This window comes from Eschscholzia californica, unplaced genomic scaffold (genome assembly GCF_041429995.1).
Source record: "Eschscholzia californica isolate CP2 unplaced genomic scaffold, dmEscCali1.0.p SCAF_1, whole genome shotgun sequence".
NCBI classification, from domain to species: Eukaryota; Viridiplantae; Streptophyta; class Magnoliopsida; order Ranunculales; family Papaveraceae; genus Eschscholzia; species Eschscholzia californica.
The window spans coordinates 11,760,895-11,832,983 of record NW_028238198.1 but is presented as its reverse complement, the minus strand read 5'-3'; the positions used below and the strand labels follow the sequence as shown (position 1 = coordinate 11,832,983).

Sequence of the window (72,089 nt, the reverse complement as noted above, 5' to 3'; positions counted from 1 at the left end):
AAAATACAAGTTATTCAATGAATGGGGAAGACGAATTGCTCACTTCCACTGCAAGAATGACAACCATGTGTTCATCTTCCATCTTCCTATTTCTCTGAGAACTTGGTCACTTTCATCTGGTTCAAGGTAAGAGTCCCGGTTTTGTCTGTACAGATGACATTGGCAGAACAAAACTTGTAGAGGAAGTCAATAGTAGTAAAACAATTACGTGTTTGGTGCTATCACACTCAGCTATATCAAGTTTAGCATCAAATCATCCACTTTCAGTTATAAAAAATGTTTTAAGTCTTCATGTTATTCTTGATTGTTATGAAAGTCAACAACTTCATGCTATCTCTGAAGGTACTTCTTTAGCAACAACTCTTTGTCTAATTACTGGTGATGAACAAGGACATCTAGGGTTTGTTAATATTGCCAACATTAAAGGCGGTAAAGTTACTTTCGGATCAGCTGCTCTTGGATCTAAACTGGATTTTACATATGCAAAATCTGTTAGACAAATTCCTTATAATATCTCTATTCTTGAAATTGTTTCCCAACTCTTAACACTTACGAAGGGTTTAAAGTCTCATGCCCATGTAATTGTTATAAGAGCTACAAACCGACCAAACGGTATTGATAATGGAATCGGATTGACGACAGTCGATTTGATGAACAATATGGGAAAGATTGAGAGATCTGAAACAAAGGAATTCATGGAGCCATTAGAGGTAGGGGCAGATGTTAGTGTGATTGGTCAATTTGGTGTTGGGGTTCACTATTCTTCTCTTGTAGCAGAGAAGGTTATTATGACAATGAATAAAAGTGGGAGAGAAATTGAGATGTCAGAACTAGTAGAAGAAAAGAAGATAAACAGTAGTAATAGTAAAACCAATCTTTCTTCTACATTAAACGTGAATTCCCTTGAATTTGTTCCAAGAACTAAGATCCAAATTCCAAATTCAGGTTACCCAAACTTACAGTATATTGGTACTAGTAGTGGGTCTGATCGGTTTAACCCTAGGGAACAAAATCCAGTTCAATTGATTTCATATTCTACTCTTACAATTCCAATTTCATTTAAAAATTTACTCAGTGATGATCTTCGATTAGAGAGAGTCAAACAGGTGGAATATCAATTCAGCGATATGAGCTTATTTGCAAGTGATACCATATTGAAGCATATACTAAAAGATCTTGAAGGTTATGTTCCTTTAATTGGTGTTTCGTCTCTTGGTGAAGAACTTCTAGGAATTGCTACAATAAGTCTCTCTTCATACTTGTTCATGTTACTTCACTCCTTCTTGAAGATTGTTAAGTGGCAAATTTTGCCATGGGAAGATGGCACGATCAACATTGTTTATTCTTCACTCGTTGGTCGAAGCCTCGATAGGATGACAAAATACATAGTTGAATTTTTGAGAGAGAATAATGTGGGTATTATGATCCTCTTCATTGAATTACTAGATGACGGGAGATGTAGAAATTTGTTAGAAGTTTGTTTCCTGCAATTGATTTTGCGGGATATTTCACATCATGGGTTTCGGATTCTAGTTGGTGAATTAGTCTATATTTGTCTTTTTCGAATTTTTGACAAATTTCACGCAAAGTGGGAACTAAGGATTGCCTTCAAAATCGTCGTCAAAGTTACCTCCCACATCACTAATATCTACCCGTTTTATCCGGATGAACCAATATATGACGACACCAACTTGGGGACAAGTTGTTCCACAGAGGGGGAGTATGATGGCGGCCATCCCACCAATGGGCCTGACGGCCAACCCAATAACAGGCCCAACGGCCAAGATCCCATAATAGGATAAGTTCCAGTTTAGTATTTAGGGTTACCATATTTAGAGTCCTAGCAATCAAGGAAAGTATCCTTAGTAGTTATCTTCTTTCTTTATTTGAGTCTATCTAGGAAAGTCTAATCTTTATATAAGAGAAGTCCGGTATGTCTTGTTAAGTACTGAATTGAATCATCAAATACAAAATCACCTTGATTGCATCTTCTTCTTTAATTATTTCAGTTGTTCTTCGTTTATTTATCGTTTAATCGTTATTTTATCCGGTTTATTTCATTAGTTTAGTTTATAACAATGGTGGATTCCATTACTTTTACGCTTCCGCAACAATCTACATCATTTTCTTTGTTAGTTTCATTTTTACGTGCTCCATATAGTAATCATACTTATTCATTACTAATATTTTTGGAGGAACAAATTAAGAAGGCTAATTTTTATTATCAATTATGAATGTTATGCCTATATTAACTAGACATTAAGTATTTATACAATTTTTAATCAAATGTTATATAGATGGGAAGAGTAGGAGAGAAGCTAGATATAGATTTTGTCGTCTCTACTGGTGATAACTTCTATAGTAACGGATTATTTGGAATAGAAGATCCAACATTTTATGAGTTCTTCGAGAACATATACACTGCGAAAAGCTTGCAAAAGCCATAGTACACTAGTAAGTTAATTCACTCATTATTAATTTTGTGGGGTATGATAGGGACTTAGTACTTCCCCCATGTCCTATGTAATCAAACTTGTATTAGGCACTTGTGTCTAATCCCTTTATCCTAATGAAGTTTTACTCTTGGTTAAATTTCAATTGAGCAATAGTTGACAACTAATGATAGATGCTTAATGAGGTGCCAACCTAGTTGGGATGTCATGTAAAGCATAGTGAAGATATCACTCCCTAAAACAACTATCCTCTGCTCACCCTACCCTTATTTATCACGGGCATGGATAAAATGTTTTTTTAAAACATGGATAACAATTTTATATTTTTGTTATTGAATATTGATTACAATGGTCACTATAAAGACATTGATACATCGACACAATGTGATAAGCACGATAACTGCCAAAATATTACTGATCTAAAGCCTGACGAAATTAAATACTTTATTTATACCTAAGTTCAATACTTTATTTATACCTAAGTTCAATATTTTTGAATTTGCCCTTTCATGTGGAATCGAACTCGGGACCTTCGCATTGGAGAGTATATGTGCTTACCAACTGGGCTACCAATTGTGAAATATCTTTTTCCACCCTATCAATATCCTTAGGTGTAACTAATAGCTCAATTGGTTTAACCATGGTTTTACTCTTAATGTCATCAATTCAAACACATTAAAACTGAGAAAATAGTCATCTAGAGAAAACAATAATTTAGTAATTAAGAATATAATGTTAGTCGGATAACTATAACTTTAACATAATATCATAGCTAAGTCTATAAGTAATAGATATAACAACAACATATGGTTGCACGTCATCCAAAAACAGACATGTGTTAGACACAAAAAACCGTCACACGTGAGAAAATTTTCCCACATGAAAAAATGGCGAGCTAGCTACTAACCAATGTTTAAATCACGACTATGTTATAATCGGAGATATGAATTTAAAGTAAAGGCACGATATTTAACGTGGTTCGGTCGGATACTCAAGACCTACATCTACGGAGAAATTACTTCATTATTAATAATCACCACATACAATTGTATGTGAGGTTGATCGGTTACATAACTCGATAACTCGATGATTTTAATTCCAAGAACCCTTATCTATTTATAGATGGCTTAGGGTTCAGGGTTTCCTAGTTTCTGATTACTAAACTAGGAAACAATATAAAATCTATCTAATATTACCATTAGATAGTTACAAGAGATATTCTGAATATACTATACTACATATCTTCACAATATCTTCACGTATCTTCAATATCTTCATATATCTTCAAATATATTCTGAATTCTTCTTGATCGTCGGATATCTTCTTCTCGATCCTTCACGTACATACACGTGTTACACACATATATTATTTTTGGAACTGATCTTGACCGTCGGATCTCTTATTTACGATCCGTCCTATATCATGTATCCTATCAACCAACATATTGATTAAGTCTTCCCCACTTATTACCAATTCATATCAAGTTAGATAACCACAAGTTTAACAAAGACAGCTATGGACTTACACAGTCATTACACTTGAAGGCAGGGGGAGCCCACATAGGGGGCGTGGGGGCACGTGCCCCCACAACCCTAATGTGAAGGTGCTTTTGTACCCAGACACATTAAATGTTATGCTACTTATTTGAGCCCAACATTCTGTTAAGCCCACCACTCATTTAAGTCCAATTTGAGTCTGATCATCCGTTATTTATGCAAACCAATATTTTTACTTATTAATCCTCTAAATCACTTTCTACGGCCTTTTAACCCCCAAAATCCCTACTAACTTGGATACAAGCACAAAACGTATAATCGGAACCATTAGAATTACATATGCAGTTCTTCTGTAAGGGATTTTGGCCGATTATTTTTGTTTATTTTCTCTTTTTCTTAGCTATAAAATTAATATAATACCATTACAATTTTCGGGGGGATTTTAGTTTCTTTAATCTTCAAACTATAATTCATTTGAAGACCATTAAATTTCTAGCTTTATTATTCGATTTTGAGGTTGTCCTTTCACTCTATTGCATAATATTTTATGAATTCATTTTTGATGTAATCGAACTATGCATGCGAGAAACGTTACTTTTGTATTTTTTTTTTTTCAGTTAATGTTTGTAAATGGTTGTGTAAATGTATTTAAAGTTTCTTTATATATCAAAAATACATCGATCATGACTCGTTTAATTAATCAACAATCAAATAAAAATACACAATATATTAGAATTCCATAATAGTACAAATTTATAAAGTTATGTTACTTTACATACTCAATTTTCAAATATTGGGGAGAAATTTTGAAGTAAGAAGTTATAGACAAATTATAGATGCAACCTGAAAAACCCGTTTACTTACATTAAAGTGTGCCCCCGTAAAGCAAAAGTTCTGGCCTCGCCACTTGAAGGTTCATAAATCAGTAGAAGTGTGTACAAATTGATCTTAGCTAGCATATGAAAAATCATATTGATCATAAAGTGCTCACAATTTTGCCTAGGAAAATTATAGGTCCTAATTAAATTTTCATTTTGACATTTTTTTTTCATGAAAATGTCATAGTTTTGGGCAATCATGACTATAGATAGGGGTGGGAATTTTGCCCATAAGCCCGAACCCGCCCACGGGCACCCGAGCCCAACGAGGACCATGGACGCCCGCGCCCGTCTCGGGCACAACCCGCCCAGCCCGCCAAATTTTGGTGGGCGGGCATGGGTTAAAACCTCTACCCGCGCACCCGCCCATGCCCGCACCCACTTAAGCTCACCCATTGATAACCAACCAAATTACATCAACTTTATGGGTTGATGAAGCCCAACCGTCCATGTTGCTAGGCTTAGTTGAGATGGTAAACAATATGTTTAAGGGCAATCACACGAACCCAATGCATTTCCAGTGGCCCAAGAGAATTCCTAGTTGAATACTGAAGTAGTCTTTGGCTTTTAGGGAACAAAAAGTGGGATAAGTTTTATTATATCTCATGAGAATTCTTCATTAGTTTTCAATGTGAGATTAAATTCCTAAAAGAAACAATACAAATAATGTCTAATTTTAATCTCACATTGTCTCTTTAGAATCAGGATAGGTGTTTGGAGATTTTATAAAAGGAGAGGAAAAAGTGAATTTTTTCAAGTCATGAGATTACCCGCTACCCGCCCGCCCATACCCGAATTACCCGAGCTTCTTAATGGGCTTGGGCGGGTAATGGACAAGGCAAATTTTAAAATTGCCCGCCCGATTAACCCGCTTACCCTAATAGCCATTGAAATTTTGTGCCCGACCCGCCCAGCCCGATGCTTCAAGTGCCCATGGGCGTCCATACCCGCCCAATTCCCACCCCTAACTATAGAGGTAATGTATCAGCACAGATAAGCCCATTGCTTAGAGAAATCGATGACAGATGGTTCTGTTACCAGTCGTTTTTGCTCGATTCAGGTGAATGAATATTTCACTGTGCTTTATCTTCAAATAACTATCAATAATTATTGACTATCTACAATTTATGATATTAAGATGTTCGCTAACTAGTATAATTTTTGTATGGGTTATTTCCCGAATGTCCTAGTTTATGACCGTCTCCTGCCTGGTCCCCTAATTTATGGGAAATACCTAAATGGTCCCCTTTTTCGAGTTTCCATCATAAGGTTGACAAAGTTATAACTTATGTCCAATTTTACTATTGTATTAATTTTCACTTATTTTGAACGTCCTAGTTGGTCCATATTTATTTCTCTTTCTTCCTTTTTATTGTTCTTGATTTTTTCTTTCTCCTCACCATCTCCATCCTTCCTTTTCTTCATCTCTGAATTTTTCATAACTTGTTTTTCAAGAACAACTGAAATACAAATCAAAGGACTTTTTTGGTAAGTTAGGAACCAACATTAGTATTTAGCACTGCATTTATTTTATGGAGAGTGCAATACTTCAACTAATGGCAGTGCAGCTAAATGCATTTGCATTGATGTGTTCAAGAGAGAAAAACCAGGGTCCATGAATGTCCAAAACCTAGGAATGTTAACACACCATTAAGGAATTAGAATATATGGTTTTGAATATTAAGTGGGTTGGAGTTTGATCAATCAGACACCAATATAACCAGAAAACTAGAGGGAACAATTTAGATCAAAGAAATTGATATTCAGATTGAGCAGAGAGGAAAGAAATCTCCTTGGAGAAGAGGGGATTTTAGGGTTTGGGATAGACTTTTTAATCTTTTGGAGAAGACAGTAGAAATTTGCTCTATGGAAACATATTTAGTGTTCTCCAGCAAATAGTTCCGAAGTGATACAATTAGAGGAAAAATTATTGAGTATGAGGATCGAGATGGATCGAGATCCGAAGATATCCGTATCAGCCGTCCAAAATATATGAAGATATTATTGGTAGTTATCCTAGATAGAGTCCTAGGAAAATAATATACCCAAGCCACTCTATAAATAATAGTGACCTCTATGTATTTTATATTGAACTAGAAATAACCCTGGGCACGGGTAGTTTTGTCAAGCACATCTCTAAGAAATCGTAACAAAACGAAGATCCAAATAAAAATGAATTAATACCATAAATTTACATCATCAAGATATATAAGAATAAAAAAAAGTACAAAAACAAAACAACATTATACCAAAAGGTAAAACTAATTGTACATATGATACTCCTGTGCCATATTTGATCTTAAACATGTGAAAACCTGAATTAGCATACAAAGAATGTCCTCACAAATTCAAACAGACTCCTGAAAGCTAACAAATAGGTCTTTTTTATTGCATCCACATGAAATATAGCATAGAAAGAAGAAACTGTAACATTGCATTCATTTGAGTGGTGGCGTTAAAGATATAAATTCAAGAGCGTGAAAAGAAAATGTTTCATGTGTCATATTGATTACAAAACATTACCTAGACATGACACATTAGTTGTTGCAGAGGTACAATATAATCTCACACTTGGATACCATCCATGTTAAGTGACAATTGCCTAATATTAAACCACAATACATTAACCAAGCACTTTAGCCACAAATGAAAACATGACAACTACCTAACAAAAAGCACTTCCTAGTTTCGGAGAATAGATACAAAAAGGAAAGAAGACAAAAAGGCAGATTACTGAGAAAGACGGTAGATAAAAAAGAGGAGAATATTTGTCAACAACTAATCAGAGCTCATTTAGCTATCATTTCTGTTATCTCTTCATGTTTCAATCCCTAAGTGGTGAAATACATTGGGAGCGGAGAAGGCCAATAGCGTGGAATAGAAAGGCAAACTTATAACTGTTACGAGACAGAAAATTATTTTTTAATATGAGATGAAAGAACCTCAAAATATAAGTTATGGCGAGTAATGTGAACCAACCACCAACAACTAAAGATGAAGAATGAAGCATATACTTCTAGAACAGTGAAAAAGCAGAGATAGTAAAATAGCTAGGCATTCATCACCTTCTGATTAATTAATACAGAGCGACAGATCAAAGATAGAGAGAATTAGAGAAAGTGAAAACAAAATAAGATATGGCGAGTAATGTGAAATTGTGAACCAACCACCAACAACTAAAGATGAAGAATGAAGCATATACCTTCTAGAACAGTGAAAAAGCAGAGATAGTAAAATAGCTAGGCACTCTTCACCTTCTGATTAATTAATACAGAGCGACAGATCATAGATAGAGAGAATTAGAGAAAGTGAAAACAAAATAAGATTTAAGACAACATTAGTATCACGTGGATACATTATGTGATCTCTACTTCACGTCCAACACTTTGTCGCTTTCTGTCTCATTAAACTATTAGTCACCAACAAACAAAAACACCTCAAAATCACCGATGCAAACTTACCAGATTGCACATGTGAAAACAAATTTTTTCCTCGGAAAAGCCGAGTACAATTACATAACAAGTTACACATAATAAGCAATGTCAAAGAGGGCTAAGGGGTCAACTATAAGCAACTATATTTCTCTCCAGAGATCTCATTTTTTCTTTAGAAAAAGCCGAGTACAATTACATGACAAGTTACATATCTCTAAGTTAACTACACATGATAAGCAATGTCAAAGAGGGCTCCAAGGGGTAAACTATGAGCAACTATGTTCCCCTCGAGAGTACAAAGTTTGTTCCTAGAAAAAGCCGAGTACAATTACATAACAAGTTATATATCTCTAAGGTACACGTAATAAGAAAAGACCAAAATCAATATTAGAAGAACAAAAATAAACATCAAGTAATGACCAAAAACTGATAAATTAAAAACCAAAATCAGTTGCTAACCAAATTCATTTACTAAGTACTCTATATATGGAGCGTTATATTGGAGAATCAAACCACCAATCACTAAAAAAACAAATAAAAGTCTAACAAAATATAAGTTGGTTATGTATGAAAGTTGAGAAGAGACTAATATATTCAGACAATTACCTTGAAAAAGATTGGTTATGTGTAGCCACCAGCTACATCAATCGAACATATGTTTATCAAACAAAAGATGTCTTCTTTGCAACCAAAGCCTACCATAAAGAAATTATTCGAAATTAGATTCATCCCTAATACGTAATATAGAGAAGGAGAGATATCTCAATTATTGAATGAAGAAAACAAACATACCATACTCAAACAAATTTAACCTTGCAATAAAGAAGTTAAAAACTTAAAAATTAAAACCTGACAAACCCCTAAATGGGGATGTGGTTACCTCTAAAACAAAACAAATATACGAAAACCTTGTATTAGTTGATTCCTCAAGATGATGTACTCAAAGATTCTAAAAGAAAAAACATAATATAATCAAGAAAACTATATTATAACCTAACCACACAAAAGATTGAGGTTCAAATCTTCTTTTAAGTACAAAGGAGGTTAAAAGTTATACTAAAAGAACAGAAAACCTTCTTGATCACTTATCTCAATCTGATTCAGTAACAACTTACGTCTTACCTGGTAAAATCAAACACTATACAAAATTGAAAGTTATACACAACAGTACAACACCAAATCTACAACTGAAAGAACAAGAACATGCACTCATACTTCTGAAACACAAATCAAGTGAAATATTACAAATCATTTTTTTATTAATAAGAAGATAAGCATGATGGAAAATTTATTCAATGAACTATTAAAATATGAGTGTGTGTTTGTGTGTGTGTGTGTGTGTTTTTTTGTGAGAGAGAGAGAGAGAGAGAAAGGAACCTATTCAGGTGAAATCATTGAGGCATTGTAATGAATGAGATAATTTAGAATAGGGTTTTTTGAGCTTACCCCCTCACAATTAATTGGTAATTGAGTTTACCCCCTTCAGTAATTGGTAATTGAGCTTACCCCCTTGAATTTAGATTTTATGTCAAAACTACTAAGGATGTGTTTGGTATGTGATAATAAAATCAGAAAGTAAATAATATATAAACAAAATCAATCTTTACTAATCATATTCCTGACCAAATGAAACAATAAAATGTGGTAGAATCCCTAATATGAATCATATTGAAGAGTAGTTGTTCTTGGTAGTGGCAATTATTTCACGTACGTCAAACACAACCTTTGTATTTTTGTCACTAATAGTAAATCCAAGGGGGTAAGCTCAATTACCCATTATTGAGGGGGGTAAACTCAATTATCAATTAGTGACGAGGGGGTAAGTCCAAAAAACCCTTTAGAAAATACCAATTATGGAGTGAAAGAAACCATAGAGACAGTATGAAAGTACAACCCTGGAAGTTGAACAGTGAAAAGAACAAAAGGATACAGATACCCACTTAAAAGTCGTTTCAAGAAAATGAAAGAGAGATAAAGGGGGTTATTAGGGTATTAATATTGGGTATTAATTGGAACCGTTACAGAGAGGAACGGTTACAATTTAGTTATGAGAAATAAAAGTTATTAGAGAGAGAAATTAGAGGATTAAATTGATTTCTGTGTTTTCATAAAAAAAAATAAAATTTGATTTCTGTGAAGGGGTTAAATTGTGGAGAGGAAAATATTAGAAAGAGAAATAATTGATATTAAGATGGAGAGAGAGATTATTTAAATTAATGACAGGAGTTACCAAGGGATTATTGGTATGATCCAATGGCCACCCTCTTATCGTACTCAAAAGAACGGTCATGATTTATATAACAGATTCTCAACGTTAATCAGAATTAAGATAATCTAAAGGTTGATTGACTGTAGCTGACGTCAGAGATTAAAGGTTTTATTTACTTTCCCTCGTTTGGTGGGTGATTAAATTAGGGTGGGTAACGGATTTAAGAGTGTAGATCTTATCAAAAACACAACGGACGACCGGATTTGTGTTTCGGCTTGTCCCAGTCAGCACAAAACATTGTGTTTTGTTATATAGATTGAGTTGCATTGAGTCTTCGAGTCTGTAACCAATCAATCCCACGATTGTGGAGATAATATATTACAGCCATCAATGGCTTTCTCCGTGGATGTAGGTCGTGATCCTCCGACCGAACCATGTGAACTATTGTGTTATTTATTTAGTTCCTATCTTCTATTCTACCGACTAACATGAACTTTCACATGATATCATGAGCAGATTTGTTAATCCTGTGTTTTCTTAGCTTCCGCGCTCTTCCGACGATTTTTTCCAATCGTTGTGTTTTTTTGTTATCAAATATCACAAATCAATCCTGATATTTGAATTTTTTTAGCTACCCCTATTATCGCCGATTTTTTCCCCTATCAACCACTTTTATATAGATTCTCAAATTATTCTTGTCATTATCAAGTTCCGACGAAGTCGTTGTGATTGAGTAATCGACTTTGTCGGTATCTTTTTTTTCCCAAGTTTATCTTGTGATTATTTCTCATCTTGTGATTAAGTAATCTTTAAACACAACTTCCGGTATCACCACCATAAGGTTGTTCTTAGGTTTTTAGGCCGACGAACAACTCTCTCTACAACTTTATGTTGGGTTTTACACCCTTCTACTAGTGTTTATAGCGGAATTAAGACATCTAATATCTACACTAGTATTCCCAGGATCACATGCATAAGCCTATGATAATCATTAATTAAAACTAGAAAGATAAATACCTTATTCGCTAGTTTTCCCTCGAACCTCTCCAATTGCTTATGAGAAGACCAAGAGCTTCAAGTGTAGCTCCTATACTTGGGACACGAGCAAACAATTTGATCTCCCACCTTGTTGTATAGCTAGCACACCAATGGTGGTTGGAAAAGAAGAACTCCTTTCTTCTTGACTAGATAGATAGTTAATGGGAATTAGCTCACTTTCTTCTCTCTACTTGATGTGGTAGAGTAAGAAAGCTTAGAGAGAAATTCCACACCTTATTCTCTGCCCTAAGAGTGTTTATATAGAACCCTAATAAGAATCCACCTCCTTTTAGGTTTCCTAAAACACCCTTTAGAATAAGATTTAGGGAAATAGTCGAAAATAGCAACTATTGGTATTTTCTCAATTCCCTAAGGAGGAGGTGCCCAAACACCACGAAAATTGGCAGATATAATGTTTATTATATCAGAAACTAACCCTCCAAAATTCAGCCCAATCCGAGTCCTAGAAGTACCCGAACCGGTCTAGGCCCAAAAACCCTGTTTTTGGCCCTTTTGTACTATCTTTGCCTAATTCCCTTTTAGGCCTATGAGATATGTTTATGGGACACTCCCATGATTATATCTCACTCCCACTAGTCATATCCTAGATCAATTTGTCACTCTTATGTGTAACCCGTTGTAGGATCCGATCGAAGTTAGCCGCGAATTACTTCGTAATTCGACGATCGTAGTTGGTCTCTAGCTACAACTCTACGATCCCTAAATCAATTGGACTTGATGATCTTCCACATCAATTGTCCTATCCGACAAATTGTTCGCATTGTCACCTTGTTCGAAGGACATCTCCTTCAACTCCTTCACTTTAGACGATTCAATACTGTTCCAAAGTTTGTATTCCTCAACAACTTGTTGTTCTCTCTCGGTTATCTCTACTTATTGGAACCGTACTTTTGACCGATCGATTTTCCGGCTGCTCTACTCCCATCATGGAGTTAGTTATATTCTTCAATCACCTTTCTGTGATTTGAATAGCATATTTGTTGCTTCCAGTAATGCTGCTACTCGTTCTTCCTCACTGGATGTTTTTCATCTTTCCTCGATGGGATTGAGATCAAGTGAAGGTTTGTTTCGTAGTAACAGAACAAGTCTCTTCGGTTGCAAGAATGGTGATTCAATCAACCAGTTTTTCTGCAATTCGTCAATTCTTCTACACACATCCAGTACAATTGGAAACATGTGTGTTTTCAGCACCTATTCTAATAAGGGGTCTCCATCATCAAAAAAGGCACATTCATCTCCTTATGGCTATTCTATTCAACCTCCACTTCCCGTTGGATATCCAATGCTAGTGGGTCTAATATTAGCCAATATTGTGAGCAGTGCAAAGTATCAATCATCACCTTTGATTCAATCAAAGACTTGAATCATCCTTTGGTTGGAAGCCCATCCTTATAGTCTACATCATGGCTACTACTCAATCACATTGAGTATGTTTCTAAAGTACGTGGGCACCTCATGTGAGTGATTCATCATTATGCTCAAGACTTTGTCTCTCTCTCTCTCTCTCTCTCGACTTCATCCGAGATTTATCTTTTCTCATCTACCCAAAAAGTTTTCGTGGTATGATAGTCCTCTCCATTCAACGGATGTCACCTCTTCCAATCTTGCCGACTACAAGTAGGTCAGGCCGACTCCGGATTTGAAGCCGATTTCATAGCAAGGATGGATTTCAACATCAGTCAATTTTCAGTCTTTTCTTCTTTAAGGAATCCATTCCACCTGATTCAATCTCCTCTCAAATTTCCAACGTTTTTTCTCTTCTTCCAAGTTATTCTTGTGATTCTCATGAGCAGGTTAATCAATATCTTATTAATCGCCTTAATTTTGCCGTTCTGTCGGCTGCGATGGATTAGCCTTAATCAGTCATTCCCTTTCTTGTCTAAACGGTCTTTGCCGAATCGTTTTTTCTTTCATCCGGATTCAAGCTTCCGCCAGTTCCAACAATTTTTTTGTTGTTGTTGTATTTACCGTTCAATCATCACTATCGTGGATTTGTTAATGAGGAGTCGCAAATTTCCACACGTCATTGATAGTCGCCCTCTAATCTCATCCATTACACCAACTTCAAATCATATTTAGTAGGATATACTACTACAATTTTTGCTTCATCTCGATATTCATCGTATTCAATCTCTCGCCTCCAACGTTGTTTGATGTATTCAATGTTGCGAATTGTTTTTTTCAAACCAATTGAATTTTTGGTTTTTCGAACTTCGTCTCTCCAGCTCACCAAAAATTGGATTGAGAACTTTCTTTTTTTCTAATCGACTTTCCTGGCCTTTTCTTAGACCAATCGAAATCCTTCATCGATTTGGACATCTTCTATTAGCCACCACTGATTTCTTTTTCAGTTTTGTGAGTAATCATCCCTCTTCCTCTCGGTTTGTAATCCGACGAGCTTATCTCTCTCTCTCTATCCCGATCATCCAAGATCGATAATTCTCATGGTGTAATCTCTCTTTGTCATCTCTCTCTCTCGCCCATAACCCTCTCTCTCGGCTATATCTCTCTTCCTCACGATATCACTCGTGGGTTGTAATCTCCCCCTCATGATTTCTCTCACGTGAGTGTGGAATTTCACATGGTTTCGAGATGCTATCTTTCCGTCACCTATCTCTTCTTTTCGTGAGACTATGTCTTCATCATCCTCTTCGTGGATCCACCAGTTCCTCTCTTTCATCATCAACTACATATGGTATTGTTTCCTCTTTAGTTTGTTGATAAATTTGAAGCTCGACTCCCTCTCACCAATTTTTATTCAAGCTCGAGAAAGAAATAAAGCAAAGAAGAAGAGAATGAGATTCAAGCGTACGAATGATAAAAATATTATATCAAGTTTATGTGCGATTGCAAGTTCAAGTTGCAGACAAAGAGTTCAGCACCATTGGCAATTGTTCGACACTAAACCAAAATTAAAGTTCAAGTTCAAGTTTTGAATCCAATCATATGCGAGCAACATCCATTTTTTCCAAGTTCAATATTCAAGTTGGAAACTTCACAAGCTCCGTATTCCAACTTGAGGGGGAGTATTAGAGTATGAGGATCGAGATGGATCGAGATCCGAAGATATCCGTATCAACCGTCCAAGATATATGAAGATATTATTGGTAGTTATCCTAGATAGAGTCCTAGGAAAATAAGATACCCAAGCCACTCTATAAATAGTAGTGACCTCTATGTATTTTATATTGAATTGAGTTGCATTGAGTCTTCGAGTCTGTAACCAATCAATCCCACGATTATGGAGATAATATAATCCAGCCATCAATGGCTTTCTCCGTGGATGTAGGTCGTGATCCTCCGACCGAACCACGTAAACTATTGTGTTATTTATTTAGTTCCTATCTTCTATTCTACCGACTAACATGAACTTTCACAAAAACTAATTGTAATCCTTCCTTTTCATAGTTTGATTTGTATTTCACATACCGTTAAAGAACAACCTATGAAAATTTCAGAGAGACGAAGAAAATGAAGGATGAAGATGATGAGAACAAAGAAAAGTTATAAAGAAGAAATGAAATTAATAAAAATTAAGAGAGAGAAGTGAAGGTGTCACTGACCAACTTTTACTTTTAAAATAAGTGCAAATTAATACAAGGATAAAATTGGAACAGAAAATATAACTTTGTCAGAGTTATAACGAAAATTACTGAAATAGAATCATTTGGATATTTTACGTTCGGGGGTCAGGCAAGAAGTCAGTCATAAAGTAGGGGGTCATTTGAAAAATAACTCCTTTTATATTTTTCTCCCGACTTTGTGGATTTCATCTTTGTCAATACAACTCCTTTTGTGAACAAGTGTTTTACAAAACCTAATCATAAATACGATTGGAATGGTCACGTAACTCCTCAAGATAAGTATGTAGCTAACCTTCTTGAGGTAATAAATTCCCTAATTGTGTTTTGATTAGTACATAAAATTATATGGTTTAAGCATAAGTTTTGTGATAATAGGATGTTGAGACCGCATTGAGGAAATCATCAGGGAAGTGGAAAATCTTAATCGGTCATCATACAATTAGAAGTGCAGGATCAGGAGGTGACACCATTGAACTAGTAGAGAAGCTTCTTCCAATTCTAGAGGTGAAGTACTCCCACTATAGCTTCCAAATCTCATTGGAACCAAATTATAAATGAAACAAATTTTTTTTTTCAAAAGTAAGTCATTTGTCAAGTTCTTAATTTTGATTAATGCGTATATAAAATACAGGTGTATAATGTGAATTTTTTCATTAATGGGCACGAACATTGCTTACAACATATCAGCCCTGCAACCAGATAAGACAATAGCTTTCTTATATTTACGAATTCAGAAAGAAATTCGTAAAAGAACGTGTTGTATTATATTTTCTTGATTGGTAGTTAAGGTTTTAGTTGTCTGAGTGTTTGTTAATCTCCTTTTTCATTTCTATAGAAGTAAAGGAAATAATTTTTCTCCCTATCTAAATCTAGTATTGTGGAGGGAAAAGAATTGGACAAATTTTGAAGTTTTGATTTCTATGTAAAATTTGGAAATGCAGTGGAATAGAGTTCTTGACAAGCGGAGGGGGTTCAAAAACAACGAAAAGTATTGCAAACGAAGTGGACGGATTGAAATTCTACCATGACGGACAAGGATTTATGTCCATGGAAATGAAAAAGAATGAAGCCAGGATTGTTTTTTATGATGTTTATGGCTATCCCTTGCATCATTTTAACGTCTACAAACAACCAAATCTCCCCTCATCTATGTTAGGGATGTGTATTGCAAACAATGAGATTGCTGGGACGTGTCTTGGGAACGAAACCATTGAAGGATAAACTTTTTTTTCAACAATGATGATAGTGAACTTACCTGAATCACTCATTTGCTCACCGTTATAGAATAAGACAAGAGGTGTTTTTGTATTTTTACACATTTTCAGGAGTGTTTGAAAAGACCAACATACACCATGTCTTATTCGACTCGGTTTGATGTGACTGAACTAGTTGAGGAGGTTAATTGCAATCCTTAATCATGATCATTAAGCATGTGAATGATGTGATACATGTTTCGGAGACCATCATAGAGTGGGCGACCACACCAAAGAAGCAGTTTAGTCTCCCAAAAGAGGAGTTTTCAATTTCATAAATGCTACTCGTATTATTATTGATAAGGTGATTGAGCCAAACGCCCCGTTCTTGAGAATTAAGACTTGGATCTCCTACAGAATACAAATGAGTTGCAGGTTCACAAGCCAGTTTCCTCACAATAACCAATTGAATTTACAAAAGGGGGGCATACTTCACTCGATATTACAGATTTTTCATCGAAGAAAATTTCGTATTTATGTTGTTTTCTGGTAAAATTACATGTGTCGTCCACTAGAAAGATGCCACGTAATTTTTTTTTTCACCAAACTGAAATATTCTATTTCTCTGGAATAACTTTTCTGATTTTTTTTTCTCTTTCAAATTTCTATATTTCTTTCCAGTTTCTAATTTGTCCCTAAAAATTTTTTCTCTCTTTTTTCTTTTTATTTCCTTTCACACATATTTTCCTCTCCAATCTCAACAAATTTATTTTTCTCTTTACAACTTTTTCTCTCCAGATTTTCTGTTTTTTATATTATACTTTCTTTCACCACATATATGTTAGACGGAGACTAATACACTCTTAAGAACTCCCGATATGAAACATCAATTTTTTTGACTTAAAATTTCAGGTCGTCCCTCCTTCAATTCTATGCAGGGAGATTTTCTAAAGATATTCCAATCACCTTGGGTATCTGATCTAGTATTTTAGTAGTATAATATTTTTGTTAGTAGAGAATTATTATTTTTAGCAATTTTATATTTTTAGGAAACTAGTATATTTTATTTATTTAGAAGTTGTTTATTAGAGTTTGACTAGGTTAAGGAAACCCTGGTGCTATATAAAGGGACTAGATATAACCCGTGCCTACGGCACGATAAAAAGTTATTCATCATCTTCCTTTTTTTCTTCCTAGTGAAAATCATAAATAAATGTGATTTACTGACGTCAGCCAAAGAGGATATGTCGCGTTTGTAGGAAATGATACTTCAATTTGAGATGCATTGAAACGATTATAACTAAATCTTGTACGAGTTGGTGAAAGTCAGTTTACGTTTCGTGACACAACGACAATGATAGGCCAGAGAGTTATGATGGAACATATAATTATTGAGTTACCAATTAAACGTTTAAAAATTATCATACCACTGAATTGGAATTCCTCACTCCCCGTCTGTAATAAATATTAGAGATGAACCCCTTTTATGTTGGTGCTAATGGTGCGAATTCAATACTAACAAAGTTTAGAAGATGAGATATAGAAATCGATCCAAACGAGCTACCCATCTAAATTAGTATTTCAAAATTTGAACTATTAAATTTATGCTCTTTTATGTTCGTTGTAATAAGCATCCATTTTCGATAAATTTAGGTCAACAACCTATAACTCGTACTTAGCTGTCTTTCAATATTCATTAGTTGAGCGTCTAATTTTTTTTTCGTAATAAATAACCAATACAAATTTCATAGTATTTAATTAACAATGAAGGCGATAATTTAACCAACTTAACAATGGGGATTTAGGCCAAATGTTACTTGGGCTTTAGGCCATAGTTAAGATGGGCTTTAGGCCCGTTCATGTTGCTTGGTAGTTATAGTGCTTATCACGTCTCTGATGTATCAATGTCAATGTAATGACTATCGTGTGTATCGAAGTCAATTGAAAAACATGTATCAAAAACATAACGATGGAAATTTCATAGGCTCGCCAGAAATCTTTGTAATTAACAATGGAGATTTTTGTAATTTAAGAAAGAAAGAATAAGAAGACGAATAATTTGAATATAAGGTTGAGCACTCATCAGAAATCTGAGTAGAATCGAAGTTCGATGAAGATAAAGTGAAGATTAAAACCCATAAGCGAAGTCTTTTTATTAAAATTTGAGTAGAAACTTTTCCCCAATCTAGTAGAAACTTTCCCCAATCTGAGTAGAACATATGAGTAGAACTTTCTTGCTTAAACGAATTTAGAAAGAGATATTTCAAAAAAAAATTAAACCCTTTTATTTCTTTTTTTCTTAAATTAGTTATTTTATTTCTAAGAAGGATACCATTTTTTTAATAAGTTATTTTATTTCTTTTATTTTTAGGGTATATCCGGTGCCCCAAGGCACAATCAGTTGTATTAATAAAATGTGACGAAATTCTAACCCAGTGTTTCTAGAGTCGTTCCACACTATTGTTTTAGGCGTTCTCTCCAAACGTGTCACCCGATTTTCTATATTTAATATTGATATTGATATCGTAATTTTTTGGTAATATTTTCTTTTGTTTCCTTTTCTTAAATTAGTTATTATTTTATTGATAGGGATTTTAATTTCTTTTTTTTTAACTCTTGAAATATATTTTGTTTCTTTTTTTCTTAAATTAATTATTTTTTTCTAAAGACACGGTTATTTTTTTTTCTTGAAATAGGTTATTTTATTTTTAAGGACTATAATTTAAATTTTGAAAGGCCTTCTAGACAATATCATTTATTAATAAAGGATGTTTGTCCCGGTCATCGTTTTCCCTTCTGTTTTATTATATAGATGTAAATGAAATCCAAACCAAATAAATGAAATACTATTGGAACTCCATTATTTTTTTCTTTCAATAATGTTTATTTCTTCCTTCCTTCTAGGGTATATCCCGTGCCCTAGGGCATGGACACTTGTATCAATCAAATGTTACAAATTTATTGTTGTATTTTATCGAGAGATATAGATTTTTATTAGTTATTATTTTTTTGTATTATTTTTTTGTTTCTTTTCTCTTAAATTAGTTATTATTTTATTGAAAGAGAGAGAGAAATTTTAATTTCTTTTTTTAACCCTTGAAATTTATTTTGTTTCTTTTTTTTAATTAGTTATTTTATTTCTAAGAAGGAAACGATTATTGTTTTTTAAATAGGTAACTTTATTTCTGCGAAGGACTATATTTTAAATTTTGAGAAGGACTTCTAAACAATATCTATATAACAAAACAGGTTGAAAAGTGCTGACTGGGACAAACATTGGAGATAAATCCAGCCGTCCGTCTCAGATCAACACTAATGCTCAACCATTAGATCCATCTACTAGCTTCTTGATCAAATTTAGAGTTGATGAATATTAAATGGTGATTATTGCTCATGAAAATGTTATTGATGTCAATAAATGGTGGTTTATTGATAATGAATTCCTAGATTATAACCCCCATCTCTCCCCCAAAATTCATATGCACGTTTTAATGATGTGAATAAATGGTGGTTTGTAATATGGAGAGTTGGCTCATAACCTCATATCAAAGACCCTGTTCTCCTTCATGTTCAAAAAACGGCTACTGTTACTCTTCCTCGCCCCTCTCTATCTCTCAACCATTACATCTCATCAATGGAGGAGCATCAATTACACTACCTATCTATTAACCACACAACCTATTCTTCTAAATTTTCACAACAAATTTCTTTTTCACATTTTACAATTGTTCAAGGGTTTATATATAGTCTCCCCAATCGTTTCCTGGCGGACTCCACCTTCCACTCATTCTACACAGGTTAGTGGTTTTGAGTCCGATTTGATTATTAACCTTTTGATCGGTTTAGTCAATTTGAATTCGATTTTACCGGATCCGAATTGAATTTTTGATCTCTTATTTTGCAGTAGCAGAATGAAGAGATGTTAATCCAGTATTGAAAGTTTGTGGAAGGTCCTAAATCAATGGAAGGTAATGTTTCTTATTTCCAAGTGATTATAGTTCCTTAAAAATGCTCCTAGGTTTGCTTTTTGGTGCTTAAAAATGTAAATAGGACAATTTTACAAAACTTTAGTCAATTTTAAATTCGGTTGTAGTTTGTTAAGTTTAGTCAATTTACAGAACTTTAGTCGATTTAAAGTCGGTTGTAATTTGTGTTTGGAGTGGCACAAGAAAAAGCTTAGTACAGTGGAAAAACAACAATTAAGTAACAACATAATCTTTACATCAAGGTTTTGAAGTGTATGTTTGTTTTCAATTCTTAGTAGGTGACTTTTTACTGTTGTCTTGTGCGTGATCTATATTCCTGTTTTATGTTAGAGTTTGAAGATGTAGCTGCAACGAAAAAAAACTAAACAAGTCATCTCTCTCGGTGAGTTTGGTTTTAATTTATAAAAAGTTATGGACTTAAAAGTTTTTTCAATCCTCGATTATAGACTGAAATCAGTATCTTTCATTTTTCAATAAAATCGGGTTTTTCCTTTTCAGTCATAAAAGATGTGCCTTTTTGTTAACGAAGTTCGAATCCTGCAAAATTGTAGTGTTAGAGTTATCAATTTTTACTCTATATAGCTAAATAAAAGATGCAATTTATGTTCGTTTAGTTGGTCAAAAAGCAAAAAAAGTATGTCTAATTGATACCTTTGGTTTCTCCCCCTTTCTTGTGTTTTGTTTCATCATTTTCTACATGTTTTCTTTCGAAATATACTTTAAAAAACGGAAAAGGAAACGACGACGATAATGGTAGTGGTAGGGGGAACGACGATAAGGTTAAAGACAACGGAAAGGAAAACGATAACAGAAAAGGCAACGTAAATAACCACAGGTTGTGGTACCTCTTCAACTTACAATTTACATGTCGTCGGGCATAACTTTCATATAATAGGCATTCATATTATTATGTTCATCACCTCATGTATTATATTATCAACGAGTTAGTAATGAGAAATTAGAGATATTTTTTACATTTATTTACGACATTTACTGGTTCTGTATAACTTATTTACTTATCTGTGTTGTTGCGGCAACTTCATTGGGAGTTTTCCCGATCTTACTCGGGATAAATATGATCCATCAAGAGAGAAATATTAGATTGTTTTCATGTCGTGGTGAGATATACCTGTATCTTGATTATCTTTGTTTTTAGAGCTTTCTTCTTTATCCGATAAATTGAAATAACAAATCGCAAGATTCCCTACCAACGCCAACTTTTTGTATCGGATAACATTTATTCTCATGTGTGGTACAGATTTCCAAAGTTCGTAGGCCATCAGCTGTGGCGTAATATATCGTGCTTCATGTGGTTGAACACTTGAAATTTCTCCCTCATTCATGGCACTGGGCACTTTGGATATTTACGTACATCTTGAACACCGCAAAGATTTCAAACCAGTAGAATACAGTTTTTCCATAAACTTCGCATTTGATTTCAACATAAGGATTATAAACCTTCAAAATATATATTTTTATCATCAAGATCTTTGATATTCATCTTATGCTCGGATATTATTTTTTGTAGTTATGTGCTATGTGCAGGAGGTGGAAACCATTTTTTGCATCATCTCTTTGTCAGTGATTATGTCGGTGAAGTTCGACGGATAGATGATGGATGGATTGCGAAAATTCTTCCACTTCCATCCAATTATAGCTTGGGGTGGTACTACTTCAACAACACCGTATTTTAATAATCAAAATAAAGCATCGATTGAACAATACATATTCCTTCTTCTCATATAGACTAACTCCTATGTTTTGAAGTCCCAACTTCTACCTTTTGGTTCAGATCCAAAATGAAGCTTCAATATATAAACGAAAACTTGTTTTTCTGCTACCGTGAATTATCTGGGCGACTTGTTTTGGCTCAGCTCTAATCGTGGTCTTTTGAATCATGTCTTTTGAACTATATTCCTTTCATTTTTCTCTCTCTCATTAAGTATGACATTAAAAATCAAAATGAATTGTATTCATCTTTACTTTCTTCCACGTTACCTTCTCTATACTTTCAATTCGTAGATGAAACTTTTCCCTTCCTCATTATTTTCTCTTACAAAGCAATCTTTTCATTTGTTTCGCTAAAAAGATATAAATTCTCATTTCCTCTCTCCAATCAATTTCTCCAATCTTCTCATATATTTTCAAAAACAGAATGAAAGTCCTCTCTTCCTTTCTCATTGCATCTCACGTAGTAACTAAAATTTCTCTCTTCTTTGCAAATGTAAATAGTTTTTCTTTATCCTGTTATTTTGGAGTGTTTAGGAATTGAAATTTCTCCTCATTGGTTTTGTATTCAGATATAGTACTAAATTTCTTCCTATGCATCTTTCTTGTTCGACCAAATGTAAATAGTCTGATTTGTATTAAAAAACCCGACTATTTTTTACCATGACTATCATCAGTATCATGCCTTCTTATGTTTAGTAGTCAATTTATTTAATAATAAATATGCATCTCAACGACATTTTGGCTTGCTATTGTGCTAATTGCAGAGGGTGTGTCTCTTCCTCTTAGAGGAGATAGTATTTTCCTGTTTTTTTTTTCAAACTGGTAAAAGTGTTCCACGAAATTATCCGTGCCGGAGGCACGGGTTATACCTAGTCTTTTATTAAAAAGGGATGTTTGTCTCAGTCATAGTTTTCCCTTCTGTTTTATTATATAGATTTCAGTGGTTGTTTAGTTTAATGAAGTTTGATCAATAAAATTCATTATTTTAGTATCTAATCTAGTTAGTTTTGGTTCTACAAGTCTTAAGACGGAGATCTAAAGGTTTTTTCTGAGTTTTAAAAGTTTTAGACGAAAATGTAATTCTTTACGGAGTTTTCCGCTGCGTCATTGGTTCCGCCCCTGATTACGTGTCAGTAGCTTCTTGTCAACGTATAATGAAATATGTTGGACTGGTACCTTCGACATGTCACCTTTATGATTTTTTTTGCTTTTCAAGAATGACATTACTTTCATTGAAAGAAAACTTCGAAAAAGATTCATGGGATATTTCTATACCTATTTAGTGGGCGGTTCTTTAATCTTTATCGTTTTATTTGGATCAGAATAAGAAAGTGAAGTTTCTCCTTTTTCATGATTTTCACCATTAAAACACCAATATAAAACTTCAATAATTTTAATATGATCTTAGAAGAAGGTAATTGTTTGATTTTGGGATGTTTCCATCGACAAAAAAACTTCAAGTGGTGGGATAGTGAGTGTAGTTCATAAAAGAATTAATGGAGAGTTGTTATGTTCAGGAGTTGTGAAAGATTTTAGGCATTTGTTAATCAGCTTGACCAATACTGACTTAATGGAGAGTGTGAGTAGAATTTGACTCGGTCAAGACAAATTGATCAAGTTAACTCGAATGTGACTGTGACAGGTAAAAATGCTTAATATATATAAAATTTCTGAAAATATTATCTCCTAAAACTAATGATGAAGATGAAGTTACATAAAGAAAAATACCCGGAAGGAGGGGCTTACTCAGAAAAATTGATAATCCAAACTAATAAAAATAATGCTTTTCAAGCTAATTGTGTAGAATTAATTGGGCCAACTCTCCTTAGGAATCATTTTGTAAAGATTATCCACTTCACAAATTCAAATGACAATGGGATGTGGGTTGAAGCTAGTACCTTCACTCAATGCGATTATTATAGTCATTCGACACTCCTCTTTCATGTAGGGTTAAATCAGTCTCAACACCTATCCTGAGACACTATCTATACTAATTGTAATGACCAGAGGATGTGAGAAAATGCTAATACTATGATCATGGTGTAAGGGATCACTAAGCTATTGTTCTTACCTGTCAAGTATAAAAATTTATATGGAAGACTAAAATAAATTAGTGAAAGACTTTGAGATAATGACAAAATCATTTAAAAAATGTAGAGAGAAGACATCAAAATGAGTTGATAAAAGACTTACAATTATGTAGGAATCATTTAATCTTTTATTGGGTTATTTTTTTGGGCCCCTTATTTTGTGTTCAGTTTCTCTTTTGACCTCATGTTTTTCATAAATTCAAGATTGGACCCCTTTAGTTAAGTTTCTGCCAAAGTTTGTTACAATTAGATTTATTTTTCAAAACAACCCATTTCTTTAAATTATTGGGTTTTCTTCTTCAAATCTTGTCTTTCTTCATATCCATCTTCAAACCTCTATATCTACTGCTACCATCATAAATCTACTCATATTTACATTGCTTTCCAGTTACATTTTATTTCTCCAAATTTTCTTTTGACTTCTTTGATTTAGGCGAATCTCTTAAAAATTATCCATCCAATACTATTTTAGTAAGAATTTCTTAGATCCAAGAAGACCTCACAAGTATATGGGTATGTTTGATGTAATTTTATAGATCCATACTAGATCAAGAGAAATTGAGTACATAGTATATAATTAGACAGGGAAACAGGGTGGACTAGTTTGGATGTTGGAACTCTTCTGTTCAAACTCGCAATGCCAAAGGTTTATTTCCAATTAATCCAAAAAACTCTCGCAATGCAAAAGAAGATTTATGAATTTACATCAATGCTTTAGATTTCAAACTAGTTTGGATGTTGGAACTCTTCTGTTCAAACTCGGTGAATATTGTGTAAAATGAACAAATTTTTGCAGTTGTATACTTGAATTAATGTTGGCAGAGTTGGAACACAAGTCAATGGGAGGAGAGAAGTGAAAGGAGTAGAGCAAGAGAGTTCCGCAATCGAAATATCAAATAAAAGATCTTCTTTCACTTAATTTCTCCCTTTCTCTCATTTTCTTATTGTTATTATTTTAATTTCTTTCAAACAAAAATATTGTAGAAAAAAGTGGACCTCCATCAAAGACCGAGGATGAAGAAAGACAACCCTGTGAGAGAAAAAGACAAGTTATTAAAGAAAAAAAAGGGTAATTTGAGAAAATAAATATAAGCCTAACAAACCTTGGATGCCAACTTAAATGAAGTGGGCTAGTTTTGAATGTGTGAAATATAAGGGATCAAAAAAGAGCTGGTTATAAAATAGGGGTCAAAATGGAGATGATTCATTCCTTTTTGGCCCCCAATCTGTGACTAACTCGTCGTTTTGGTCCCCATAAGTGTCGGCAGTTCGTTTTGGCCCTCGGAGACCAAACTTGTTTAATTTTTTCCAAAAATACCCCTTCGGTCAAAATAAAATTAATTTTAAAAAAAATCATAAAACACTAAATGACACATCATCTCCTCTTCTCTAGTCCACTTCATCCTATCTCTCCTATATCTCATTTCTTTCTCTCTCTAACTTACCTTTCTTCTCCGACACAAGGTTGTCGGACAGGTGAGCTCTGGGCAAAGAGACCTTCTACCTAAAAAAATTGCTTCTTCCTTTCTCTCTCTTCTTCGTCATCTTTTTTTTTTCAGATCTTTAAATGCTTCTTTTTCTTTCACTTTAGTTATGAATCCAACACCTTCCGGTAATCTCTCGTTCTTTCCAATAATCTCTCGTTTTTTTCCTAATCTAGAGAGAGAAAATGGAAACTAAGAGATTATACATAACATATTACTTTCATTTCTTAAGATAACAACTTGAAATTTTTAGAGAGAGATATTCATGACTTCTCTTGATGCCTGTACAGAAACAAAAAGATCTTAATAAGAAATTGATTTCTCTGATTTGATGGAGTTTTCTTCTCATTTCAGTCAGATTGCTTACAAGATCAAATATGTACTTCTTTGATGAACATGAAAAAACTACTCAAAAAAGAGGTTGGTTCCTCGTGAAATGGATCGCTCACAGTTCTCGAAAGCAAAGTTGAATCGTTGGAACAAAGCTAGAACCAGAAGATAAATCAGCTTCATCCTTTGAATCTAAAAGTTGAATCGAAAGATAAATTGAACTTCGAAGGCAACGTTGAATCGCTGGGATAGAAATTGAACCCGATATACTTTTTCCTTAATGTAAAAAAACAACTCTTAATCCAGAATGTAAATTACCATGTTTTAGGGTTTTTGAAGTACCAAATATCTTTTTTTTTTCTTTCTTCAAATCCTCCCTTTAAAGTTCTGGAAAATCTTGATTTCTCTAGAGATCTCTTTGAAATCTTAACAAAAGTAAGTTTGATCAACTTCAGAAACTACTATGAACTTTTTTCCCCAAATTTTTTGATGTTGAAGAACTTTGATCTTTAGAATTATTGATTTGCTTGTTGTTGATTTTGTTTACTGAGTTTCTCAAATTATTCTAGAGATGAAGATAGAGAGAGAGAAGGTGGAGGGTTTGATGTGGGCGAAAGAGCCATGTGGAGGAGAGAATGTTGGATGACTTGGATAAATTATTGAAAAGAATCAAAACTACCATAACGCCACAAGGGTATTTTGAAAAAAAAAACAAAAAACAAATAGTTCTTGAGGGTCAAAATGAACTACCGGACACTTATGGGGCTGAACCGGCCAGTTGGCCACAAATTGAGGGCTAAAACGGAATTAACCCAAAAAGAAATAACCGATTTTCTTAATTAAAACTTCTTATCTCGTATGACAAAGTTGACCAAGACATCTAAATAAGAACTATCTATCTGTCTCTCTCTCTCTCTCTCTCTCTCTCTCTCTCTCTCTCTCTCTCTCTCACTCTCTCACCAAGAATGAATCAATGGGTGTTGTTTCTGGTGACTTTCCCGGGCTCCAAAGTTACAAATATCCAACCTCACGGCACTAGTTCTTATCTTGGTGTGTATAGAAATTAAGTTCTTCATTCTCTCCCTATCTCTCTTCTTCATTCTCTCTCTAGAAAGGTATTAAAGGGGGAGCCATGGGTGTTGTTTCAAATGCAGTTTCCCTGGCTCTACCAAGCCTATTAGTCCTCCTGTGTTTGGTAATGAAAACAAGTTTGGCAGAGCTAGAGAGACTTGAACACCAAACAAGAAGAGAAGATAGTTCACTTAATTTCTTGGTGGTTGGAGATTGGGGAAGGAAAGGTTCCTTCAACCAATCTAATGTTGCTTTTCAGGTCATCCTTCTATAAATTATTCTTATTTGTTAATATTTTTGGAGACACAAATTAAGAAGGTTAATTTTAATTACAATATTTATGATCAATTATGAATAGTTATGCCTATGTTAACTAGACATTAAGTATTTATACACTTTTTAATCAAATGTTATATAGATGGGAAGAATAGGAGAGAAGCTAGATATAGATTTTGTCATCTCTACTGGTGATAACTTCTATAGTAACGGATTATCTGGCGTAGAAGATCCAACATTTTACGAGTCCTTCAAGAACATCTACACCCCAAAAAGCTTGCAAAAGCCATGGTACACTAGTAAGTTTATTAATTTTGAGATGTATCATAAGGTCTTAGTACTTCTCCTATGTAATCAAACTTGTATTAGGCACTTGTGGCTAGTCCCTTTATAAGGATTTAGAGCCCTAATGAAGTTGTAGTCTTGATCGGTGTAATTCCAATTTCTGGAGTGTTACAATGACAAAATCCTTACAAAAATTCTTGACTTAATGACTCATTTTCATTAAAAGATCAAAGTTTTTGGAAGTTTAACTTTGATGTGTTCTTTTAGCCGTGTGACTCATCGAGTCAAGGATTTTGCCAAAGATTCTTTGTACACTTGCATTTCTCAAATTCCATTGAGCAAAAAATAGTAGACAACTAACCTGTGCTCACCCTACCCTTAGTTAGCACAAGACAAATCTTATTGATAAATCACAATTTTACTCAACTAAATTATAGACTCGAAATTAAATTTGTATTTTGATATTTTTTTTTTATTCATGAACATGTCATAGTTTTGGGCAACCATGACTATAGAGGTAATGTATCAGCACAAATAAGCCCATTGCTTAGAGATATCGACGACAGATGGTTTTGTTACCGATCATTTTTGCTCAGTTCAGGTGAATAAATATTCCTCTATTTTCTTAAAATAACTATCAAATTATTGATTTACTTTGTTACAATTTCAGATGTTAAGATGCTTGCAAAGTAATAAATATAACTTTTTTTATATTTATTCAGAATTTGTGGATTTCATCTTTGTTGACACAACTCCTTTCGTGAACGAGTATTTTACAAAACCTAAGAAAAATATATACGATTGGAGTGGCGTAACTCCTCAAGATAAGTATATTGCCGATCTTCTTGAGGTAATTTAATTCACTAATCGTGTTTTAATTAGTAGATAAAATTATATGATTTAAGCATTAATTTTGTGATAATAGGATGTTGAGACCGCATTGAAGAAATCATCGGGGAAGTGGAAGATTGTAATTGGTCATCATACAATTAGAAGTGCAGGACCAGTAGGTGACACCATTGAACTCGTAGAGAAGCTTCTCCCAATTCTTGAGGTAAAAAATACTCCCACTATAGTTTCCAAATCTCATTTTTGAACCAAATTATAAATGAAATAAACTTTTTTTAAATACTCATTTGTCAAGTTCTTAATTTTGATTAATACAGGTATATAATGTGGATTTTTTCATTAATGGGCACGAACATTGCTTACAACATATCAGCCCTACCACCAAGTAAGACAATAATTTCTTTATATTTACGAATTCGCAGAGACATCCGTTAAAATCCGTATTGTATTGTATTTTCTTGATTGTTGGTTAAGGTTTTACTTGTTGTGTGTGTTTGTCTTTTATAACCTCCTTTTTCATTTCTATAAAGGTAAAGGTAAATATTTTTCGCGCAATCTAGATGTAGTGGTAGGGAGGAAAAAAAATGAGACAAGTTTTGAAGTTTAATTTCTATGTGAACTTTTGAGATGCAGTGGAATAAAGTTTTTAACAAGTGGAGGGGGTTCAAAAACAAAGAAAAGTATTGCTAAAGAAGTGGATGGATTGAAATTCTACCATGATGGACAAGGATTTATGTCTATGGAAATGAAAAAGAATGAAGTCAGGATTGTCTTTTATGATGTTTATGGCTATTCCTTGCATCATTTTAACCTCTACAAACAACCAAATATCCCCTTGTCTATGTTAGGTATGTGTCCTGCAAACAATGAGATTGTTGGGATGTGTTTTGGGAACAATGCAGTCGAGAAATAACTATCTTATTAATAACACTGGTAGAGAACACCCCTGAATCACTCTTTTGCTCACCCTTTTAGAATAAGACAAGGGGTAGTTTTGTCCTTTTACACCTTTTCGTACGTGTAACAAAATCAAATTACACTTTATCTTATACGTCACGAAGACGAAACAATGTACAAGAGAATGACCGGGGCGGGTAATGTATTTCATCAAAAAAAAAAAAAAGTATATATGATTAAGTAATTACTACTTGTTTCTAAAAGTGATTTTATGTGGTGAATTCTAAAATCCTAGAACTTTTCTCACTTTCTTTTTCCTTCATTTGTTATTTGTTTTCATTAAAAATTAATCTTTATAAATCAGGCTAATTTAAGGTTATAGAGCAAATTCAGCTTGTCTTCGTGGATCCAGGGGCGGGCCCACATAGGGGCCTGTGGGGGCGCAGGCCCCCACGGTCCAAATGTGAACTCCTCTAGTAGTAGTAATAGAACAAGGCCACAAGGGTGCCTCTAGTATTATATTATGACAATCCCAACCTAAGACCAGCCCAATATATTAGTTATTGAAGTAAAAATTTCAATGGGTCCCACCACTATTATTTATTTTAATTAGACTATCACTTTCCAGCCTGGATCCTTACAAATCATCAATTTTTATTGAAAACTCAAATACCCACCTGGATCCTTACAAATCATCAATTTTTATTGAAAACTCAAATACCCACAGATGGACTAACCGTGCAACTGTTGCACCAATCCAATAACGCAATAACCCAACTTAGTCGTAAAACCATTAAACATTAATTGGAATTTTCTAAGTCTATCACTTCCTTTTTTTTTCAGAAAATTCCTATAATTCTTTATGGTTTGCTATTTCTATTCTACTTAAATCTTAGATTGTTTTCTATTCTAATTAAAATTAGGCTTCCAATCTACTATTATATACCAATTCTAATTTTAATCAAATAAGAAACAAACAAATATATAGAAGTTATAAATTTCGGTTCTCAAGCTTTCTTACAAAATCGTAGTCTCATTTTTATTGAAAACAAAGGGATCGTTGATCTTGCAAAAAAGATGGTAGAGAAAAGAAAAGATAAGGTGTACCCGCTTGTTTACTTACTATTGACATTGACATTAACACTTCGAGTTGCAACTGCTACAGTAGAAAGAGTGTTCTCTAGTATGAGTATTGTGAAAACAGATTATGAAATCGAATGGGAGACGAATGGATGAATGATAATTTACTTGCATACATTGAGAAGGATGTATTTGATAATATTAGTAATGAAGTTATTATGCAACGATTTTAGAAGATGAAAACTCGTCGAGGACAACTATAAATACGTAAAATTATTATGACCTAATGAAAGTCATTTTTTTATAGTAAATATTTTTTTTATTTCTTCTTACTTCAATGTGCCCCGACATCAAAAAATTTCTGGCTTCGCCACTGCGTGGATCGTCTTCGATTTTCCCGAGTATATTATAACTTCACATCCGTATACTTGCAAGTAGATACCTTTTTCAGACCCATAATTATTTAACAGAATTTCGTTTGATTTTATCAATTATAGAGGAAGGTCTTAATACTTTTTATTTTATTTTTGTCTTTTATCAAACCTTAGTATCTACTTACTACCCCCACCAATACTCTTCATCCACCACCAAATCACCAACCGACTGCCATTAGCAGCACCAAAGCTGGAGAACCACTTAGAACACAAATAAATTAAAACAGATTGTTTTTTGCTTTATCCATAGAGGAGGTTGACGGTGATGAAGCTATATTAATGGAAGAAATTGACATCATTTTTATTATTATAGGAAGTTGACATCGATGAAACTAACTACGAAATTGCTAGACTTATATTGTGAAGAGGGAAATACCTCTTGAATAATAATAGCTTGAACACAGAGAGAGAAGACAAGAAAGAGAGAGAGAGAGATATGTGAGAAGATTTCTCTGTGTGTTTTATTCATTGATTTACACAAGTATTTATAGGTTTACAAGGGATTTACATATAGAAGTAATTTAGGAATAATGGGAAACTTCCCTATTCATGAATATTGGGAAACTTCCCTACTCATGAATATTACAATAATTAACAACTTTACATAATAGCAAAACTTCTATATTCTAACACTCCCCCTCAAGTTGGAGCCGAAAGGGACGTGAGGCCCAACTTGCCAATAATCGTCTTGAATGCATCAGCTCCTAGTGGTTTGGTAAAGATATCCGCTAGTTGTTCAGAAGTTGGTGTGAAACGAGAAGCGATGACATTTGCTTTGATCTTTTCCCGAACGAAGTGACAATCAATCTCAATATGCTTTGTTCGTTCATGGAAGACTGGGTTATCGGCGATATGGAGAGCAGCTTTGTTATCACAGTGAACCGTCATGGGTGAAGAATGTGTGATGCCAAGATCTTTGAGAAGGTACTTCAGCCATTGAAGCTCACTAGTGAGATGTGCTAGCGCACGATACTCTGCTTCAGCAGAAGATTTAGCAATCGTTGGTTGTTTCTTGGATTTCCAAGAGAGAGGGCTAGAACCCAACATAGTGAAGTAACCCGTGGTAGAACGACGAGTGGAGGGGCATCCAGCCCAGTCAGAGTCACAGTATCCAGTGATGTGCAGAGAACTGGAAGAAGAGAGAAGAAGGCCATGGCCAATGGATCCTTTGACATAACGAAGGACCCGATGAGCAGCATCAAGGTGAGTAGTGCTGGGTTTTTGTAGAAATTGACTAAGATTATTGACCACATAACAGATATCAGGACGTGTTACGGTGAGATAGAGAAGACGACCAATCAACCGTCTGTAAACGGTGGGATCCGGAAGAGGATCACCATCAGAAGGACTGAGGCGAAGTTTCTGTTCCATTGGGAAAGGAGAAGGACGACATGTCGAAAGACCAGAGTCTTTAATGATGTCAAGGGCATATTTGCGTTGACAAAGGAATATGCCTTTGGAGGATCGGGAGACCTCTATCCCTAAAAAATATTTAAGAGGACCCAAATCCTTGAGAGAGAAAGTGGCGTGGAGAAAGGATTTAAGTTTGGAAATGGCGGATTCATCATTTCCAGTGATGACAATATCATCTACGTAAACTAGAACGTATAGATGTACGGAAGATGTGCAGAGAGAAAATAATGAATAGTCAGAGAGGGATTGAGTGAAACCCTTCTTGATAAGGACGGATGAAAATTTTGAGAACCATTGACGAGATGCCTGTTTAAGGCCATAGAGAGATTTCTGAAGGCGACAGACTTTGGACTCCCCCTGTTTGGAGAAACCGGTAGGTAATTTCATGAAGACCTCTTCATCGAGGTCGCCTTGGAGAAAGGCATTATTTACATCTAGTTGGTGGAGAGACCAACCTTTAATAGACGCGATTGATAGAAGAACGCGTACAGTAACTAACTTTGCGACGGGGGCAAAGGTGTCATGAAAATCGAGACCCTCGATTTGTGTGTATCCTTTTGCTACAAGACGGGCTTCGTAGCGTTCAATGGAACCATCGGCTTTGAATTTGATTTTGTAGACCCATTTACATCCGATGGCCCTTTTTCCAGAAGGGAGGTCTATAATGGTCCATGTGTTATTTGATTCTAAAGCGGCAATTTCTTTAGACATTGCCTCACGCCAATGAGGTGATTTGACGGCTTGAGAAAAAGAAGTGGGTTCAACGGTTGTGATTACCGAATTGAGAAAGACTTGATGAGAACCCGAGAATTGTTCAAAATTTAGATATTGAGTAAGAGGGTAGACCACATCAGAATCCGGGTAAGAGTGACAGATGTAGTCATTGAGATGAGTGGGTGGTCGGCGGTTGCGGGATGGCCGTGAAGGATGAATTGGACCATCGGGAGGAGGCGTCCCTAGAGATGTGGGTGCGTGATCGATGGAGGAGGGAGCCGGGCTCTGGCTTTGGTCCGTGAGGAGCCCAGGAGTGCCCGAAGAGGAGTCGCTGTCGGGCTGACTCAAAGCGGAAGGGACAGAGCCGAAAAGCTGTGAGGAAGTGCCTATAGGCACATCAGACGCTTGATGAGATGCTTGACGAGGAGCCGATGGTTATGTCCTCGGAAAATTAAAGGAACCATCATCGTGGATGGAGACCATCGGTCGGTAAGGAGGAGGAGAAGAGATCGAATGTTTAGACAACACCGGAAATTTGTCTTCGTAAAAAAGGACATCACGAGAGGTGATTATTTTACGAGAATTCAAGTCGAAAACGCAATATCCTTTTTGATTGTGGGGATAGCCAATGAAAATACCCGGAGATGCTCGGGAATCTAACTTTGTTTTTACCAAAGGACGTCTAGTAAAGCATAGACATCCAAAGACCCGAAGATGGTCAAATTTGGGAGGAGAACCCAAGAGTTTTTCATGAGGAGAAATGCCTTGTAATGTTGGTGTTGGCAATTTGTTGATGAGATATACTGCCGTTAGAACACATTCACCCCAAAAGGAAATTGGGAGATGGGCTTGAAGATGTAAGGAGCGTGCTACTTCCAGAATGTGTCGATATTTTCTTTCGACGATGCCATTCTGTTGAGGAGTATGAGGGCAACTAGTTTGATGAATAATGCCCTTCTTACGGAACCATGATTGAAGTTCATGATTCATAAATTCCATACCATTATCAGATCGGATTGATTGAATTTTCGGAATAGGAAACGTTCCTTGTCCGGATTGTAAATTGGAGATGGAAGAATCAAATTGAGTTGATATATAATTAGAAAAATTCTTGAGAAATTGAGTAGTGTCGGATTTATTTGACATTAAAAAAACCCAAGTGCAACGAGTAAAATCGTTCACTAAAGTTAAGAAATAACGACAACCAGAGTTTGAGGGGACGGAGAAAGGTCCCCATAAATCCGCATGAATTAATTCAAAGGGACGAGAAGAAGTAGAATTGCTTAACGGAAAAGATAAACGTGTAAATTTGGACAAGGGACAAATTTCGCACGGATTTTTATTGAATGAAACTGATTTCATACATTGAGTTCTTGAAATTAAAGACTTAAAAATAGAAGAAGAAGGATGTCCGAGGCGTCAATGCCAAATATCAGAAACATCTTTATTATATAGACTATTACTAGAAATTGAAAAGGAACAAATCCTAATATCCGTGCGGAGAAAGTATAGTCCTTCATGGAGATCACCAAGTCTAATCCTCGTTTTCGTCACTGGGTCCTGAAAGACACATGAAGAAAAATCGAATGTTACTAAACATCGAAGAGAATTGGTGAGTTGGGAGACAGAAATTAAATTGATTTTAAATTCCGGAACATGTAAAACGTTTTTGAGAATTAAATTTGAATTGAAAACAATCGTTCCAATGTGACGTACTTGAATACGTTTACCGTCCGGTAAACGGACAAAACATTGAGGTGGAGCATCAACATAATGTGAGAAACGAGATAAAGAACTACATATATGTTTGGCGGCACCGGAATCAATAACCCAAGGAGAAGAGAGGAATTGAATGCCTGTAAAGTTAATACCTGCGTCGGTAGATCCTTGAGTAGGATTGGAAGTGTAGTTAGAATGGCGTTGGTGATCGAGAAGTGAAAGAAGACCTTGATATTCCTCTTGAGTTAATGAGGTGGCTAGAGGTGCTCCCGTTGGAGGATCAACCGTCTCCGTTACGGTGGCGGCAAGTGGACCGGTCGGTCGTGGTGGGCGATTTGGCCGAGCACCCGAGTTGGAACGGTTTGGATAACCGTTTAATTGATAACATGTAGCCCGGACGTGGCCATGTTGTTGACAATAGTCACAAAAGGGACGAGCTCGTTTAGGACGTTGAGCATTTGGTTTCTCCATTCGAAAATTTCGTTGATCATTGTTGTATGTTGCAAGGGTGGCGGCTTCCGGTGGATTGGAAGTAGCAGCCATGATATTTTGTTGGATTTCTTCTTGTTTGACAAGAGAATGAATCTTTAGGATTGAAGGAAAAGGATCCATTAACAAAATTTGACTTCGAATTGTCAAAAAACGGTCATGAAGCCCTTGAAGAAATTCCATAGCACGTTCTTGATTAGTACGATCAAGTAACGATTTCCCTTGACCACAAATACATGGATTGATTACCATGAGGGATTGTAACTCATCTTGTAGAGTTTTGAGTTGAGTAAAATAGGAGGAGACATCATGTCCTTCTTGTTTGAAGGATGAAATTGCTCGTTTCAATTGATAAATTTTGGGGGCATTGGTTTGAAAAAACCTTTCATAAAGATTACGCCAAATATCGGCGGCACTTTCATCGTATAAAACGGAAGACCGAATATCCGGAGCAATGGAATTGATAATCCAACTACTAACAAGATCATTACACCTTCCCCATGAGTGTAATTGATTTGGAGAAGTGGGTTTGGGAATAGAACCATCTACAAACCCGAATTTATCTTTTGCCTGAAAAGCCATCTTCATGGCTCTTGACCAAGAGGCATAGTTATCTCCGGTTAATAATGGAGTGATGAGAATAGTAGTTGGTGAGTCAGAGTGATGAACATCAAACACCGGATCAGGTGGAGAATGAGGAGTATAGTCTCCAGAATCGACTTCAGTAGTAGTCATGATAGAAGAAATTGATTATTAAAAAAAACTGAATTGGCTCTTATACCATGTGAAGAGGGAAATACCTCTTGAATAATAATAGCTTGAACACAGAGAGAGAAGACAAGAAAGAGAGAGAGATATGTGAGAAGATTTCTCTGTGTGTTTTATTCATTGATTTACACAAGTATTTATAGGTTTACAAGGGATTTACATATAGAAGTAATTTAGGAATAATGGGAAACTTCCCTAATCATAAATATTGGGAAACTTGGGAAACTTCCCTATTCATGAATATTACAATAATTAACAACTTTACATAATAGCAAAACTGCTGAATTCTAACATATATAACAACAGAGTGAATATATATACTCGTTTCAAGATCGAATTGGTTTTTTATTAGCTACCAAGTTATGGACCAAAAAGAATTTTTGGGATGAAAATTTTTGGGCATTGTCTTCTTCAAAAACTGGACCACTAAAAGGGTAACTTTTCACATGACTTTTGTATCTTGTTGAAAACTGGACTTTAAACCAAATTGGACTTGGGCTCATTATTGAATTAAGTGAATGGTAGAAAACAGAGAGAGGGTTCAAGAAATATTATTAGATTTTAGGGCACGTGGTTCTTATGCAAAAAAAAGAGTTTCTAGTGAGAAAAACAAGTTAGTGTTTGAAGAGTTGTGGTTTAGAGAAGAGATTGGGTTGAAGATGCTTGTGACCTTGTATCCAAGGTAAGTACCAATATCAAAGTTAGTTTATTATTGAAGAATTCATTTTTTTTGTCGAATTATTTGAATGTTTGTTGATTGAAGTTTATTGAATGAAATATATTGAGTTGATCTGGGTATTGGTCTTATTACTTGTGTTATTGTGATTATATACTTCTTAATCTCCAACAATGATATCAGAGCCATGTTATCTTTTCATTTCAACATTTTGAGAATCTAGGATTTGTAAAAAAAAATTGGGAATCTTGAAAAAAACGACAAATATGTTACAATCTCAAATACCTAGGTTAACAAAAGAAAACTATGGGCATTAGTCTATCCAAATGAGTGTATTGTTGGGATCTCAAGATTTATGGGATATTGTTCAAAATGGTTATGTAGGGCCAACTTTATAAGAAGAAACTATTATGAATGACTTGCAAAAAAATGTTCTTAAAGATTCAAGAAAGAATGATAAAAAAAAACTTCTTTCTTATATATCAAGGGATTGATAGTTCTACATTTGAAAAAGTGCTCGAAACAAAATCTTCGAAAGAGGCTTGGAATATTCTCAAGAATTCTTTTAGAGGAGTTGATAAAGTGGTGAAGGCTCGTCTTCAAATTTTGCGTGGTGAATTCGAAAGGTTGAGTATGAATGAAGGAGAAATTGTCTTCGATTATGTTTCAAGGATATTGTCTAATGTTAACGAAATGAAAACGTGTGGTGAAAAATGTGATGATGTTAGGGTGATGGAGAAGATTTTACGCTCTTTGACACGTAAGTTTGATAATGCGGTTATTCTTAGTGAAGAGTCAAAAGACTTAGAACCTATGACGGTGGATGAATTGATGGGAACATTGCAAATTCATGAACAACGAGTGAATAGAAATGTTTCAAGCTCTTCAAATCATTCGATGGATAAAATAATTCAAGCAAAAGTCATGTTAGAAGAAAAACAATATTCACCCCGAAGAGAAAAAGACTATGAAAATTATGGTAGAGGTTATGATAATAGTAGAAGTGGATTTGGAAGCCAAAAAGGAAGAAATCCTTTTAATAGAGGAAAAACAAATGAACACAGAGGAAGAAGAAACTTTACTAGACCTAATAAAAGGCAAGGTAGAGATAAAAGGGATATTGAATGATATAATTGTCACAAACTTGGACATTATAGTAATGAATGTTGGCATAACCACAAAAATGAGGTACGTGAAGATGCAAATCTTGTTAAGAATGATGTAGAAAGCAATGTAGATCCCACATTACTTTTTTCTTGTGATGGACTTGATATTTCGATACTGGTGCAAGTAATCATATTTGTGGAAAAAGAGAATTGTTTGTTGAAGTTAATGAAAGTGTGAAAGAGTGTGTAAAGTTCGGTGACTCCTCAAAGATACCGGTACTAGGGAAAGGTAATACCCTCATTCAACTAAAAAATAGAAATCATAACTATATCTCCGATGTTAATTATGTTCCCGCAACTCAAAATAACATTTTGAGTTTGGGACAACTTTTAGAAAAAGGCTATGGTATAAGATTGAAGGATCTTCATCTCACATTAAGAGATGGAAGTGGAACTCTAATTGTTAAGGTGAAGATGACAAAGAATAAATTATTTCCTTTAAACATTCAACATGGTGATGCAAAATGCTTAAACTCTATTGTGAAATATAAATCTTGGTTGTGGCATTTGAGACTTGGGCATTTAAACTTTGCTGGAAAGAAAGATTTGACAACCAAGAATGTGGTAAGGGGTTTACCATATATTGATCACCCAAATAAAGTGTGTGAATGATGTATCTTTGGGAAGCATCGTAGAACAATTTTTTCTAATGAAGGAAGGTGGATAGCTCACAATCTTTTGGAGCTTTTGCATACCGATGTTTGCGGTCCATTGAAGCCAATGACAAATGAAGGTAACAATTACTTTCTCACTTTTATTGATGATTATAGTAGAAAAATATGGGTATACTTCTTGAAAAATAAATCGAAGTATTTGTAGTGTTTAAGGAATTCAAGAATATGATTGAGAAACAAAATGGCTATGTGATCAAAAAAACTAAGATCGGATAGAGGTGGAGAATTTACTTCAAAAGACTTTAATATGTTTTGTAAAGAACGTGACATTTATCACGAACTTACCCCATCATACACACCACAACTAAATGGAGTAGCCGAGAGAAAACTAAAGATTTTCAACAATATCCTAGCAGAAAGCATCCCATAAAAGAAAGAAAAAATGGCGGTTTGGACTAAGAATTTGGTACAATTGGCAAAGAAGCCACGGAATATCAATATAGTGAAAAAACGAGAATATTCTAAAATTGCAGTTCAGGCCACCAAATTAGCGGTTTCAGTAGGGAATTTTGTTCACCAGCACGGGTGAGTTCACATTTTTTAATAATGGCAAAACTTCATTTCTCTTGTTTGCTTGTTGCAAGCTGTAATTTGCTTGTTGCAAGTTGTAGTTTGGTAGATGCAAGTTGTTGTTTGTTCGATGCAAGTTGTCGTTTTAAATATGCTTGTAATGTTTATATTTGTATAGCTCATTGCAAACAATTGTTTTAAATATGTTTGTAATGTTTTATGATGATTTTAATTTGTTGTGCTCGTTGTAACCTGTTGGACCAATGGGACAAACAGGTGTCCTACGAAAAGAATTAAAAAAATAAACAAAAATAATAATGAACAATCAGCGATTTGTACAAAACAAACAAACATCATTTTGTTCAAGACAATTTAGCAGTTTGTCGAAGACAAACAAAATCGATCAATAATCTCAAGATATATGTAAGGCATTCATGAAAACAAACAGTAGTTTGTTCGCCAGAAATAGAATGTAGAGTTAGAAAATCACACTATTTCGGTTGAAGATGAAGCAATTGGGATTTATTGGGAGGATTCACACGCCATTTTAAACTTCTTATTTCCTTTTACGTAATATCTGCCCAATGAACATTTTCGCTATTATGATATTCTGGTAGTTTTTTTCTGCCATTACTAATTCTTTTGGCCCAATCTACCATTGGACCTGAAAATGAATCAAAATATTTTTGTCTAATAAAAGAAATTAAGGGAAGTTTGACCATATCTCCCTAAAAAGCTTTTGCTTTAGTTAAAAATGTTTCATCAAAGTTCTATAGAATTCAGCTTCTTGTGGTATTTATGTAATTCTCTAGCACAAAGAAAAGGACCTTCTTAGTAGAAAAAAAAAATCAAAATTTTCTCTCTTTCTCTAACCTACTTGTGGCATTTTTGTAATTCTCATATGTGTTAATTATTCAGTATGCATTAGCTTGCAAACACCTTGCAGTACCTTGCAAACACCTTGTAATGTCTTGCGAACACCTTGCAGAGTCTTACAACGATCTTGTAGTGTCTTGCAAGCACCTTGCGAACTTCCAAAACTTTCATGAAATTATCAATTTGAACATAAGCACCTATCATGATTGTCCAAAAAGAAATATTCTTCACAGACATTTCATCAAACAACTTGCAGTGCCTTGCAAACACATTGCAAACTTCCAAACCTTTCATGGAATTCTCAATTTGAACATAAGCACCTACCATGATTGTCCAAGAAGAAATATTTCCCGCAAACATTTCATTAAACAACTTCTCAGCTATTTCAACCAGCTCAAATCTTGTATAACCAACTAACATTGCATTCCAAGCAACGACATCTCTTTCAAACATTTTATCAAACACATTCTTTGCATCAACTATACTTCCACAACTTCCATACTAATCCAACAAAAACTTATGCATGAAACTTGGGGTTCAATTAAATTAGTAACATACACAGGAAATTGAAATTTTCTTTCTTTAGATCTCTATACCAAAAACTAACTCAAAACCCTTAAAATCATCTTCAAACAACACATAAAGAGTTAGAATCACCTAAACCTAAAATAGATTGATAATTTGGTAGCAAAAAAATCGTCTAATTTTCCCTCGCGAAACCTCCCAATTTCCCTCGCTCGTTTTCCCTTTTAGTCGTTGAAAAAACTTCATATTTACTGTGTATGGATTTCCTGATATTTTTAGTCAAAGAAAGGGTATTTTCGACCTTGAGTAAGAGAGTGTATTTAAAATCGTCCTTCAAAAATATTTTGGAAATTTATTCGGGGCCTAGAAAGCTTGTCCTTTTAACAAAAAAGAAAATGAAATTGGGCCTTCCTTTAAAAAGAAACCCAACCTTTATGATAAATGTTCCGTTCATATAGTTGAGTCTTCCGTCCATACAGCAGCAAACTTCTTTTTTGAAATTCATTGGTCCTGTTTGTGTTTGTTAAAGCACAAAAGAGAAAAAGCAGAGACACAGATGTTGATGAACAAAAAGAAAAAGAAACACAAGAAATTGGTGGAAATTTTGTTCTTCTCTTTCTCTTTTATTAGACTCTTTCTCTCTCTCTCTCACACACACACAGGTAGTGTGGGTAGGTGAGCTAGAGATTGATTGTCAGGTCTAATAAGCGAATGATCATTTCTTTCTATGGGTTTCACAAGTGGGGATAATGTATTGGTAATCCCCCAAACCCCCATTTTTTTTTCCAAAATCTTTGTGGTCCATAAATATTTCCTGTCAATTTTCAGGGTTTCTTTTAGAAATTTTGGGTTGTTCTTGTTTGAGTTTTTTGGGTTCAATGGAACTGTTAATCTTTTCTACTCTTTTCAGGATAAGAAAGAAACTGAAATCCCATTTGGAGTTGAGAATGGTTGCAATGTTGGAGTCAGTGGTGTAAATGGAGTGGAAGTAGAATCAGAGTTTAAGCCCATAGGTCATCCACTTGAGCCTTCTGATGAAGATCATCCTGTCAAATGCCCTGTCCCAGATTCTTCTGTTCTCAATGTAAGAATGTCTCTTCTTTTCATTCTTCTGGTAACCTTTTTAGGTCCTGTTTAGATCAAGTAGTTCTATGTTATTTGGTTGAGATGTGATTTTGCTCTACTGAAAGCTTTCCTATTTCCATTAATAGTTTTCTTTTCTTTATCTATAATGTTTGGGATTTTCGAATTCTTATGTTGGATATTCGATGGGTTTGAGAAAAATGCAGTTCAGTGACAAACATTGATAGATTTGGATGTAATTCTACTTGAGTGGTTTATGTGTCCGAGGGACCATTACTAGGATTACATCTCTTATTGCATCGCATTTTAAGTTTTCGACTCATTATTCAAGGCATACAGACCAAACCTGTTGGCTCCCGATTGAGCCGATTAACTTGAATTCAGGTTGTGATAGTATGTCATTAACCATGTGTATTGTGTACGATTCCCCATCTCGATAGTTCTGAAGGCGATATAACACTTGCCTCAATACAATTACATAGTTCCTAATTTAAGCACCACTCCACATGCCGACTCTGTGTAGATCGACACGGTACATTTTTTTTTTCTTTCATGGTATGGGTCTATTCTAGATCACTCCAAGCTTCTCCACCAGACCAGCCTATGCACCTAAAGTACCCGAAATGCCTATCCAGAATCTGTGTGAAGGTGCTACATTATAACCCATGTATTAAAGTTCTTTGTAAGTAATGTAGGTGTAAGTGCATTTTGTGCATATTGGGTTTGGGCGGATGTGAACCTCTATTTCTCAACCGGTTCCACTTTTCCTCCTCCCCCTTTATATTGTTCATGCTAGTAACCACCATGTTAAGATTTGTATTGATATTCTTTCTCATGAGGCATATCTAGAACTTGGTACTTGATTGGCTGATTCTCGCAAATGAAAATTGGGAGGAGGATGCAATTCAAGTACGTTTGATTCGTTATAGATTCATACTTTAATACGGGGTGACTTACTCTGTTATTCGAATTGGAATAGAACTTATCACAATAAATTTCCTAGGTATAGTGCTTATTCAGGAACATGATTTGGGTTCCACGACGATTTTTTTTTTATTATGCTTTCTGTGTCATCATTTTATGTAATTGAGTCTTCAAATGTTTGTATTTCTATCTCGAATATTTTGACAAAGCTTACCTCTTGGTCCAAATTGAGCTGCATTCCTATTATATGATGTGTCGTGAATGACCTGGTGGCGCATAGGTTGCTTCATATTTTGAGACAAGTCTAATAATTATACTTTCTTTTGTGTAAGCTTAACTTATATCTATCTTTTGAATTAAAAGGATGGCGAAATCAAAGAACGGTTCACAGAAACCATGAGGAAACGAGGAGAGCTTCCGTTAGTGGACGAACAAGGTATGATTGTGATGTCTATGGACCCTCCAGCTCGAGCAGTGCGAAAACGGCATCACACTCTCACATGTGACAATACAATATCACCATTATTCCACCGACCACCTCTACCTCCTCTTCCAGCTCCAGGCACCACTATCTACCAAGTGCTTCAGCAATGCAATAATGAGTTTGAACCTTAAACCCACCTCTGGCATATTAATCTTCCTAACTCCCTTGTTCATGACTTCAGTTCTTTCATATCTCTCATGGATTATTCACTACTTCATCTATTTGTGCTGAATTACTGTCTCTGCTGCAAAATTTTATGAGTTTCAAGTACATTTCGTCGTACTTGTAAAACCATTTTCTACAAGTGATGAATTGATAGGATTTTGACATATTACTTTTTGTGTAATTTTTCATTCAAATGGTGGTTGACTCGTTGTCACATTATATATGAACTGAAATACAAAGGCCAAACCACGAAGATCTAAGATCTTATACCTAGCAACTTCCTTCAGCTATATCCTATATGATAGCCTGTTTGGGCCGGCCTGCTATTTATGCAGCCGACTCAGGCCAGTCCGTCCGCACAAATCACTAAATCAGGCTGGCCTACACTGGCCTGCCCATACTTGACAGATGTAGTTGGATCAGCTATTGCGAATCTGATAACTAGTCCTGCTTGAATGCATGACTGGGGCATTTTTTCGTCCGGTCTAATAACTATTGTATGCATTAGCTTACTATCTCAAAGGGATAAAGGTAATATTCGAACTCCAGTCTCTCGATACGAGTTACCACTCAGCGAGAGCTCCACTTTCAAGATATTTTCTATTGGTGTTGACCTAATTGGATCAAAGCATGCTTATCCCATTGGTTTGTATATTGTTATTCCAAACTCACATTGGCGAAAACAAAACATTACTAAAGAGGGTCTAGATAAAATTATAATTATCATTATATGGAATTACATATATACTTTCACCTGAACTATTTCACTTCTTAATACATTTTGATACAATAAAACAGAAACCTACTCCAAGAAATACGTCTTTCTTCTTCTTCGTCTTCTTGTAGTTATCGTTTATTTTATTTATGTTTTACGGTGATAAGGAACACTCACGGGGTACTCCTTGAGGAAAGCGTTTAAAATCGGTGCAGTAGTTATAAATCATGAAATTTTTCTGGACCCATTTGAGTTTTGTTTCTGCCTGCGAATCAAGAGTCTGATCCCACCAACTTGCTTTCCCTCTAGATGAAGAACAAGATGATTTTCCACCTGAAAATATGCAAGCGTTCGCTTTGTATTCTCTGTAGGAAGCAACAAATGGGGCTTGGTTCCAATCAGTCTTGACGAGCCCACCCTTTGTGGCCCAGTTATCCGCGCACCATATGCTTGAATAAAGGCGCATCGGCTGAGATTTAGGGTATGGTACTCCTAAGCCTTCGGCATTTCTGAAGATCCTGATAGGTGTTCCATCTACAGAGAATCTGAAAAAAAAAACATGAAATGTCAAAACGATGTTACTTTATATGACTCTAAGTATCTATTATGTAAATTACAAGTACAGATTTGCAAATTTGTTTAGGTCTAAAGAAGATCAATTACCCGTAAATTGGTACGAATTTTGCAAAATTTTCGAAGTTTAAATAAAATGACAATTGAAATGTCTGTTTTAATAAAAACCAAAAAGAAACTAGATTCCAATAAATTTATACCACTGTCTCTATAAATTCTTCCAAAAACACAAAGTCAACTTACTTGGAAATTCCATCTGTCTAATGATCCAACCAACAATAAGAGGGATTAAAATTTTAGTTATTTCCCTATAGGCCCCTTACTTTGTGACCAGCTTTCCGCGTAGCCCCTACTTTATCAAAAATACCGAGAAAGTCTCTTTTTTTTCCGTTATCTTTAAGTGTTTGTTACTCTCTCTCCTCCATCTCATCACCTCTCTCTGCCACGCCAATTTTCTCGCCACATCATCATCTTCTCTGATAAGGTCGCCCGCCGGTCAAAAATTCCAACGACCTGCCGGCGACCTTCATACTTAAAAGAAATATATATTCACTCTCTCTAAACACTCCGGCGAAAGGAAACCCTTCGCCGGAGTCTGGTCAGACCTTTTAAGTGTGTTCGCAGAGACCACCGGCGAAGGGTTTCACTTCGCCGGATTGTGTAGAGAAAGAGAGGAGAGAGTAAAAAAAATTAAGTTGAAGGTCGCCGGAATTTTTGACCGGTCGGCGACCCTATCGGTGGTGATGATGATGTGGCAAGAGAGTTGACGTGGCAGAGAGAGGTGATGAGATGGAGGAGAGAGAGTAGCGGACACTTAACGGTAACGGAAAAAAGGGGGGCCTTCTCAGTATTATTGATAAAGTAGGGAGCTACTCGGGAAGCTGATTACAAAGTAGGGTGCCTTTAGGAAAATAACCCTTAGAAATTTTAAGGTAATTTTTTAGGAACCAATAGTAACTTGACATGTGTAGAAAGTGAAAAACTTCTCTTTTTTACCTTTTAAGATAAAATTATTTTAGTGAGTTAAAATCCAACTTTTGATGGGAAAATAACAACCCAAGTCTAATCTGTCATTCCCCAACTAAAAAGTGGCAAGAAACAATACTTAACAGTATTTGTTGATGATTCCATAGAACAGAGTAAGTATGAAAATCGAGTCTTGGATCAAACCACAAATAGAATTGTTGCTCTCTCTCCCCCTTCCCTTGTGTGTACACATTTGTGTGTAATATGTATGGCTCTCCACTTACATTCCCTAAAAACTCGAAATCTATTTCGTCGTGTGTACTCCCCTGTGAAGATAACTGCAAACCCATCAACTAAAATTAGCAATAAATCATTTTAACCATCTATATATCGGGAATGAGGAAGTAAATATTGTATCAGTGTTCTTAGAGTTTTGACTCAAAAACTGATATAACATTTTCTCAGTATTCCAATGAAAGTATATACAAGTTAAAGTCAAAGACAGTAAGATTCTGAGTCAAACTTTAAGTGAGGGTAAAACTCCTATATATGTATAGGACGGAGAGAATTTACGTACATAGTAGGCAGTGACAGTACCGGCAGAATTACCGGGTACGACTTTGATTCGCATGTCGATTTGACCAAATAAATACTCATTTTTGGATTGAAAACCGGCACCCGAGATTTTGTCTAGGGATAGTTGTAAGAGACGACCATTTTCAGATACTTTCCCTCTATCTCCTCCCCATGAGATATCTATCTCAGAACCAAAATCAGCTGAAATCAACTGAAAACAAGAAAATGTCAAGAGAGCCAAGAACAAAAAGAGAGAAAAAGAGGTGATCATGGTTTAGTAATACCTAGTAGTAATTGAGGTAGTGTAATATATATAGGGATAGAGAAAATGACGGCACAAGAGGGCAAAGTTATGTAAGACAATAAGAGAGGTTTGGGGTGGTGGTGACTGGTGGGGATGCAGCTGGCATTCTGCATGGCACAGAGCAAATTTAGAGAGAGAAAGAGAGAAGTTAGAGAGATGAATGAGGAAGGGATTGATAATTAGGGGTAAGAATAAACGTTATAGATAATGATTTGTGACGAGTGGTGAACTTCATTGACAAGTAGCTAAAACTGATCAATTTCATTTGCTGACAAGTTTAGGGATCTTTTTATTTATCTCTTTCTTTCTTTTGTATTCAATAATTTAGTGGAATTAGGGAAGTTAAAAACTTGTGCTTTAAGTTTTTGTTGTTATTTTGGAATAGGGAAAATGCTCTGACAAGGAAAATGACCCCTCACTAACCAGGGAACTAAAATTGCTTCTTTTACCATTTGGGTTGAGCTCTTGTTCCCATCAAAGATAAAAGTTAGTGTTCATCCCAAACGTTGGATTTCAATGGCTGAGGTTAAATGGGAGAAAGATGCTTCTTCATTTGGCCCGGTGGCCTGGTGTCACGACCTTTTTGTCCCGTTAGGTCGCCTCGGCATAATATGCCCAACATAGCACATCAAGGTCTGGCTCCTTGAATAGCTCAATCTTCCTTAAGGAATACGATAGCACGACGCACGCCTTGCCGTAGCACGAGAACAACCTGGGACCTGCACATGTCCGTTCAAGTCTGAAAGGTCTGTTGGCACCTGGTGACCAGTTGATTGGTCAAACCCCACTGGCCCGATAGATTCTAAGCGGACGGACGTGGGCAAAGGTTGACTGTCGTCCATACCCGTTTGTTTTCTCTGTAATACATGTTCGTTTATCCGTCGATAGTACCAGCTAATATGTTCGAAGGAATGTCAACCATTAGATGTCTAGGGTTAATGGTAACCGTTCGATTTTGAGGGTAATCATATACAACCTTCGAGATCAGAAGAAGCTCAAATCTCTACTGACGTATGTAAACATTCCCTAATCTATTATTTTATATTTTAATGCATCATGTATAAGGGTCAACAGGTGCTTGTTAGAAAAGTCGGGTACTTTTAGATTTTCCGAAAAACATACCAAGTGCTACGCCCTTTTCCTTCATACTTTCTCAAAATTTTGGTTTTAGAGACACCCTTAATACTTTCAGGAAGCACCTTTTCACACTTTCCATGGATGAAAAATCCAAAACTGGTGAGAAGTTTTATTGATGCCTTCCTTCAACTCTTAAAGACGCCTCCTTCAAGGCAAATTAAACAAGTAACCCTTTTAACACTTGTATGGAGCGCCCATAAGACTTCCCAACCCCCTGAAGTACTTGCCATCTCACTTGAGTGCCCTATGGGGCAGAAGTCTAATGTGGCCAGGTTTACAAGAAAAATTTTGAAGGCACTGAGTATGTGCTTTAGGAAGCTTATCGACGATTCTTTTTGTTCTTCAGTTGACCAATTAACTAGAGACTAATTCGTTACCTGATAAAATAAATAAAATAAGTTTGTTTGTGATCGACAAACAAATGAAGCAAGTATCGTCATTAGACTCTGGGGCAAATAAGCAACCACACAAGTGAAGCCTTCCGACGATAATAAGTATTTTCATGCTATCTTTCAATTGGATAAAATTTTATATAGATCCCTAGGTATGGATTCTAAAGATGAATTTCTCATATATTAGATTCGAAGCAATAAAATATCTCCCTCTGTTAATATAAACAAATACGCGAACTTAAGACGTGAAGAAATTCAAATTGTATTTTCTAATCTTATAATATTTTGGATATTGTTGCATGTTTAAGAGCTCTTATTCTCTTAAATTAATTGATAATCTTATAACCATTTGTAGATATTTAATATAAAATTAAAGAAAAACATGGTCCCTATATGTTCTTTTCAATCTAAGACGTGTTTTTTTGTTAGTGACTTGGAGGTGGGGGACGTGTCGTTGTTGGTTTATCACATTTCAACCTAGCTCTAGTACCATGTTAAATTTTTAAATGTCTAACTTATAATGTATGAGCAATGAATTGAGAGGACTTTGTTATTATAATCTTACTTATACAAATGCCGACGGGTTTTTCTACACAAACATTTCCATTTAAAAGGATGTGTACGAGATACATCTATATGCTTGACCAAACAAATCATCTATACTAATCTTTAGGAGAAATCAATGGAAGAGAGATAACTCACTCATAGAAATCAAATGAATAGGGGCGAGGAGTTCGAAAGAAATACTCCTAACACTAGAATTAACATTGAAGTGTTAGGGAGTTCACTCATCTCGGATACTAATTTTCAATGTGGGACCATTCTCACAACTTTTATCATGAACATCGGTGTATATTTTCAAATACATAATCTTTTAAAATATAGTCTATTTGAATCATCTGAAAATGGAAGCTTATTCCTAGAAAAACAAAATACTTCCAAATAGATCACCAATTTATTAGTATAAATCTAGGCTAATAAGTAGGAAAAATACAAGATTGGTTTGGAAAATTTTCAATTTCCAACAACACTTTTAAGGTACTCTCAGAGATGTGAATTATTGGATTAGCCCATACTCAATCTGCCAAAAATATCACGGGCTCTCTGTAAACCCTTTCCTTGCTTCTCACTTTACAATCTGTGCCCATCTCTCTCTTATCTTTAATCTTTAATTATATCCATCATTTGGTCGGGCTATATCTAACCAATCTATGTTCATTTTTTCATTAACAATTTTGTTATAATTACTCTTATTTTCCTTTTTCTAGCCCAAATTTATATTGTTTGTCACTACTCTTGTTTTCCTTTTTCGAACAAGACCGACAACTTCACAGTTCACACCTAAGAACAAACTTATTTATTCTAATTAAAGGGAAGTAGCAAATTTATTTGTTTGGGTGATTTTTCGAAAGGCGCCTTATTTTGTGACTAGTTTCCGCAAAGTCCTCTACTTTATCAAAAATACCTAGAAGGTCATCTTTCCTCCGTTACCGTTAAATGTTCGTTACTCTCTCTCCTTCACCGGAGAAGAGAGAGGTGAGGTGAAAAGAAAGAGAAATTATTTTTTTAAGTATGCAGGTTGCCGGAATTTTTGGCCGGTCAATGACTTTATCTGAGAAGATGATGATGTGGCGAGAGACATGACGTGGCAGAGAGAGATGATGAGATGGAAGAGACAGAGTAGCGGACATTTAACGGTAACGGAAAAAGAAGTCTACTGGATATTTTTGATAAAATAGGGGACTTCACGGGAAGCTGGTCACAAAATAGGGTGCTTTTCGACAAATAACTCTATGTGTTTTCAAATAATGGTATTGAATAATTTAACTACTTGTGTGACCTGAAAGAGGACGAGGATGGATCAAGCTACTTGTGTCACTCCATAGAGCATGTATAGTTTCTCATCAAGTCATCATGAATTGAACTACGGCTACCAAAATTCACATTAGAGTTGTAGACCAACTCAATATGTAAATATATACTCCCATGTAAATGTATGTAAATATATTTTCATCAATAAAACTTAAAATCAAATTTGATTCTCCCATGTAAATGTATGTAAATATATTTTCATCAATAAAACTTAAAATCAAATTTGATTCATCCAAGCATGTGCTGTGACACTATTCATATGGTTGGTAACAGTGACACCTTTCCCTTCTCCCATCATTAGACCCAAATAGTTACCTCTAGGACTTAATTACACGACAAAGACTATACTTGTGCAGGGCACTGTATCGATTGTGTTTAATTCCACTCTACGACAAGAAGACCCAAACATTGTCTAGGTCTTGAATCACATAAATAAACTTCACCCTTCGATATAAGTAAAAATTTTAAGTTTATCGTTAACCATCGGAGATTAAACTTCTAAACTCAGGAGCTAGAGGTCCCCATCAAAATGCTCTAAAAGAATTGTTCGATGTGTATGGAGAAATTGTGTCTACCACAGACTGAACGCCGGTGTAGTCGACTCCAATTCTACGGATCGTGTCTCTCTCGACATGGTCCGTCCAATGAGAACCGCCCACATCAGCGTTCAGTCTGTTGTCAGCCTCATTTTTCGGGCAGTTTAGTATGTTTCTTCAATGTATCACAACACACATTAGACACATGAATCTAACGCCACACTTTAACAGATTGAGGAATATATTCTAACACAAATCTCCCAACGTGAAGACGTATATATATAGAAGAAGTCCTCTCATCATGTACCATATAATAGATCAGATTTATTCCCTTATTTTAAGGGCAAAACAGTAACTTCACTCATCCCCGTACGGCTTTTATTTAGAGCAGTCAGGTTGATGAACTAGAGAGAGAGAGAGAGAGAAAGAGGGAAAGATAAGATAAAGAAGCACAACAAGCTAGAGAGAGAAAGAGAGTTAGAGAGAGAGAGAATGGCAGGAGGAGAAGGTTCAAACGAGAGCTACAGAGATTGTTTGAGAAATCACGCCGCCAGTCTCGGCAGCTACGCCACCGACGGTTGCGGTGAATTCACACTAAACGATTCTTCACCGGGAGAGCTAAAATGCGCAGCGTGTGGTTGTCACCGTAATTTCCATCGTAAAATCGTTATAGCTAGTAATGTGAGTATTTCAAGAGATAGTTTATACGAAGAAGAAGAGGAAATGATAGAGTACGGCGCGAGACATCTTAATTCAATGAGTTCACATGAGATCGAACGGTCCACAGTTAATAAGAAGAGAAATAGGACTAAATTTACGGTTGAACAGAAAGAGAAGATGCTTGAATTTGCTGAGAAACTTGGGTGGAAGATGATAAGGAAAGATGAGGATAAGAATGGTGATGAAGATCAGATCGGACGGTTCTGTAGAAGTTTAGGAATTAGTAGACAAGTTTTTAAAGTGTGGATGCATAATCACAAGAACATTTCTTCTCCTTCTACTACCACCACAAGCGCCTATGCCAACAACAATGCCTCTTCTCTCACTCAATAAAATCTTTAAATTTTAATTTCTTGTTTTTTTTAATTTACTTTTTCATGTAATTTCTTATTTTTCCTTTTAATTAAATTTTTTTAAGGTAAGTTTTATTATTTTGCTTGGTTTTGGGATGATATTTGAGGGAGAAATTGGGGAAATTCTAGAGACCTTATCATCTTATAACATTTATGTCATTGTACTATGAACATTGATTGATCTTCACACCAAAAAAAAGTCTATATGAAAAGAAAGTTTCGTGCCGTCTTGGCCCTCGTGGCCTAAGCGAAGCTTTGCTTTTCCCTTTGACCTTGGTGGTCGAAAGCGAAGCTTGCTCACCTTTGCCTCAGGGTTAGCCTTGATGATGCATTACTTATGATATTTTTATCTAATGCAGGTGTTTATCTAGACAGGCTAGGTCCGCTCTTGCCTAGTCCGTCCTCGAATTGAGTAAATTTTCAACCTATCTGGTCATTTATGCCCTGTCGGCTAACAGCTCTCCTATTGGCAGGCTTGGGCTGGGCTTGAATATCTTATGGATCGGTCGACCCGCGTGTTCAGATGAGTAAGACCGAATCATACGGGCTGTCAATAAATGGGCTGGTTCGGTCTGGCCTGAATGACACCACTATCATGCTATTAAGCCCACACCCACTCCAAATAGTCCACCACCTCCTGAAGTACAACAATCTTGTCCATAGCCCAACCCTAGGGCTCCGAGACACCTCCAAGCGATGTGGGATTACCACAAATCTCATGACATAGCATATCACAAACATATGTTGTCACTTCAGCGGTTGCCAATTGATTTTGAGTAGGAAACTAACACAAACTTAATACAAGTTAACACAACTAGGTTATGCTTTCTAGCTAAATATTAAGTACTTAAAACTAAAGAAAGAGAAAGATCAAAATGAGAGATATTTTCTCATATCATTTCAATCACCAAATACAACTCATATATGATGTAAGGAGTGGTCTAAATAAGAGAAACACTGATGAACTTAGGATTGCCACATCTCTTGTTCTGTCAAAATACTTTCAATACCAAAAAAAGAAAAGAAACAAAGGAAAAAAAAGTTTCAATTTTTTCATTCATAAATCATAAAGATAGAATTAAATTTGTTTGGTTATTAGTGTTGTTGATGACAGACAAAGCTCCATTGTTTGAAGTATAGAAGTTTCCCATTTGAACTAAACCATTTGCATTCGAATACCCATTATTTTCGTAACCACATAAAATCATTGGTGGATAATTCAATGAAGCTGCAAATGGATCATCTTCAATAACATTAGTTGAACATTCTTTTATCATCATTTGATTATCTTCCTTGATCTTCTTATTATGACTATCATCATCAAAAACTACCCAATTATGGGTAACAATAGTCTTAGACAAATCATTTTTATCGTTCTTTTCGTGATCTTGTTCTTTGAGTATTCGATTATGATGATGGTGGTGGTGGTGATCTTTTGACTTAAGATACATTCTCTTTTTCTCAATAACACCATTCATAATTATCCTTTCAAGATCTCTAATATCTTCGTCGGGTATTTGTTCGACTTTCGGAAACTCTGATTCATTAAGAACTCCAATATCTTTACAAAACTCAAAATAAGAAGATAGTTCTTCACCTTGTGAAGCTGCTTTTTGTAGTACTTTTAATGCCATGGTTGCCTCAACTTGACTTACTCCTAACACACCAACCAAAACACCAGCAATTCCACTACAAATTCGGCTATAAACATCGAAAACTTCGACTATAATACAATCCATAGCTTCAAGAACCAAAGTATAACAAATTATCCCATCTGGTCTAATTTGAATCAACATATCAAGAAGTTTTTGACATCTTTCCAATTCTTCAAGAACTTGAACCATTGGAGCTTCTTTACTTGATCTTCCTTTATGATATTCTTCTAATAAAGTTGCCATGAAAACAGACTTTTGATCAAGAAATGCAAAGTAAGATCTAACAAAAGCACTTAAACTCCAAATCAATGGAGACTTCGAATGACAATCTCGGAAGTTTGATAAGTCGAAAGGAAGACGGCCGATCTTTCTAATGCCGGGTATTTTACAACAAAAAATCCCATGCATTAACATAAGACCTTTAAGTGAAACAACCCAAGATCTAGTCTTATTCATACGTGAAGATAATGACCAAATTAAAGGTTTCATGAAAGTAGGAGAAGTTCTAACCCAAGCAAAGACTCTTTGTGCATTCTTATAATCAACCTTTGATTCTTCATGACTTGTGGCTTTAATGACTGCAGTTTCAAGATCCGGGTTCCGGTTCGACGTTTTTCCAGCCAACTTTGCTAGCAAAATACTGTTTTGATCTTTTAAAACAGCTGAAGCTTTCTTCAATAACTTCATCTGTTAATTCTTGTTCTTTTTCTTCCTTCTTCTTGTTCTTTTATAATAAGTCCTTGATGTTTCTTTTTATGTTATCTAGACTTCCTGTTTTGCTTTCTTTTCTTCCTTTTGCTCATAATTTCATCATGTTAGTACCCAAATCGATCTATTCGATCAATCAAACTCGAAGTTCAATCGATCTTTCAATCATGGGTACCTGAGAAAATGAAAGAAGAGAGAAAACAAAACAAAAACTAGTTTGTATTTGCTCTGATGTCTAGAAATGGCAAAATAGTTGGAAGGTGATTGTTTTTTCTTTTTTGTTTATTGGTTGAGTTTGTTATGTTTTTGTGCCTACCCTTTGTTATTTGTGGTTGGGAGGATGGACTTTTTCAAAGTCAGTTATTGATCTCTTGGAAAAGTATAAATTGGGGTTATTAGTGGATAACATGTTCTCATTTTATTCTAAATTAAGGTAGACTTAAACCTTCTTGTAGCTTCCAACTAAGGAGCATAGTTGCCTATGTGTAAGGGTGTTTGATTTTGAGTTATTGTTAGAGAATTTTAAACTCATATTGGTAATCTTTCAACATGAATTGGGACTCTTACCATCACTTTTCATTTGACTCGGATCACTCGATCGAATGATAATAATATGTACCTTTGACTTTAATGATTGAAAATTTTAAAATACAACTGATTAAAATATATGGTCACAAAGATGTCACATCAACTTATGAGTCAAACTCTGAATACAAACTTTAAAGAAAATAAACATTTCTCGCATAGAAAATTGATTTAGGCAAGGGTTTTCAAATGTGTATGACAATTAGTTGGTGTTCCTCTTGGGTTTAAGGGGAAGGAGTTGACAATCCGAAGATTACACTAGAAAAGATCGAGAAGAAGATGGCACTTTGGAAGAAGAAAAAAGGTGCTCCTACCCTTGGGAGGAAGAAGAATTACGACTCTTGAGGCACGCTAACAACTCAAAAAAAAAGAATTATAACGACTAAAGAAGAAGACAGACTACATAAACTAAACAATGCTAGGCCAGCATAGTTTTGTCTCTACTATTTCCAAGATTGAAAAGAGCATCTTAGTGATTTAGTTTACCTAGCACTGCCCACAAAATTTTGTGATCTAGTTTACCTAGAACTGTCCTGAAAGAATATCAAGGCAAACTGAGTGGTGTTTCAGAAGTCGAAATGATTGAGACGCCTTCCACAGACTTGATTTAGAATGGTGGTGAGGGGTGATCGGGAATGATGATAGTGGCAGGAAGTTGTGGTGGTAGAGGTGAGGGGAAGATGAAGATTAGGGGGCAAAACTTAATCTACTAAAGTTTTGGAATAAAAGTAATGATACTCTCCGAATCAATCTTGATTGGCTAAGTCTTTATGTACCGCAACCTTTATTAGTAAATTTAGGCAACTTTCTTGTGCTCGTTCGATCTTATATCATATCCAAAGAGGCAAAGATTGACCGAAAGGGCAACTAGATGGTATATTCTACAGAAGAGGAAAAAAGGATATGTTCTTCGAAAAATAATCTGTCACGCTTGCCTTATTCATGTGTGCAGACCCAACATCTAACATATTTGGACAGTCCTGACATCGTCTCAACACAAACAGACCCACGTTAATAGAACCTAAACAGCTCTAGAGAGAGCCGCTAACAAGCAATTGCAGAAACCAGAAGAAATACAATGTTTATCCGACTCTTAACTTCAACAAAAATGAAAGCCGAATATAAAAATGTTAACACTTCTGATATGTTGTGAATTTCAGAACACAACTCATTCTCTCAGTCATATGAGCCCTTAAAATTCTAAGCAAGAACAAAATCTACCATGTCATGTTGTCAACCCATCATCAGAGTTTTAAGTCACCATTTGTGCAGATATTCAAACATTTTTAGGAGTAGACTATGAGAATCTACAAAGTTTCTAACTCTATCTAAATTTTCCTCGTCGAGAAGGAAAACTTAAGGTTACGGGAGATGCTCCCAGTCAAGATATCTAAATCCCATAATTACTGTTATTCGATATACATTTCTACCATTAACAAACCCAGAAGAAGAAGAAAAAAATATAAAGAATTTTCATCAGGAAATCTGGATTAGGTATTTAAGTACTTCACAGTGTGGTCTGATAGATGGCATTTATATGCATATGAAGCATCGAAGATTCAAAATCATGAAAATTTCGGTAGGCATGGCAATGGAAATATTTCAGTCGGACCGAAATATTTTGAAATATAACCATCTTATTAGCCATAAAATAAGAGTTACCGTAAAACAAAGTATGTAGTTGAAGCCTATGCACGAAAATGTTACCTGGTTTCTAAACCTCATTTGCTTATATTTCTTTTTCTTCATAAGATTTTTCCAAGGCAAAAAGTAAGAATGTTTCATCAAAAATGACATCTCCTTAAACATATGCCTTATATGTTTAAACATTGAGGCACTTTATAGTATTCCTACTTTTTAGGGCACTGATGAACCTGTCAATGAACTCATGAATCATGGATGGAACGAAAATATATTATGCACTTATTGCATTATAGAGTGACAAATTCGGTAGAGACATAACTCACTTGTATAAACAAATCCATAGAGAAAGCAACTATAAGGTATTTGATCTACTAAACCCACATAACAAAATAAAATTTATTCAAGATCTTGAATGAAATTATAGATGCTTGTAAATATCGCATAAGTACTGTCATCAAAATCAATTCTTACTAACGTCAGGCAAAGAATGGAAAGAAATTTTACTACAAGGGTAAATTAATCAAATCTCATGCATCAACTGATTAGTTGTCACGTCCAAGTAAGATCGATTTTCCTTAACTAAAACAAAAAAAAAAACAGAAGGAAATAAACACGTTCAGTGAACCTGAACGTCTCAATTTAAAAAACATGTAACATGAACTAAGAAAATTTGTTAAAAATAAACTATCCGGTAAGCTTCCTCAACAAGTCAAGAGCATATATAATATATACAGGAGAAACAGGCCAAATGCAACGGTAGAGGTTCATCAACGTACCCACATTGTACATACAGCTATCTGATTGTGACAAACTTGTTGGTACCATGTTTCGCCCAATGAGACCTCAAATCAATTGGATTAGAGAGATTATAACCTTCCCCCATTAGCTTCTCCAAGACCTTCTTAAATGCTCCTTGACTCATTTTCCGACCAGCTATCCTTGCTCCACGCCTTTTTGTGCTCATTGGTAATGGATACATAGATATACTTGTTGTACAACAAGCTGATTGCCATCCACCACAACCCCATCGATAACATTGTTGAGCAACTCCTGTGCAAGAGCAAACTGGTGTAGGAATTCCCGACAAGTCAATTCCATGTATAATCACTCCAGCATTTTGATGTTTAGGAGGCTTTGATCTTTGAATAGAGGTAAGTGTTTCATCTTTTGGCTTCTTTGGTTTCTTTACTTTCGGGGATTTTGGTGTTAATCTTTTCTTCAAAGGAGCGTCTTTTTTAATAACTGGTTCTTCCATTTGAAAGAATCTATCATCATTTGGTGCATCATGTGATTGTGGAGGTGGTTGTGGTGGCATGTGAAACGGTTGATGAGAATTGGATGTTTCGGAAAAATGAGAAAAATTAGGGTTCCTAGATAGCCCATGTAGAAGCTTATTTTCTCTATGGTTCATCCAACCATCATTAATAAAATCCATGGAGGGTTGTGGTTCTGAAACCCCATAACCCCTATGGTGATAACCTCCATTATTAACCATAATTGGTGGATCTCCACCATGTTGATGTTGATGTTGATGATGAGTGAGAAAGGGTTTAACATCTCTATCTACAGCACTTGGCCTAAGCTGTAGACCAAGAAGCCTGGATTGTTCAAGATGAATATGCCTAGGTTGTTCATAGTAACCTCCCCATTCACGTATATCGTCGTCCATTATAGTTAAAGAAACAGAATAATTGAAGCAAAGATTGAAATCTTATCAGCTCAACCAATTTAGATGGCAATCCTGATTAATCTGAAAAAAAAAGCATTGAGAATTGGAATTCAGTCTGGATCCCCAATTCTAGAACTATCAATATAAGAGTAAATTCTTCCATGCTTCAAAATCACAAACAATTGATTCAATGTACGAAATTTAGATAGATCAAACACCCAGATTTTGAAACAATATTAGTAACAAGGGTTCCAATTATAATCTGAAATGGCTCAAAAAGAAACCCCAACTTTCCAAATCTAAGATGTTTCTGCCAAGAAATTAAAAAAAAAAATCCAATCTTTAGGGTATCATTATTGTCCAAAAATATCCGTAAATAGAAATTAAACCATAAAATATATAGATCCATAAGATGAAACGAAATGCTTCTATTAGAGGAAATTTAAATCCTAACAAACAGTATAGAATATAAATGTGCGATTAAGACTTGGGAAAGAGAAAATTAGAGAGAGAGAGAGACAAAGACAATATAGAGAGAGATAAAGAAGAGAGCTTACTTGCAGGTGTGTAAGGTACTTTCTTCACCCCTTAGAGAGAGAAGAGAGAGAGGAGAGAGATGACTGATGAGAGAGAAAAGAGATGAGAGAGAAAAGAGATGAGAGAAAACGATGTATATACCTTGTATTTTCTTTTTTCTTAAAAATGGAAGCTTAACTACATTCATGTCCTTTCAACAAAAAAAAAATACATTGATGTCGCTTAAAGGGATTCCAATTGCTGACCCCATTTCGATTTCGATTTCGATTGCATAATCCAGTTTCATGAGCCACAGACCACATTCGCATATATTTAGCTCATGGAGTTACAATTACGATAACAAAACACGAAGTAAATCGAATGGTATCCTAGTGAAGGACTTTCTGGAGTTTATGTCAACACCTTAGAACCACATTCGCATATATTTAGCTCATGGAGTTACAATTACGATAACAAAACACGAAGTAAATCGATTTCGTTTTCATATTTAGTATTTAAAGTGATTGAGAAAGATCTCTCATTTGTACTTTAAGATAGTCGTTGTATTCATACGTTTGGGAAAGAACATCATATTCTTTGAGAATAATCAAAAAAATAAAGTGTTGAATAGGAACATGAAAACGTGACTAGATTGGTTATCGTTATTCTTCCAGACAAAGTGTAAGAATGGTATAGATTCTAGACCGAAACTAACAAGAACGGTTGGGACAATAGACATCCATCTCGTTCGTACTTTCGACGCCCATAGAACCATCAAAGACATTGAAGTGGCTGTTTCATGGAAATAGGGAGCACGGAGGACAAAGAAATTTTTTTTTTTTTTTTTTGCTGAAAAGGACAAAGAAATTGTTGGAGTTCCATATTTCTGCCAGCTACAACATGTAGTAGTTGATTGATATGCGGACAAATTCAAGGGAAATTCTGAAGGAGCCTCCGACTATAGGAACGGAATGTTTAAAGTTTCCTCCCTCGTGACGAGGTGCCTAAAGAAAAGTGACAGGCGGTTTTAGATTTCTCGAAGTGGGCCCTTCCATGCTATGATTTTGACCAATTAGGTCGGACTTCAAGTGTTTGTAGGTCACCTACCCTTATGTTGACCATTTTTCCATTTCGCTTGATCTTTACTTAAAACGGAAAATACATACTAGATCTAAACTTTAAAGAGTAAATAAATATGACATTTACTGCGACAAGATTAGGGGTGGGAATCAGTCTGAGTCGATCGGTTTTAGACGTAAAATGTTGGTGACCACTGATGTGGCGTTAAAATGCCACATTTGGATCACTTAACTTCGATGAGTTAGTTCGTTTCGGGTTTTATTTCTAACTATTTATGTGTTTTTCTTGGTAGGTACCTTATTTGGAGTTTGACGCTTCATTCGGAATAAAACGGAACATTTATCACATTTTCATCTCATGTGGAAGAGCCGGAAGGAAAGAGCATCAGGGGGTATTTTTGTTATTTTGAGAAAATCAGGGGTTAGATGGAAAGTGGAGTCAATGGTGAACCCAACGACGAAGACAGAAGTCGAATCGGAGTTGGGACGGAAAAGTTACGGAGGAAAGAAGCCGAAAGATATTTTTGTCTTTTCTGAAAATTAGAAGAAGTAGAAACAATTATGCAAGCACCCCTTGGTTACTTAAGGGAGCCCAAAATCCAAAACCCAAAGGCCCAAGAGTTGAAAGAAAAGAGACAAATGAAGAAACTTGTAGGCACCCCCACCCCCACCAAGTGACTTGATTTTAGAGAGTTTTAGTCTTTGGGGTGCCTTTAGAAAAGAAAAGAGGGAAAATAATAAGCAAAAATCAGGTCATCTTCTCAATCAAAGCATTAGGGTTTAGGACTTTTTGGAGAGAAAGGGACTAGTGCCGGCTATCTCTTGGCCGGCAGATCAAAATCGCCGGGAAGAAGACGGGAACAGCAGCTGCAACTCGGGTCTAGGGGTTTATCATTAGTCTTCACGAGAAGCAGCTCGGGTATCACCATTCAAGGGACGAGAGCAGCTCGGTTTTTGAAGTCTTCAGCAACAACTCGGAGAACCAGAGAGCACAGCAGCACGGGATCTTCACAGGAGCAGCTCAAGCTCGGATTGAAGCTAGGAGGGGACAGAGATCGCGGGATTTCACCAGCTGCGGGCACGGGTCTTCACGGGACGGAATATACTTGGCTCGGAACAGTCGGATTTAGCCAGACTCTTATGGAGTTAGCCGGATTTGATCATCTCCTTAGCCGGTTCTTCTAGGGTTCTCCGACCATCTCCTTCGCCGGAAACTTTAGGGGTTTTACTCCTAATGTTTTTGCCTTGCTTTGTCTTATATTTGATTTGGTTTTGAGTGTTGAAATCTTAGAGAGAGAAGGCTTGAAGGTTGCTTTCATGGTGGACTGTTCTTGAAAGGAAGAAGATGATACTGACTGATAAGGGGAGGTCAAGTTCTGCTGAGAGGACACCCATTGTATACTGTTAAGAGGACCCCTGCATTCTGTTACAGGGAGATCGACAGCACTTCAACACATATATTTCCCGTCGATCTTAGTCTCGCCCCTCATCGGAATAGGGAGATTCTCACCTTAACTTTCTTTGTTTTCTTCCCGTTTATTATTTGTATCGCCATGTCTAGCTAACTTTTGTAGTCGGATACTCGTGAAACATGTTTTGATGTGACAAGAGTTTTATTGCTTTTAATGATAAAATCTTCCGGGTTTTTAGACCGTTCATGGACTGGAATCTGAGTTAAACCAAGAGTTCGTTGACCCATCCAAGTACATGGGTGAAGTTAACTAACTTTTTATGCTTATAAGATCATTAGTACTAGTCACTATCGACTCTGTGGATCGAAGTATCCCTCTCATTCGATTCTTGCTCGACTCTTCCCGAATCTCTCACTTTTAGATTAGTTCGTTTTATTTGTTTATTTATCTTAAATCAATCTGAAAACCCAACTTATTATCTTTTCGTTTTTAGTCTGAGTTAGTGCCTGACATTTAAACCGGTGGGTTAGACTCTTTCGGTATTAGTATTACCTTCCTATCTTCGTGGATCGATCCCGGTCTTACCGGGTTATTACTTGACGCCCGTATACTTGCGGGTGGAGACCTTTTAGGGTAACCTTTTAGGCCCATCAACCACCTATTTACTCGGACGATTTCTTTCAAGAATTATTTGCCCATTGACTGTCCAAGACCGTTTATTTTATCGGGCCAGTCGGACGCCGAACGTTCTCAGTCTGGACTTTCCAATTAAAATTTTACAAAAATTTATAAATCATTTGCATTACAGACAAACAAAACTACAGGTTGCAAATGAAAAAGTTTAACAAAAAAAACACAAATAATTATAAAAATAAATTTGATCATCATTTGACAAAATAAAATTAAGACTTGTGTTAATCGTTGAATCTACTATAAGGGCCCAAGACAAAGCACATCCTTGGACAATATGTTGTTGATTCAAGGTTAGCTCCACGACAAAACCATACCAAACACTCAGAAATAGCATCAGATCAACATATTGATCTTGTTTGCAAAAAGAGAATCCAAAATATGTCAAATTATATAAGTGAACTATCAAAAAAGGAATAACAAAAGATGTGGCAGTAGGCACTAGGCACCATCAGAAAGTCACAAGTTTGGAAGTCTGCAAATCAAATGTTATGGGATTGCATCCATTTCTGCATCATTCAATGTCATAGCATCTTGGCATCATTCAAAAACATAACAAGTACCTACAGCATTACAAAACTATTGGGTGCCACCACAGTCATTCAGTTCGTTTGAAACGGTCAATCATTCGGTCCATTTGAAGTTGGTTAGCGGGCGGTCCGACATGGAATTTTGACCGAGACCGGCCCGCCTACTCTTTCGGGCCGGTCGGGTAGTGATCGTTTGACTGTCGGGTGCCCGCGGGCCATTTTTCTCTCGGACGAACGAGTCAGGTAGCGCGGTCTTCTGGATATTTTTTTCCCACAATTAGACAAGCTCAAAGAGTATAGAGAAAATATTGGAATAGGTTTCGTATATGATAAAAAAAAAATTGAGAGAGAGGGAGAGAGAGAAGAATTAGAGAAGGAACAAAAAAAAGTGAAGTTTGTGAAAAAAATTCACATACCCATATGCAATTTTACATTTTCGGATCAATGGATTTTGGTGGGTTGGGTGGGTCTATAAAATTGAGAGTGCCAAAACAATAACGCCTATAGATGTTTTAACCAAGTTAGGATCCAAGGATGGAGAGTGCTAATTTGGGGCCACATCCTTTTACTCCGGTTGAAGGAGCCTTAGGAAATTTGGGCGCCTTTAGAATGTTGTTGATTTAACCAGTGTTTTTGTGATCAATAAAAGTAACATAAAGAACATCATTAACATAAAGAACTCAATATCAGCAATGGGTCTTGAGATCTTATCGGTTCTAATTGGGAAATACTCATTTGGTGGCGAACTTTTATTACCAACCCTCGTCTTGGAGGCCCTTAGCTGTGTATGTTTAATTAGCTCAAATGACTAGCATGGCCATTTAATAAAAGCGCCTCAATCTTTATTCTTTTATGAACATCGCGTCACAAATGTTAGTTAAATAGAAAAAATAGATCAGCTATTGGAATTTGTTCTCTATCAAAGGAACCTCATCATCCATACATAACAAACTGGTATGGTATTATTTATATATACCATGACATAAGAACAATCCAACTTATTTTCATAGTTTTTCTTCTTCCGAGTTTACCCTTATTTATTTGATAACTTTTGTTAGAGTAATTCAAGGATTATCAATCAAATTTGACCATTAGTCATTTAAAGTAACTATATTAATCTAAAAGAAAGAATTTGTTGATTGAAAAAAATCAATTTTTGTATTGGAAAGTGTCAAATGCCTTAATTAGCTTAATTAATGCACCATATATGAAAATATTAAAGAGAGGGTATTCATGGAAAAGTAAGGGATTTTATATGATATATTAGGAATGTGACTCTTAATTTGGGACATCCCAAAAAGAAATAGTGGACTCTTAATTTTGGACGGAGGTAGTATTATTAAACTCTTTTTGTTTCGAAACGCTTCACATCGTATTGTTAAAGACTAGACCAACGAAGATTGAACTCCGCCTAACTACGACTCCATGAAAAGGTACTTAACATAACTACATAAAAGAAACAAAGATGCAGTAAATCTTTGTAGTAAAGCATTTTAACATTTTTTGGCTTCTTTATCTTTATATAGTAGAACCAAAGGTAGTTTCTTCAACAAACAAAAACAATTAGAAAAGGAAAAGTAATAAAGAGATAAGAGAGAAAGAACAAACAAGCTCCATCTCTTCTAACATGCTAAAGATATTTGGATAGACTTCTACTTGCCCTTTAAAAAAAAACTAGCTACTTCACATCATCATATCTCCATCTTTCTCTCACTTGTTCCCTTTATCTCTTTATTCTTCTACTTAGAAGAAAATTATTTCTTTTAATTGAGAGGGGGGTCAAAAAGCATATTTTATCTAATGTGGGCTGAGCTTCTTTTTTCTCTCTCTACTTTTTCACATTTCTACTTCATCTTTTCCTCAATCTTTGTCTTTGCTTTTCTAGTTGACAAGTCCCCTTTTTTGGAAGTAGACCTTCCTTTCCTCCATGTGCCTCCATCACCTTCAACAATGGTAGTGGATCATTTCACATGAAAGACAAAAATATTAGAACAAAAAGTGAAGCTGAAAAGCAGGTGGAGGATGGTAGCATGTCACTCACTTAATACATTACACAAACTAAAGGCTAAAAAGAATAAAGATAAGAAAAAAACAAAGGTGACTATTTACACCATAAAGCTCCCAAGACATGACAGTGTTTGGTCATTCAAAACTTTGTAAAAGAATAGTCTAAAGAACATGAGAAAATGTTTCTTCTCTAAGAGTTTTACTACTTCATATTTGATTCAGAACCTGACGATATAGTATTTTTCTTACCACATACTCTCATAGACTACTTTTTAAATCGCAATGATCTAAAATTAAACGTATAGATTGATGCATTGAGTGAGACTCTGGGTCTATCTTAAATGGTTTTAGAATTTTACAAAAATCATATTTAATTTCTATGTTCATTTTGATTTTTATTTTTCTTTGAACTAGTCTTTGGTGTTGGTCACTATTACTTTCTTCCCTTGTATATATGTCATTTCATGTAGGGTTTGTGTTTGTTAAAAGAAGCCTTGGTATATATAGAGCTAGAGCTCTTGAGAACTATTTTGAGAGATCTTTATGTAGAGCTCTACTTTTGATATTTATGGAGAATTGGCAAAGTCAATCCAAAACTATCAATCAATTACAATAAAGCCCTAATTATTTGCAAGAAGTAATAAAACACCCTGAAAACAAAAATTCGATCCGTTTCACTGTCATCTTCTCCATTGACTCTCTCATTATTCTCTTCCATGTTTCTCTCTCTTTCTCTCTTCGCCCGAAGTTTCTTCATCTAGAAATGAAGGGTTCCTTTGCTTGAAAACCCGAGAGGAAGGTAACTTTATCTACTTCCCTCTAAATTAAATGAAGGGACTTCCTTTTGGAGTTTACACGCGAAGAAATCTTTTTTTTTCGGAAATACTAGAATCAGAAAAGATTTGACAAAAAAATTTATCCAGCTGATGTAGCAGTTGTGATATTCATCTCTCAACGATCCAAATTTAATCAAACTTTCAAATCACAACTGTCACATCAGTTGGGTAATTTTTTTTCAGATGAAGTTTCTTCATATAGATGAAGATGTTCGTGGATATGGATGAAAAAGAGAGACACCGGAGGATGAATGACACCCAATCGGTGAACAAATATTTTGGACGTAACGTAACTATTGTGCGGTCAAATTATTTTGGACCTAATGATCATTAGACCAAATTATTAGACTTGGTGGCTATATTGATTTGTAATGGCTTATTGGCTATTAAATCATATTAATTTGGGCCAAACAACATTATTTTTCTATTCTCATACTATCGAGTCAATTTATTTTCTCATTATTATATTTAGGTCAGGGATAACATAAATAACAACCCCAAAATCTTAAGTGTCCACGACACTTGGGACAAAATTGGGTAAAGATTAATATTTTAGGTTTAGCGTTTAGAGTAATTTGCACAACTCATATAGATATACCAAAATTACCTATTTTAATATGCAGTCAAAATATAAGGAAAACACCACAAAAAAGAATGTGACAAAGTAACCTAAATGGCCCTAATACAGGTATTTAAATAACAACATTTCACCTGCCAAAATGATGAATAAATATGGATAATAAACAACTCATGCAACAAACCATGTGATATATGTACATCTAAAAGACAAAATAATTCAAGTTACTTTTGCCATCAAAGTCAAATTCTCTAAAGATTAAAAAGGGGTTTCTCTTTTTTTCTTGAAAAGCAAGCCTTCCTATTAATAAGCCCAAAGTGATCACAATGAAGAAGAAGAAGAGGTCCATGGAAGGAAAGGAGATACCCAGATGGAAGTGACTAAGGACCTACTTCGGAAGACAGTGATAGCTTCCCAATTCATTTATAAAATATTTTTAATCAGATCAGAGAATTCTAAACACTAAAATTATATTTCTTTTAATCCAACTAGCAAGCATCAATCCGCTAACGAATGAAGGAAAATATATACGGAGTATATTGTTGCTATTAAGATACCAAGATCGAAAAGTACATATACAACTAAACAAGAAAGAGAAAAAACAGAATACTATAGGTTAAAATAATAAAAGAAGCTAAAAACAAACACGAAGACGCAAACAAGCTATACCAAACTAGAAATACTATAACACTAGAAAATGGAAGTCCGCTTGGATAGTGTTGGTTTGTAGATAAAGCGATGACTCTCTCGAAAGAGGAAGGGGTACGGTATCTCAGAAGAAACTGAAAAGAATTTCGGGAAGGGTCCTTCGGTTAGGAAACTATCCTATCCAAATCCAGCCACAAATTCCATAGACACGTCCCAGGGCCTTGGTTGAGAATTTGGAGGGCTTATGCGAAATTTGGAGTGTTTCGTATGGTAAAAAAATTTACAAAATTTCTTTTAACAAAATGGCAGATAATTGATCAGTAGAAAGATAAAAATCATTGTATTTGAAGAAATTAGTCAAGCTTTAAAATTATCATTTCAAAATTTTTCATTTTTATAAGAAATCTAGTATAAAAATCCACAATCACTAGTGAGCAAAATATTTGTTCTTGCTATATCAAATTAGTTTATCACAACAAAAAACATAATTAAATTTTAAATTTTCATGGAATATTTGGATTTTAATATTGTATCATGTTGAATATTCAGTTTGCACCTTATCAAACATGACCATGGCGCGCGGAGATTGTTAGTGAGCATCATGCTCTAGCCTAAAATAATTTTCTTGTATAACATATAATTTAAAATCTAATTGCTATCTTTTGGATATGGTATATTTTGTATAATGATTTTCACATTGTCAAATTTGTTTTAACAACTCTTAGATTTTTATTACTTCAAACGACCAAAGAAATACACCCAAAACGATAAAATAGTTAAGAAAAATGTGAAAGAGCAAAAATATAAAGGACCGCCAAGCCTATGCAGGGAACTAAGAAATGGACCCCAAGTGGTGGGGGCACAGTGTCGGTGCCATGCCTGCACCCCCCATCCACGGGCCTGGTACGTCCCATGGACTCAGCGGAGACTTTGTCGCGGCCGCAACAACCCCCCCCCCCCATCCACGGGCCTGGCGCGTTCCACGGACTCAGCGGAGATTGTGCGCTTAAATCCGATCATGCTAGAGTTGCATATCTTTAAGTAATCTCTTTGGTTAAAGCTTATGGAGGTGTTCTTCGTCTTTCGAAGATACGGGAGGATTGACAAGTTTGAATGGTTGAATGACTTTCATTCCATCGCTCTTCCACTTGTCATTTGGTGGACTTATTGGAGACCACCTAACAATTTAGGGAATAAAAATGAGCATCGACTAACTTAGAGCATCTCCAATGGGATACTCTAAAAGATCTAGTTGTCAAGTGTTAATGAAGATTCTCTTTCCTAAATGTCAATATGGAGACACTCTAATTTTTGTTAGTCTGCAATAGAGATCTCTAAAATACCTCTACTCAATACATATGTCACTCTTCAACTTAATAGTTAAAAAACAAGAGTTTCTATTAGTTAAAATTATTGAGTGACACTTAGAGAGTCTCAAAGAAAGACTCTAATTTTAGAGTGTCTCTCTTGAGAGTCTCTATAAATAAATGTTCCACATCATCATAGAGTGTCTAGTAGAGTGTACCATTGGAGAAGGTCTTTTGACAAACTCCCTAAAAATCCTAGGTGGCACTCTAAGTTTTAGAGTTTGAGTGTCCCATTAGAGATGCTCTTATCATGTGGGTCAAGTTTTTCTTTTTATATTTGGAGCTCATCTCGAAACATAAACATTAGTTGGTTTTTTTCCTGTACAAACTGAGAAACTTTAATTCGCAATTCACTCTTCTATCTAGTAATGTAGTCGTTTGCCTCCTTGACCCTTTTTAAATCAAATATTATTAGTTTTTTTAATTAAAATACTCATTATTTCTTTGAAAGGCGAATGGTAAGGGGAGCTAAGGATTGTTGTTGGGGAACTATTATGGTTGGGGAGCTGCCAAGATTAGTAAAGGGAGATGCAAGTTTTGAGTTATATTTTTAAAGACCTTCTAAGATTCACAATTTAAGGGACTCAAGTGTAATACATGGAAATATATCAAAATTAAAGAAAAGAAAAAAAAACGAGGCCTTCTACTTCCACTCGATCTCTCTTCAAATCGTCTCTCCTAATCTCTGTCCGACTCCTCTTCAATCTTTTCCGGTCATCAAGTACAAAATTCCGGCTAACTCTACCCAAGTATTTTCTCTAATGAAGAAGACATAAACTAAAATCTTGTGAGTTTTTCTTCCCCTTTTAATTTCTAGGGTTTTTCTAAGTTTTATATCTAGGGTTTTAGTGAGTTTTACATCTAGGGTTTTGCTGAGAATTTGTCATAAGTTGCTTATTTGTTTTCCCCTTTTTGTTATACTTAAGATTGTTGTGTTAGCTTCAAAACTTGTTATTTCAATATGTTCTTTGATTTGACTCTGGTACTTAGGCGTTTGGTAAGCTAAATCTTTTATCAACTACTGTAAACAAATGTAGACTACTACAACATGTTATGTACTTAGAATTTTTATGTTTGTTTGCAGAACAAGCGAATTGGTAAACTTTTAGATAATAGGAAAGCTTGTGGTGGCGAAGACACAAACAAACCGATAAGTCCGAAATCGAGGAAGAAAATGCAAGACACCCTCGAAATCATATATTAAGATTCTGCTGAAAAGGGAAATCAAGTCTCAGACGAAAAAGATGAGGATGATTCAATCGATGGCGACGATTCAAGCGATGGGGATAAAGATTATGAGTAAAATTGGCAATAGTATAATTTGATGAATCTCTTTGTGACTATTTTGTAAAGAGAATTGATATGTTATATCTCTAATATAATCATACTATTCACCAAATTTCAGAAATGAGAAGAAACTTTAGTAATGTACCTAGCTTTTTTTTCATTTTTTGAGGTTCTGTTATTACAATGAAGAAATCATGGATATGTGGTCCCTAGGCTGTTTTCACTTTTTTTGTCTAATTTCCCTCAACTGGGGGGAAATTTGTTAAAGAAAATATCATGAATATGTGGTTCCCTAGGGAAAACTTACTGTTTTCACCTTTGTTTGCCTAATTTCCCTTAGCTGGGGGGAAATGTTTCAAAATTTTCCCCAGGGAAATATCTGAACGAACCGAACGGTTCAGCCTCTTTTTGAGCAATTTTTTAAAATTGAAGGAGAAAGAAAAATAAAATTTAACCCGAAAATGTTTGTCTTGGAAGTTTCTTACATCTTGAGATAGATCTTCATCTATAATAACATTGTTTGATTGAGTTGGTGGTTGTTGGTTCAATTGAAAAATATGTTTTTCTTCCATTAAAGAAGCAACATCATAGATATCATGAGACATAATAAACGTTAGTATCCAATAGAGAAGAGAGTGGACTAGTTGCTTACCAGTAATGGTTCTTGTATAACTTGATTGTGGAGAAGAAAGAGAGCTATATTGTTATTGAAATATTTAGGGTTTAAGGAGGAATAGAAAAGAAAAATTACTATCAAAATTTTTAAAATTTTGAATTATATAGTTTTTTCTAATCCATTTATATTCCATTATTTAGTTTCAGATCCAAAAAATAGCTCCTAATACCAAATTAGTATACGGAGCTGTAGTACAAAAAATTGATTTTGTACTACAGCTCCCCAACAACAATCTCCAGCTCCCCTTACCAATCGCCCTTTGAAAATATCAAAATAGACTCTTTCACGAGTCATGTTTCCTTGATATCACCCCACCATAAAAAAGGGGCGGAAGATGGGGATGGATCAGAGTAAAACGAAGAAAAAGATGTGGTGAAAAACTTGGTAAGGTGAAAGAGAAAATAATGAAAAACAGAAGAGGAGATAAGAGAAAAGCAATCTTCCTAGCCAAAATTAAGAAAGAAAAGTAATGGAATTAATGAAATAAGTACGAAAAGGGCTCAAAACCAATTAAGAAGGCAAAAATGCTACTTGATCCGAAAGTGGGAGATGATCACAACCCGAAAACGAATGTGACCAATTCCAATTGATCTGGGTATGTGGAGAGAAAAAGCCCCAGACCAATGGGAGCCAACACATCATTTTTCGGGTTGTGATCGGCTTCCATTTTCAGACTAAATAACATTTCTCTTAACAAGGATTGGTGTGGAAATAAAATCAACTAGTAAAGGTCGTTGTCAAAAAAAAAAGGTTGATGGTCAATAATAACCTAAACAAACTAATAATAACCTGAATAAACCAATGCCCATTTAAATGTAAGCAGTATCGTTTATATATTCCTAATTCCCTACTAACTTAGAGTGTAAGTATTTTTTTTATTTTTTGTTGTAAAAGGAAATACAACACACTCTACAAATCATCTTTAATAAACGAAGGAAGTGAATGCCACGTATTTTGCCTCTGGTTCTTCCTTTCCCATTTTGCTAACTCATCCGCTTTTTTGTTGCAGTCTCTAGGTATGTGGGAGAATCGGATGTTGTTAAACTCGCCCTCCAGGTTCAAAATTTCTGCCAGATGCTTTTTGGCCTGCCATTGTGTAGAGTGGCCTTGATCTTCTAAGTGGGACATAATGTTAATGTTGTTACTTTCTATTTGGACGTGATTAAGCTGAAGGTCTATCACCCATAGTAGAGATGCTTTAATGGCAAGGCTTTCACATTCTTCCGCATTTTGGCCTCTAACGGTGTCTGCTCGAGCCGAAACAAAGTTAGAATCCGAGTCATGAATAATGCAACCTATCCCAGCAGGCTCTGATAAATTTGTGAAAGAAGCGTCTATATTGATCTTGACGAATGGTGTCGATGGAGGTCTCCATTTGTGTTGCTTTGGTTATTTCGTGTTACTGGTTAGCTCGAGTGGTTCTGTTGATGAGGCTCTGATTAACTAAATCGTTTGCATGGGAGATTGCTTGTTAGGGGAGAAGCATGCCTCACACCTACCTTTCCAAGTAAACCATAAAATTTTGGCATATAAGTTTGTTAGTTCTTCATCCTGATCCTTCGAGAGAAGGATCTATTGTTTAACTGAAGAGAGATTTTCCGTTCTGACCTGAAAGTAAAACCAAATTGCTTTCGCATAGTGACAGTGCAATAGAGCATGCTCAATAGTTTCGTTAGATGCACAATTTATACAGGTAATAATATTCCAAAAGAACTTACCAATTTTGTCTTTAACTAGTAAACTGTTGGTACAACACTTCCATAAGGAAAGTTTTATACGTGGTATGATGTTTAAATTCGAAATATATTTCCATTCAATGGTCTCAATATGAGTATCTAAACTGTTCGTTCCTGTGAAGTTGTACATATATTACTTAGAGTGTAAGTTGTTTAACAAAAAATTACTTTTTAAAATAACCCAATTCTAAATTAAACAATCTCACAATTGAACTTAAACTTTGGGCAGGACAAGTACTTGGCAGCATTAATTGAATTACTGTGTATGTTGTGATAAGCCAAAACTTGGATAAAGGTGATAAAGATAGGACTTCAATAATAATTGAATAATTTTTAGGAGTTATCTTTGTAACCTAGTGTAAATTACAAATAGGGTATGTCTTACAATTATTGAACTCATCCATATATAAAGAATATAGGATATTGATCTAAATTGGGGGATAATGGGAGACATTTTAGTATGGAATCAACACTTGCTTACAAAGAAAACAACCCATTCAGTAGAAAACAAACCCAAATTTTGGTCTGTAAAATTGTAATAGGATTAGACATTGATCAACTGGAACCTGGAGGAGGCAGACCTTTGGTTGACAAGACAACCTTAGAATATTGTGTTTAGAAACATCCCATATTCAGTAAATTCTATCTTGTGGGCCTTTTTTTTCTCTTGCCACAAATCCTATCCATATGATTCATTAGGGTGAATTGGCCAAAGGCCAAAAACAAACCCCTAATAGGTTCAACAAAAAAAATCAATAGTCGAGTGACAAACAAATATAAGGAGTAAATCAGGTGCCTGGTTTGCCGTTCCCAAAACTAAAATTTAGTTTAAATTCGAGAAACAATGTGGCATCTCATAAGAAAAAAAACAATGTGCCAATAAAAGTTGTTTGTTTTGGTGCATAAAAATGATCGTACATACCATATACTCTATTGTATGCAACATACTGTTTTGTGTTACTAACGTAATATTAAAGGAAGTTCAACAAAAAAAAAAACATAATATTAAAGGAGTTGTTTGTTTCACATTATGCATTTTATACTGTACACGATACAGTTGTGCATTTGTTTGGTAAGACAATTTAATTGTGCATAAAAGAGCATGTGCAGTGCATAAAAAGCAATTTTATCGTGCATTTCTATTTTTGTAAAATCTATTTAGTGCATCTTCAACTATACATATGTCGTATGGTAGTGTGGGTCTGACATAGACTCATGTGCCATAGATTCATTTATGTCAAACATAAATTCATGCGCTCAGATGTATTTTAAAATTTTGGCCCCCGAAGATGTGAAGTTTTTCTATCTGAATTAACT

At 35.2% G+C, this 72,089-nt stretch overlaps 5 protein-coding genes and 1 pseudogene across 7 annotated transcripts; 3 read left to right on the top strand and 3 right to left on the bottom strand.

Moving 5' to 3' along the window:
- Positions 1-26,797: 26,797 nt before the first annotated feature.
- LOC147564145 (purple acid phosphatase 3-like) lies at positions 26,798-29,569 on the top strand. Of its 2 annotated transcripts, XM_086665485.1 has the most exons (7): positions 26,798-27,258; positions 27,418-27,574; positions 28,054-28,161; positions 28,283-28,410; positions 28,486-28,614; positions 28,727-28,794; positions 29,043-29,569. In XM_086665485.1, exons 1-7 carry the CDS (start codon positions 27,061-27,063, stop codon positions 29,320-29,322), a joined length of 1,068 nt encoding a protein of 355 aa, XP_086521611.1. In that variant the 5' UTR covers positions 26,798-27,060; the 3' UTR covers positions 29,323-29,569. The 2 variants fall into 2 exon arrangements, with proteins under 2 accessions (XP_086521611.1, XP_086521617.1); XM_086665491.1 differs by lacking the exon at positions 29,043-29,569 and having other exon boundaries at positions 28,727-28,798.
- An 11,224-nt stretch (positions 29,570-40,793) lies between these two features.
- LOC147564144 (uncharacterized) lies at positions 40,794-43,170 on the top strand. The gene is made up of 3 exons (XM_086643811.1): positions 40,794-41,107; positions 41,261-41,434; positions 42,721-43,170. Exons 1-3 carry the CDS (start codon positions 41,078-41,080, stop codon positions 42,970-42,972), a joined length of 456 nt encoding a protein of 151 aa, XP_086499937.1. The 5' UTR covers positions 40,794-41,077; the 3' UTR covers positions 42,973-43,170.
- A 541-nt stretch (positions 43,171-43,711) lies between these two features.
- LOC147564143 (xyloglucan endotransglucosylase/hydrolase protein 24-like) lies at positions 43,712-46,413 on the bottom strand. The gene is made up of 3 exons (XM_086643801.1): positions 45,838-46,413; positions 45,405-45,598; positions 43,712-44,266 (listed from the first exon to the last, which is right to left on the bottom strand). The coding sequence occupies exons 1-3, from the start codon at positions 46,105-46,107 to the stop codon at positions 43,876-43,878; spliced, it is 855 nt and encodes a 284-aa protein (XP_086499927.1). The 5' UTR covers positions 46,108-46,413; the 3' UTR covers positions 43,712-43,875.
- Positions 46,414-50,486: 4,073 nt separating this feature from the next.
- Positions 50,487-51,228, top strand: LOC147564142 (zinc-finger homeodomain protein 11-like). Its single transcript, XM_086643825.1, has one exon. It carries the CDS (start codon positions 50,570-50,572, stop codon positions 51,128-51,130), a length of 561 nt encoding a protein of 186 aa, XP_086499951.1. The 5' UTR covers positions 50,487-50,569; the 3' UTR covers positions 51,131-51,228.
- A 790-nt stretch (positions 51,229-52,018) lies between these two features.
- LOC147564141 (putative clathrin assembly protein At1g25240) lies at positions 52,019-53,865 on the bottom strand. The gene has a single exon (XM_086643781.1). It carries the CDS (start codon positions 53,490-53,492, stop codon positions 52,215-52,217), a length of 1,278 nt encoding a protein of 425 aa, XP_086499907.1. The 5' UTR covers positions 53,493-53,865; the 3' UTR covers positions 52,019-52,214.
- A 2,362-nt stretch (positions 53,866-56,227) lies between these two features.
- LOC147564140 (protein BASIC PENTACYSTEINE2 pseudogene) lies at positions 56,228-58,146 on the bottom strand (annotated as a pseudogene). The gene is made up of 2 exons (XR_015226086.1): positions 57,969-58,146; positions 56,228-57,492 (listed from the first exon to the last, which is right to left on the bottom strand). The product of XR_015226086.1 is annotated as a protein BASIC PENTACYSTEINE2 pseudogene (transcript).
- Positions 58,147-72,089: the final 13,943 nt, after the last annotated feature.

Bases quoted from the DNA above. Each gene is read 5' to 3' on its own strand.
- LOC147564145 (XM_086665485.1), top strand. From the start codon at position 27,061: ATGGGTGTTGTTTCAAATGCAGTTTCCCTGGCTCTACCAAGCCTATTA. The intron at 27,259-27,417 runs GTCATCCTTCTA...AATGTTATATAG, and splicing joins AATCTAATGTTGCTTTTCAG to ATGGGAAGAATAGGAGAGAA. The intron at 28,795-29,042 runs GTAAGACAATAA...TTTGAGATGCAG, and splicing joins CATATCAGCCCTACCACCAA to TGGAATAAAGTTTTTAACAA.
- LOC147564144 (XM_086643811.1), top strand. From the start codon at position 41,078: ATGGGTTTCACAAGTGGGGATAATGTATTG. The intron at 41,108-41,260 runs GTAATCCCCCAA...TACTCTTTTCAG, and splicing joins CAAGTGGGGATAATGTATTG to GATAAGAAAGAAACTGAAAT. The intron at 41,435-42,720 runs GTAAGAATGTCT...TTGAATTAAAAG, and splicing joins CAGATTCTTCTGTTCTCAAT to GATGGCGAAATCAAAGAACG.
- LOC147564143 (XM_086643801.1), bottom strand. From the start codon at position 46,107: ATGATCACCTCTTTTTCTCTCTTTTTGTTCTTGGCTCTCTTGACATTT. The intron at 45,599-45,837 runs GTACGTAAATTC...ATGGGTTTGCAG, and splicing joins GTACTGTCACTGCCTACTAT to TTATCTTCACAGGGGAGTAC. The intron at 44,267-45,404 runs GTTAAGTATTGT...TTTTTTTTTCAG, and splicing joins TGGAATCATCAACAAATACT to ATTCTCTGTAGATGGAACAC.
- LOC147564142 (XM_086643825.1), top strand. From the start codon at position 50,570: ATGGCAGGAGGAGAAGGTTCAAACGAGAGCTACAGAGATTGTTTGAGA.
- LOC147564141 (XM_086643781.1), bottom strand. From the start codon at position 53,492: ATGAAGTTATTGAAGAAAGCTTCAGCTGTTTTAAAAGATCAAAACAGT.